This window comes from Hibiscus syriacus, unplaced genomic scaffold, assembly GCF_006381635.1.
Source record: "Hibiscus syriacus cultivar Baekdansim isolate YM2019G1 unplaced genomic scaffold, ASM638163v2 tig00113725_pilon, whole genome shotgun sequence".
Classification (NCBI taxonomy): domain Eukaryota; kingdom Viridiplantae; phylum Streptophyta; class Magnoliopsida; order Malvales; family Malvaceae; genus Hibiscus; species Hibiscus syriacus.
In genome coordinates this window covers 8,741,816-8,813,904 of record NW_024063471.1, presented here as the reverse complement: position 1 = coordinate 8,813,904, position 72,089 = coordinate 8,741,816, and the positions used below count along the sequence as shown (strand labels likewise).

Sequence of the window (72,089 nt, the reverse complement as noted above, 5' to 3'; positions counted from 1 at the left end):
AAATAAACATGAATTATAAAATACAAAGTATGCAATGCATGATGTATGCAATTTAGAGGCACTGATCCAGAAAAGTGTTCATTATTATAAATAATCTTTATTTAGACAAAAAAAATTTATCTTGTAAGAGACATAAAAAAATCAAAGGTACATTCGGACTAAATCCTCTAAACCCCAAACAGCTTCTAGTAGGTTGACAAGTCTCCTTCCTTCATCTGTCACTGGTTGTATACCTTGTCGAACCACTCCATCTTCCCTTGCCAGGCCGCGTAGGTGGCGAGTAACCTTCTATACTTGATCCAAGAAGTCTCGGATGACTGCGTCTCTAGCCTTCACCCTTTGTTGTGCTTGCTCCCAACGAAAACGCCACTGTAAATGCCACTGTAAACCTCCGTCGAAGGGCACTATCTGAAGCTCGCTTATTTTCTTTTTGAACCCATCTACAATAGCTTCTAACTCAGCTATTGTTTTGCCATCTCTCTCATGTTGTTTCTCCAGATCAGCCATCTGGATTTTCAAGCGTTGGTTTTGATGCTAGCTGTCTACTAAGCGCCTCTGGGCAGTTTTTATCTGTTCTTTCTAGGCTCTCTCATCAGGCCCCTCAAAATTTCTTTTCAAGCTGTGAGCTTCATCTTTCCAGTACTCATAAGACACCTTCAACTTGGAGTTATCCTTGACTGTATCTTGATACCCCTTTCTCAAGTCTTCGAGCTCAAAACAGACTCTTTTATGTTCTCTTTCTAGTTGGTATGCTTGATCTTTCTGAGAGTCGGCATCTAGCTTCCACTGATAGCGCTCAGCTTCAAGTTCCTTTATCTTCTACCTCATCTCATTATTCACAACTTCAAACTCTACCTTGGCTATCTCGATTTCAGAAGGGACAGGCCTGAGATGTTCTTCCATGGTCTGGGTGTCCTTACAGTCTGGTACCGAAATATTGCCATTTTTCCTCAATCTTCGCCACTCCACATAATCTGGAGTAAGCATTTTTCTGGCAGCTACAACATCCATCCGGAATATTTTCTTCCGTGAATCGGCTACTTCTTTGATCATCTTCTTATAGCTGTCACCATGATACCCAAACTCTGCCCTAGCTAGTCCGCAAGTTGCTGGGACAAACTGACGTGCCCCATACTGTCTAAGTGCTAACAATGGAGCATACCCAACTGCACCCCAAAGTTCAAGTAAGGTCATGGTGTCAGAGTCCCCACATCGAAAAAAAACATCACTGAGGAACAACCAGGGGGCTCTTCAGGCAATATCTCAGTCATGAAGATGAGTGAACACTTTCATCCACTTCTCTTTTGAAGCACCTTCATGCCATTTCATGGTGATGAACTCTCCCAAAGGGGAATATGTAGTGCTAAATCGGCGGTAGGCAACCCCGTTAGTCTTCCAAAAGTGGTTGTGTATCCAGACTTGAAGGAGCTGAACACACCCAATGAATCTTCCTCCACCAGCTCTTCTGCAATGATTAAGAGAACGAAAGGTTTCGGCTAAGATCGCAGGTGTTGGGTTTACTCGCTTCGTAACTTGCTCAAATAGTTCCACCACAACAGTATCAATGTATCCCAAAGTCTTCAGGAATATAATCAGACCATACAGACCCAGTGCAAACAGGTCTATTGCCTTCCACTCACCGTACCGTTGGTTGAACTTCTGTTTCTGATCATTCTTCCAACTGCCCCAGATGTCTCGAAGCTCTTGCACGTCATTCTGCTTTAGGCTAATAGAGGAGTAGCTAACCAGTTCTAACATATAGCTTCCTTAAAGACTGTCTCTCCTTTCCTTCTGAGTCTTCTCGGACCATAGTCATACCTCGGGGTTTTTAATCTCTTGTATTACAACACCTTTATCCATTAATTCAAATTATTATATGTAACAAACACCTTTTAGGGATCAATGACCTCTTGTTATGATGCAAATGCTAAAAAACAAATACAAAGGCAAACAGTTAGTAAAATAAAAACAAATAGAAATGAATAAAAATAAAAAAATGGCAAGAAAAAAAACATAAGGAAAAAAAACATGGTTAGGAAAGAAATGTCCTAGGTTTTGGAATGTGGTTTTGGGGTAGGCTCTATTTCTTCAAAGTCTCCCGGTTTAGGTTCTAAAAACGGTACCCGAGTTCTCCTTGCTGGCGCCCCCATGGGCTTACCAGACCCTTAGTCTTAAACCCATCACAGGCTTGTGTGGACTAAGTTAAACTCGAGAGGACACATTCCCTTATGTCTATGCGGAGAATAAATTCACACGAAGACATAAGGTATATGAATCCCGAAGGCTACTTGCTAGGCATATGCGGTGAATAAATTCACACGAATACGTTGATTTCACCCCCACTTAAAACGGGTTCAGAGCTCGGGTATAGAGCCTTTAAATGAAAAAAAGTTCGGGAAGCTGAAATCATTAGAAAACGGTCAGTCAACTATTTACTCAGAAAAATATAATCAAAAGTAAGCAATAAGGATCGAAATGTTATCTTAAAATTTAAACTTACCCTTTTCATTAAAAAGACAACTGAAAATTACCTTAGCCTGACTCGCTTACCTGTCCCCAGTGGAGTCGTCAAGCTGTCGCAACCGTCTTTCGGTTAGGCCCCGGAATTGGGCTTCGACTTAGGAAAATGTGGATTGGAGTCACCACCGACCACTTTAAAACGAAATTAGGTGGGTCGAACACCATTTTACCTGATCTGCGTTGTACCAGAAACGTGTCGAGTTCGGGAGTCGGTTACGGTCAAGGAAGGATTAGCACCCTTGAACCGCCCTTTCGGTACCACATAATTTTCAGTTGTCTTAAATTAAGAAAATTGTAATTTTAAATAAAAAGGTGAAATTTGATCCTGATTACTTACCTTAGATTGATTTGAAAATATCCTTAAAAAATCGAGAAATGTGTTAGATAAACAAGGTAAAGAAAACAAATAAGATAAAAAGAATAAAATAAAAGGGAAAAAATAAAATAAATAAAATAAATAAATAAGATAAGGAAAAAATAGTAAAGTAATAATTATATATAGTAATATTTGAAAAAGGAAAATATATATATATATATATACATCAAAGTATTAATAAAATAATAAGCTATATATATACAACAAATATTTAAAAATAGAAAAGCTACCCTCTCACTTCACCGAAAGTGGGGGCTTTAGTCAGAAATAAGACAAAAAGAGGAAAGTGGGAGAGACTTTAGTTAGAAATAAAACAAAAACAAATGGCCCCTCTAAGTTAGTAGTATATAAAATAATGTTTAATAATAATAATGATAAAGACACATGATTTTAAAAAAATATAAGAATAAAAAAAACAAAAAATAAAAAAATAATATATATAATATATATAAAGTTATAAGATATATTACGTAAATAAAGAAATAATCATAAAAATAATTAAGATATATATATATATTAATAATAGGTATAAATAAACTATTAAAAGTATATAAAAATATAACTAGATAAAGATAATTACAAATATATAGTAATAATAGACTATAAGTAAAATATTAAAGAATATATATATTATATAATAATAAAATATAGTAAAAAATCAAATGAAATAATTAAAAATATAATATATATACGTATATAATAACATGAATAATAAAAATAAATGAATAAAATGTCCATATAATAAATAAAGGGACTAATATAGGTTTTTAAAAAGCTCTTCCCCTCCTTTAACCAAAAATCAAACTGGTTTTTCAAAATAAGCCTCAGGGAAGCGTAGATCTAAGAGAAAAGATCTCGGTTCCCTTGTGTTCATAGGCCCTTTCAAAGTAAAAACGGAAAAGAAGAAGTGAAACAAGCCACATGCAAGCGAGAATCGAAGCAATATAGGTAAAAATACCTCTTTTATTTCTCTGTTGAAAATTACAAGCGAATCTTTGGGGCTTATTGCATATTTGCTTTGGGTATTTTTTTGTGTGCGTAATCCCGTATGATAAACTTGTCTCTTGGTATGGTGATTACAAGGCTTATTTATAGTACTAAAAAACCCTATTTTAGACTAATTTGAGTCCTAATTCAACTCTATTTTAGACTAGTATTTGAGTCCCAATCCAACTCTTCTTTTTTGGTTACATGAAGACTCCTCGGTTGGCAGGACAAAATATGGTGTCTTCATACTCCAAGTCTTCAAGATCAATTTCAAACCTTACTAAATGTGTTAAATTGTGTTTTATACTTAATATATTTTTGAAACAATTTTCACAAAGTATTTTGAACCAAAATCAAGCCTAAAATCAATTTTTCAAAGTGTGCACCGATGCACCAATCCATGCATCGATGCACCATTGAATAAATTGAACATCGAATGCATTTCATGCATCGATGCACATACTATGCATCGATGCACTCAGAGTTTTATGAAAACATCGAATGCATTTGATGCATCGATACACCAACCATGCATCGATGCACTCAGGCTATTTTGAAACATCAAATGCATTTTATGCATCGATGCACTCTTATTGCACCGATGCACTAAGGGTCCAACGGTCAAAATATTTGAATTTTACACTTGATGCACCGATGCACTTTGGGTATGCATCGATGCACTGATGCTCCCAACTGATTTATTAATTGTTTTACACTTAAACGGCTCTATTAACTCCACTAATCATCCCCAACGTTCAGAATCATTTGAAGGAGTATTTAAACAAGCTTAGAAGCCATTGATCAACAACAAGAAAACACACAAAAAAAATAAGAATCAAGATAGAATCAAAGAGAAAGCATCAAACCTCAAGTTTGAGCAATTCAATCCATTTTTCATTCAATATTCATTTTGCTTTCCAGAACACTGCTTGTACTTAATTGTATTCATTTTTTAGTGTTCTTTTCTTTGTTCTAGAATTGTGCAAACAATCTACCTTGTGAGGATTTCCTTGTAAGTTTGCAAATTTGTAATCTTCTCTTTGAGAAAGAGTTTTCTCAAGAATTGGGGTATATTCTTGGGGGAGTTGAAAGGTTATCTCTTTGGCCTCAAAAGAAAGAACAAATTAGTGAATTTGTTGGAAAATCCTTAGTGTGGATAGCTAAGGTAGTGGACGTAGACTTTGGTTGAGAAAGTCGAACCACTCTAAATCATTGTGCAAATCTTTTCAATTTTCTGCAAAAGCTTCCACCAAAATTTTAATTGCCAATTCACCCCCCTCTTGGCCAATTCCATCGATCGATTAACTCAACAGATATATAATTAATTACAAAGGAAAACTAAATAAGTAGAAATCTACTTTAATAAAAGTTTTCTACTTTAATAAAAGTTTTCTACTTTTAATCAAACTTGGTTTCCTACTTTCCCAATATTTATATATTAATTAATTTTATGCCACTTTGAATTCGAGTCAAACTCTAAAAAATCTCCACCTTGACACAAATTTTGAAAGTGCAAAGGTTTCAAGACAAAACACCCAAATTTGATGTGACACCCAAACTCAACAAATATAATTCTTCACTTCAACGAACAAGTTCTCCACCTCTTCCACAACACCCCTCAAATGGATGATCTTTAGTAATGGTCACCGACCGAATCCAAGCTTTTTCTAGGCTTGGATTTAGTCTTCACATTGACATGGTTATCATAAGTGCTAACTTTGCTCACAAATGTTTCACCACAAGAAATATCATCCACAACACTATCCCAATCATCAATGATAGTTCTATCTTCAAATTCATTATGTTCACGAAATTAAACTCTTTTCTGCTTCACATAATTGTTCTGATCACAATTATTTTGTTTAACAACGTTATTTGACAGTGTGGATGAAACACTAACTGCATTATCTAAAATTGTTGAACCCTATAGAACATAAAACTTGGTAGTCCTTCTCTGCCATTTCAACACAGTAAGAGAGTCTTTGTAAATTTTCATAGCTCTACCTTTACTGGAGAATTTGTACCCTTTTGAATCTAGAGTACCTAACGAAAATAGATTTTTACTTAAATCTAGAACATGTCTCACATTACCAAGTGTTCTAACAATCCCATCGAACATCTTAATCTTGATTGTGCCAATACATGTGGCTTTACAAGGGACATTATTTCCAAAATATACATCACCTGTTGAAACAGCTTCACATATCGCAAACCAGTCACGATTAGAACACATATGAAAACTACAACCAAAGTAAACTATCCACTCATCACTTGTTATAAAGTTGTCGTTAGCTGCAGCTAGGAGTTCTTCGTCATCGTACTCTACTATACTGACCTCACTAGATTTCCCAGAGTTCTACTCTTCAACTTCTCTTTTAATTTTATTTTGCAACTTGTAACACTCCAATTTAACATGACCTTTCTTTTTACAATAGTTACAAGTTTTACCTTGCTTGGAAGATTTTGATATACCCCTTCCAATATTATTAGAAGAACGCTCGCCTTTTCTCCCACTGTCTGAGCTAGTTATTTCATGTAACATGAGACAATCTGCTTAGGGCTCGGAACCAGATACAAGATATTTCATTTTGTCAAACGAGTGCAGGCCATTGTAAACTTCTTCAAGAGTGATTATGTCGTGACTGTACAAAATTGTATCTCTAAAAGACGAGTAGGAAAGAGGCAGCGAACATAGGAGGATCAGTCCTAAGTTTTCTTGATCATACTTCACTTCTAAAGTCTCTAGATCAAAGACAATTTCCTTGAGTGCGATCAGGTGCTCTTCAAGAAACGAACCTTATGCCAACTTGAGTGAATAAAGATGTTGCTTTAGGTGCAACTTACTGTTCAATTATTTCTGCATGCAAAGTTGATCCAATTTACACTACAAGAAATTTCTAGCATTGTGATTAGTAGATTTTTTGTGACAAAAATAAATAATTGTCACATTAAATTGAAAAAAGATATACAATTATGACAAAAGCTAAAATCTTCATAATAATTTATCACAATTAGCAAACGTGTGTAAAATATGGTGTCTAAATTTTATTATGAATTTTTGTCACAAATGTTTCCCTCCAATTTTTTGACGCCAAATTAAAGGCATAAAGTGACAAATTTTGTAACTAAAAGATTTAGTAAATATGACAGAAAAAATTGTCACAACAAATAATGAGATTTAGATTTGTTGTGACACATTTTGTTTGTGATTATATATTTTAATTATAGTGACAAAATGTATAGTCACAACTGATTATCTCCAATTTTTGGTACAAAAACAAAATCATATAGTGACATGTTTTGTAACTATAAGCTATAATTACTGTTAAAAAAGTTGTCAACAAATAATGAGATTCAATTTTTTAGTAGAAAACATTGTTTGTCGTTATATGTTTTAATTATAGTAACAAAATATATTGTCACAAAGATTTCCCTCCATAATTTTTTGCGCCAAAAAAGTCATTTAGTGACAAATTTTGTAACTATAAGTGTTAATAATTATTACAAAAAAAGTTGTCACAAAAATAATGATATTTATATTTTTGTGACAAATTATATTTGTAGTTATACATTTTAACTATAATGATAGCATATATTGTCATAACTATTTTTCTCCACTTTTTTTCTTCAAAAGTTATATTAACAATTTTTATAATTATAATTTATAGTTATTGTTATAAACAAATTATCACATCAGATAATAAAATTCAAGTTTTTTGTAATCAATTATTTTTGTAGTTATATATTTTAATTATTATGAAAAATTATACTATCAGAAACATTTCTCCCTATTTTTTGGTGCCAAAAATGTTATATAGTAAAAGTTTTATAGTTATTGTTATAGAAAAATTATAAAAACAAAAAAAATATTTTTTAATTAATAAATGATTTAATTTTTTATTGAAAAATATTTATTCTAAATTTAAAATTTAAAATATACAAAAAATAAATATAAAAATACTAAAAATGAAAACCAAATTTCTAAAAAATTGAACAATATGTATTAACCAAAGAAGGACAAATTTCCTATTATTATTTTTACATTAAGGTGAAGTTTACTTCCGTCAATCATGTTATATTCACTACAAAGCTCTTCTTAGTTGTATAACTACTTTTTAATATTTTTTTATTATACAGTTTCATAATGATTAACGATAGAAACCATTGATTAAAGGGTCATGTTAATTTTTTTTAAGTTCGAGGGTCACATTGAATGCAACGATAATTCAATATGGCCAAATGGATATTTTCAGGAAAAAAAAAAATAAAAAAGCCTTAGATATCTTTTTGTTGAAAATTAAACTAAATTAAAGAAATAAAATAAATTTTAATCGGGTATCAATGATCTGAAAATGCGGGTTCCATGTTTTATGGTTACTCGACTTACGGGTACCTGCATATAACTGGCTGAGACATGGACCGAGTTTTTGGCACTCAAAAATCTCAAATACTTGAAAAAGCGAGTACCTTGATATAAACACACCTAACTAATGCTGCTGATAAAAAATCATGTAATTAAAAAATTTATATGTCATATTATTACGTGTAGTCATATATTTAAATTTTATTATGATTATTTTTATTAATTATAGCACATTGAAGTTTAACCATAAATTGGTTTTAATAAATGAATTTGATAAACAATTTTTATTATTATAATTTTTTTATTTATTAATCGGAACGAAGCTACTAAATTTTGTTGTTTTACTTAGACAAATACTCAAAAACTACATTTTATATATTTATATTTAATGTTCAAATTTGTTTTAAGTATTTTTTTAATAATATCAATTTTAAATTTAATTCACATCTATTTCAAATTGACATATTTATTTTACATTTTATATCAATAAATAATTAAGAAACTATAAAATATTTCATTAAATAATAAAATATAGAAAAGAGAAAAGAGTAGATATCAATTATCATGTGAGTTCCATTAAAAATTGGTATTTCTCATCATGTTCTCTATACTATGCTTAATTATTATTATTATTATTATTATTATTATTATTATTATTATTATTATTATTATTATCTTAAGAAGATATCTAAAGATATTCTAATTAATAATAATAATCGTGTTATGCTCTTAATAGGAGTCTGATTTTGTTTAATATTTAATCTATTGTTATATTTTATATTTTTGTTATTTTAAAATTATATGAATCAAAGAAATAATTGTGATATGTTGTTAATAATATTATTATATAATAATTTTTAAAATAATTAATTAATTTAAGAGTGAAATTTCCCTATATTTTCTTTTAAAGGAAATTGAGTTTTAAAGGGAAACTAGTTTTTAGATAAATTTATTTATATTTACTATATAAATATTTTTTTAAATCCTCAATTTAACCGTTTCAGCCATTATTCCAACTTCATATTTTTTTCTTTCATCGTGAAGGCAAAAAAACATTGTTTTTTTTTATATTTGATCTAATCTAATATGATCTATAGCTTATGGCTTATATTTGTATTGTTTTTCTAGGCAATCATATATAAAAGAAAGAGAGTGAGAGCTACCTCAGAGATTGTGGGTGATCCTAAACCCTCACTACAATAAATTTATCATTTTATGACAAAATTTCTACATGATGTTACATATAACGTCACAAAATATACTAAAAATGTAACCTTTTTTTTAATTTTTGTCACATTTGATGATTGATGGTATATCTTTTATGACAATTTTAAAAAGGTCATTGATTTTCGTCACTATATGTTTGGAGCCAAAATTTACCTCCAAAAAATTGGGTGAGAAATTTTTCAATGACGTTTAGATAAATTGGTGACATTGTAAAATCGTCTCTACTGAAATTGAAGTATTAGTGACGATTTATTATTATGGAGATCTAATTTGAATTTGTGAAATTACAAATTTGTCATTAATAATTTTTATTTGTGGCAATTTGATATATCATTTTTTATAAAACATAAAAGGTGATGTTTTATTTGTGTCATAAAAATAGGTTTAAGGTGACGAAATAAATTACTTGCCACTCATTGTTATAGATAATCTTTTATATGATGATTTTAAAAGATATCATTAGATTGTGTCACATAATATTTGGCCAAGAATTAACATAAAATTATTGGTGCATAAAATTTTTAATAAAATCTTGGATGTGTCGTTAATTCAAAATCAAGTTCTAATAACATAATTGTACATCTCACTCCACAAGATTGAGGTTAAAAGAATTTGTTTGATTTAAATTTAATTTCTAATAAATTAATTATAAAATTTAGATTACATTAGAAATTTTGCAAAAAACAAAACCCTTAACCCGTTGATATCTGACGGTGCACTTAACTATCAAGTTAAATAAAAATAACTTCAGTGACCGAAAATGTCTTATAATATACGATTTTAACCAACTTTTTTAGATTTGCAAAAATAACCAACAAATTCACAACGCGAACTCCTATTTCGCAACACATTTTCTAAATTCGCAATGCGAACATGAAAATTTTTGCAACGCTAATTACCGATATAGGTAAACACAACTATTCGCAACGCGAATTTCGTTTTTGCAACGTGAATTTCATAAATCGAATTCACCAATTTCGCAACTAAATTACCGATATAGGTAAACACAATAGAAAAAATCTGATCAAAAATCCGAATTCGACAATTTAAAAACTGAGTTGCAAAATTGTCGAATTCGGATTTATTGATAATTGCCCAAACCTCCTACCTTAAATCAGTGGGATAACCAACGCGAAACTCATACCCATACTTAAACATGAACAGACAATCATCACGCAAGCTCCAACCCACAACATCCATTCCAAACTGATGCGCTAGACATTTCTTTGTTGCGATTTTCAGCAGTATATTTAACGGAAAAAATTGCTTGAGAAGTGGCTATTGTCGGTTTCCATCCTCGTTAGTCATATCTGCTACAGGAATCCAATGCATATCATTTCGTAACACGAATTTGTTAAATTTGTAACTCAGTTTTTAAATTGGCGAATTCGGATTTTTGATCGGATTTTTTCTACTGTGTTTACCTATATTGGTAATTGAGTTGCGAAATTGGTGAATTTGACTTGCGAAATTGGAGAATTCGACTTGCGAAATTGGCGAATTCGACTTGCGAAATTGGCGAATTCCGAAATTCGCGTTGCGAATAGTTGTGTTTACCTATATCGGTAATTAGCGTTGCGAAAACGATATTCGCATTGCGAATTTGGAAACTGTGTTGCGAAATAGGAGTTCGCGTTGAGAATTTGTTGGTTATTTTTGCAGATCCAAAAAAAGTTGTTAAAATCGTATATTATAAGGCATTTTCAGTCATTGAAGTTATTTCCTCTTGTAACTTACAACATCTAGCTAGGTTTTCAAAGAGAAAATCCTAAAGTCATCAGCTCTAACTTCCTCCCCTTGTCCCACACACCTCCCTTCCTTAGTAGTTGTCCTTGCCTGCCTTATCGACTAACTATCGTTCGTCTTCCAATCATTCAGAAGCTGTAACACCCATTTCCTATATACGTTCTCGTACACAAGTCACAGATACCACATGACTTTTAAAAACATTTTCGTATTTGAAAACTAGTACAATTTTGTTTCTATAAATAAAATATTTTAGTATAATAATAATAAAAACGATCATTAACTATTAGTATGTAAAATAACCTTAAAGTTCTAACATAGTAAATACTACAACATCATAAGTCAAATACATTCCAGATCATTATCATAAATCTATTACATGCCATCTAATAATATCAAAAGTAGACATAAATGTCATACAGTTACTGATGAGGCAACATTTGATTTACGATGTCAGTTGCATTTCTTACTCTACTCGTTTATTATTACCTACGTGTGAAATCAACACACGCTAAGTATTCACTTAGTGAGGCATAATAATATAAAAGAGATGTAATCGAAACATAATCATATCATAAAATATCAAAATACGAATTTAATCGTATAATTAATAGTAATACATAGAACTGACTTGCTAAACCAAATTTCTTTCACATAACCTGCGAAACAATATTTAGTATGCCCAGCATACCTACCTATCAATCATTATTTTCCAAAGTATCCCTTTTTATTTGTCTAATGTATGTTGAATGAGAATGCAAGGTACATGAGTTGCACCTAAGTGCTAAACGAAAGCATAGGTTCTGTAATGACACCAACACTATACTAAGGTAACGAAATGGTAATTCACAAACTCATTATGAATATCATAGGTGCACACATAGTGCCGAAATGATAATCCATAAACCCATTATGAATACCATGGATGCACACATAGTGTCGAAAGTACACACATAGTACTAATACAAAATGCAACATATGCATTAAACAAAATCAATCGATAACCATCATACACAAAATATGTCGAAACGCACCTATGACTCTCAATGCACATACAATAGGCCTTTAAATCAAATTCGCAGATTAAACACTTATTATGAAACATCGATAGCTGTTAAAACAATATAAAAGTTCATCCATCTATTTTAGAGCATTTCATACTCTAAAATTATTCGTAAAAATCATTTTCATAAACTTTATGAAAATATTTCAAAATACTATAAAACATGCTTTTATAAAAACATTCGAGGTCAAACTTTTTAATTGAAAAAGGTTTTTCAAAAGGGAAGGTTGACACTACATTTTTTTTAAAGCATAAAGGTAAAGATTTATTAGTAGTTCAAATTTATGTTGATGATATAATATTTGGTTCTACTAATGATGTTCTTTGTCAAGAATTTTCTAAGCTAATGCAAAGCAAATTCGAAATGAGCATGATGGGGGAGCTCTCATTTTTCTTGGGATTCCAAATCAAGTAAAGAAAAGATGGCATCTTCATCAATCAAGCTAAATACGTCAAAGATATGCTCAAAAAGTTTGGACTGAAAAATGGGAAACCACATGACACTCCAATGAGCTCTTCTACAAAGCTTGACTTGGATGAAGGAGGTAAATGTGTGGATGTTAAATTATATAGGTCAATGATTGGTTCTTTGCTCTATCTAACTGCAAGTAAACCAGACATTATGTTTAGTGTTTGTTTATGTGCTAGATTTCAATCATGTCCTAAGGAATCACATTTACTAGCTGTTAAGAGAATCTTTAGATACCTTAAGGACACTCCTAGTTTAGGACTTTGGTATCCTAGAGACTCTAGCTTTAGCTTGCATGCCTTTTCTGATGCGGATTATGGAGGATGCAAATTAGATAGGAAAAGCACCTCCGGTACTTGTCAATTCCTTGGAAATATGCTGATTTCTTGGTTTTCAAAAGAAACAAAATTGTGTTGCATTATCTACCACTGAAGCCGAATACATTTCAGCTGGTAGTTGTTGTGCACAAGTTTTATGGATGAAACAACAACTTTTTGATTATGGAATTGAAGTAGGTACCATTCCTATCAAGTGTGACAATACCAGTGCTATTTGTCTCACTAAAAATCCCATCCAACACTCTAGAACTAAGCACATTGAAATAAGACATCACTTCATTAGAGACCATGTCACTAAGGAAGATGTTGTTCTAGAATTTGTTGATACTTTGCATCAATTAGCAGATATCTTTACAAAACCATTAGACAAGGAAAGTTTTTGGACACTTAGGAGAGAATTAGGTTTAACTGACCTATCTTCACTTAGTGTTTAAAATAATTTTAGCACTTTTAAGAATAAATGAAAAATGCATATAATAGTATTTTTGATTGCATTCATTACTTTTAGTTAGGGGGAGTTTATGATTCTTGGTGAAAATTAACTTTATGTTCAAATAAATTTTAATGATAAATTTGATTGATTGAACATGATTAATTTTCAATATATGAGTTGCCAATACCACTAGAGAAAATTAATTTAGCATTTTGAGTGTTTAAAATCAGATTTTATCAGTTTTGGTGCAGAGGGAATCGATGCCCCCCTTGAAGGGAAATCGATTCCCCCTTTGAAGGGGAACCGATTGCCCCCTTAGGGGAATCGATACCCCCCACGGGTTCTGGTTTTAAACACCAGAAAACCGTTTTCTTTACTCTCAAAACCTTTCTTATCCTCTTCATCATTCTCCTCTTCTCTCTCCCCAAATCATCACTTTGATTCAAAAACAACGTTTCTTATCAGAATTACTTCAAATATCATCCCCTAAACATGTTGGAATCATCAAATTAGTGCAAAAATCATCACATTCTCACAAAATCCGAAAATCTTCAAGGTATTTTTCTAAAACTTCTATTTTATCAAATTTTGAACATATGACTAGTTTTAATTAGTTCTAGAATGAAATAGTGATCAGGCATTGATTGTTTAGTATTTAGAAACTAGATTTTACAACTAATTTCATCAAAATCTCACAATGTTTCATTTACTTTCGAATTTTTTTTAAAAAAAATGATTCTTTCAAATTGTTTTGTTTTGATTTAATTATGTTGTTATTATAAAAAAAACTATACGTATATTGACTTTCAAAATCTTATTTTTCAATAGTTTTTCAAAACTTTGCCCATTAGGATTAGTTTAGAGAACCTTGAAATATTGAGGACTCAATTGAGTTTTGGGATTGATTACATTGCATACATGTGTTTTATAATTGCAGGTTATTCATTCTATTCCGATTTTCTTAAACCATGTCAAATCCTAAACGTGCTAGGTCTTCATCTAGTCGTTCAAACCAACAACCAAATCCACCTCCAAATCCTCCTCCTATTCCTGAAATTCCTATTCCTAATCTCGTTGATCCTAATATGACTATCCAAAACTCGTGCTTCAATCAACCTAGTCCTAGAAATCATCGTTTTTGGTATTATCAGTATTTGACTTACAAATTAGAGAACGTATCCCATCTCTTCAAGCTATGATAGATATTAATTTTAGATATTCTTTTACAATAGGAAATTTGATAAACTTTGTGACCTTGAACCGATAGTTTACCATCACTTGTTCGTATTTTCTATCTAATGTTGTTTATATTAAAAAACCGAGCTCAAACCAAACCATAGGATTTGTTTCTATCTCCTAGCAATTCTTCCATCTTGACTCGCTTACATAGCCAAATTAGGATTAGATAATGATGGTATATCTAATGAAAAACAGATTTTAGGTTCTCGTTATAAAGAGGGATAGTGTGAGTGTCTTAGATCTTCATGATCGTTTTTCTTCATCTAATTTTTTTGGTGGTTTCGACCATCCGCAGGTCGTTACTCAACTCTTAGAGCCTTGGATCTTTGGTGGTTACATTGTTTCCAAAACAATATTAAAATAAACCTACCTCAGATTATTTTTGTTGAAATTGTTGAAACCGTAAATCTTGTTCCTAATAAGAAACTATGTTCATCTCTAGTTTACGGTTGCATTCTGAGTAATCTATTTTCTAAAACCGGGCTTAGAGTTGGTCTAGATTTCGTCTTTCCTCTCAAAAATCAAATTAATCTTCTTTCCTTAACGAGAGCGGGATGGATAAAGAATAAAGAAACCGGTGAATGGGTTCGATCCTCTGAAGAAACTCCGAGAGCTAGTTCTTCACAAGCTCCACCAGAAGCTGACGACGATCCCGAGCTTGAACAATTAATGCAAGCCATTGACGAAGCCGACGATGAGCCGGAGCAGCACGAGGAACAAGCTCAGCAAGAAGATCAAGTGCCTCCATATTTTCAATCATTTATGGAGACATTTGATTTCCTTTATGCATCCTTGGATTCTCGATTCACTTCTATAGAATCTCATTTCTCGACTAAGGAAGCTCAACAATTGGAAATTCTCCGGGAGATGCGTGCAAACAATGAAGCAACCAACGCTCGTATTAATGCATTCACTCATGAAATGATAGCTATGCGAGCTCATTTCCCTCCTCCCGATGCTTGAACTTTGATCTTTGCTTTTCTTGTTTGGATTGAACTTAGATATTTGCATTATTGTTAAAACATTTTGAATGTTTTTGGATTGTTTTTACTTTGGTTGTTTACGAATGTTTGAACCTATACTTAATTTGAATTTTATGTTTCAGTTTAATGTTTATCAATTTTTGAATCATTATATATATATGACCAATTTCCATTGCATATTTATTTATGAATATTGATTATGAAACTAATGGTTAATGTTTCTCTTGATTATGATCTTAGCAGCTTAAGTTATATATATTTATCATCAATTGGCTAAATGATTTCAAAACCTTGTTTAAAATCTTTTAAAAGTCTTTTTGATTTAAGAAAAAGGGTGAGAAATGTTTAAAGTGTTTTAAAGGGGAGAAGTGTTAGAGTAAGGGGGAGTAATTTCAAAACTTGATTTCAAAATCTTAAAATTACTAAAATGTTTTGTTATATCAAAAAGGGGGATTGTTGAAAACATTTTGATATTTCGATATAACAAATTAAGATAAATGAATTTTAAGATTTTCCAAAATATTTTCTAAGTATATTCGATATAATTATTCGAATATCAAAATATTACTCCAAATCTTTCAAATGTCATTTTTAATCTTTACTCAAGTGTAAAATTAAGTTTTAAACTTAAAATAATTTCAAAACAATTTTACAAAATATTTCGACCATTTCAAAGCCAAAAATTCCAGATTGCTTAGAGGGAACCGATTCCCCCTAAATGGTTTGGCTTCGAGAAAAACAGAATGCTCGGAGGGAACCGATTCCCCTAAGGGGTGTCGATTCCCCCTGTTTGACGGTCGAAATATTTGAATTTTACACTTAGGGAATCGATTCCCTATGAGGGGGTACCGATTCCCCCCACGCTCCAAGTAGAAATATTAATTGTTTTCACACTTAAACGACTCCAATAACTTCATTAATGATCCCCAACGTTCAAAAGTGATTCAAGGAGTATTTAAAGAAGCTTAGAAGCCTTTGATCAATAACATTTTATCAAGAATCAAGAGAGAATCAAAGAGAAAGCATCAATCCTCAAGTTTGAGCAATTCAATCCATTTTTCATTCAATATTCATCTTTGCTTTCAAGAACACTACTTGTACTCAATTGTATTCATCTTTGAGTGTTCTTTTCTTTGTTCTAGAATTGTGCAAACATCTTTCCTTGTGAGGATTTCCTTGTAAGTTTGCAAATTTGTAATCTTCTCTTTGAGAAAGAGTGTTCTCAAGAATTGGGGTATATTCTTGAGGGAGTTGTAAGGTTAGGGCCTCAAAAGAAAGAACAAATTAGTGAATTTGTTAGAAATTCCTTAGTGTGGATAGCTAAGGTAGTGGACGTAGACTTTGATTGAGAAAGTCAAAACACTCTAAATCGTTGTTACATTCATAAATCTCCTTATAACATCCAAGTTCTCCAAAGAACACTTAAAACTAAAATCACACTCAAAATCCAAACATGTTTTCAATCACTTCTAAGGCTCCAAATCTCTTATTTACATCTTTGAAAAGTCAAATATGCTTTTAAACTCCAATTACTAACCAAATTTCATCCAATCATTTAAAAATCCATTTTTAATTCACTAATAAATCACTAATATCTTAGTTTTAATCATCCTTAAACTTTCCTTAAGCTTCTATATCACTCAAGGCTTCAAAACCAACCCAAAAATGAAAGGAAAAACCAACTTGAACATATCTTACCATAGCAATGGAGTTACGGGGAAGAGAATAAGAAGAGTAGAACCAAAGTTCCAGACTTTTTCCTTTTTCCCTTATTCATCACTTAATAAATATCTCTAAAAGAAATGAATATTAAATTCATTTCCTTCTAAAAGACCATCATGTCCTCCCATTCTTCCATTCTTAATAATAAGTCTTAAACATAATTTTTAAAATTAGTCCTTGTACTTTTCAACTTATTCAAATTAAACCATCAAATTTTAAATCCTTATATTATAGTCATTGACCCGATGTTTGGCGTATTACAGAAGCACTTCGTGAAATAGCCAAGTCCCCTTCGTATACCCCTATTGCAGCATCCTACCCCTCTACGGTTCAGACGATTCCTCCCCCAAAATCGAAGTGTTGTTCACCGTCAAATGTAAGCTTGCATTATTATTTTCCATAGGATTTTCTATGATATGTGAAATCTTATTTGTTGGAACACTTATATTTTCTGTAATTAATGAATACAAGTATACTCTTTGTACTTATGCTGCAGTGGTTACGCATCTAATTGGTATACATAGTGCGATCAAGAAGATGAATAACAGATTAAACATGCTTCATCACTGTCTTATTGGAATTCAAAAAGGTATGATCCCTTTCCTTCTGAATATACTGTAAATTACATTTATTATAATGCATGGATTTGTTTCAAAGGTTCCTAAAGGAAGTTTATATTTTTAGTGTAGAGTCTGGATAAAAGTTCAAACATAGAAAATACTTCAAAAAATTATAATTTTCTACCAATGTTCAAAATTAGTTATGCATTGAACAATTATAAACGCCATCTTTTATAGTTTTTTAACTTTTGATTACTCATTTCCCATTTTCTATTGGACGTTGTATATATTACTTATATACGATATACATGAAAAAAAATATTTACTATTATTATTTAGGTTACTTGTGGATTATATATATGGCCATGAAGTAGTTGTAATATGTTTTCCATTCCAGATGGGTTCATAATAGTGGTTGGTGGTTGGCGGAAGTGGTGATACAGAGGCAGTGGCGACGTGGTTGAGATTTGGGGTTGGTTTTCGAAATTTTACTGGAAATGGATCAAAATGTAATGATTGTGTAATTTTCGGCATTTATTATAATTTATAAAATGTGTTTGTTATTATTATAACTTGTGAGAAGTTTTGCCTTTATTGTAATTGACAAAAAGTTGTTTCCTTCATTGTAATTGAGAAAACGTTTTGTCCTTTGTTGTAATTGAGAAAAAAATTTGTCGTTCATTTTAATTGAAAAAAAGTTTTTTCTTCGTTATAATTTATAAAAGGAAATTCCCTTTGTTGTAATATTCTTTCACAATAATAAAGTGTAACAAATTTATTTAGTTACAATAACATAGTAAATTTAGTCAAAATAAAAATTTATGTCAAATTTATTTTGTCACAGTATTTGGTCAAAATAAAAAATTGTGACAAATTTATTTAATCAAAATAATAATTTATAACAAATATTAATTTCTCATTATAAAAAATTGTGACAAATAATATTCTTTTACAATAATAAATTTTAACAAAATGATTTAGTCACAATTTGTAACAAAATGATTTAGTCACAATTTGTAACAAAATGATTTAGTCACAATAACACGTTAAATTTAGTCAAAGTTAAAAATTATGTCAAATTTATTTCGTCCCAATATTTTGTCAAAATAAAAATTGTGACACATTTATTTAATCAAAATAACAAATATTAATTTCTCAATATAAAAAATTGTGACAAATAATATTCTTTCACAATAATAAATTGTAACAAAATTATTTAGTCACAGTAAAAATTTATAAAAAAATATTTAGTGACGAAATAAAAGTAGTGAGAAAATAAATTTTATTGTAATATGTATTTTTGTCACGAAAACCTTTTTTGTTTGACGTTATAATTTAAGTTAATTGTGACGAAATCTACTTTTTATGATAAAATAATTATTTTATTTTAACAAATATTTTGTCTATGTAAGTTACATTTAGTGACGAAATAGAAATTGTGACAAAATAATTGTTGATGCCTTATGTATTTTTGTCACAAAAACCCTTTATATTTGATGTTTAAATATAAGTTAGTTATGACAAAATGTACTTCTCGTGACAAAATGGTTAATTGATAGTGACAAATATTTTATTGTGATATGTTGATTATAGTTACGAAATTTCATTGTTACAATAAATACTATAAAATGGTAACAGACACAATTTTGTTAAAATATAATTTACATGACAAGGTTGTTCTAACAAACATGGTAACAAATAAAATTGGTTAGAATAAATATATCGTGACAAATTTAGTACTTTTAGCGATAAATAATTTTGTTGAAATAATAGAAATTTCTTGTAGTGTTCGCCCACAATGATGCAGTTGTTTTTTTTATTTCAACACATTATACAAAATTTGATTTGATAAGTGTAAATGAATCTGAGAAAGAGCTTTATGATCCTTACGCTTTTCCTCATTCGTACATTGTGTTTCCGGCTTCTCACCAAATCCTTCTATTACATCGTCGAGATCTAACTGTGCAAGAACATCCTAAATCTTTACTTGCCATAGTGAGAACCTGGTGTTTCGATCCAACAGTGAAATATCATACTTCATTATTGCCATAATCTTGAACTCGATACTCTGATACTGGTTTGTTATAATATTGAAACGATGATTATCGGCAAACAAATAAACACGATCAAAAAGGAAAAACAAAGAACACCAGAATTTATATGTAAAACCCAAAAGGGAAAAACCACGGGCAGAGGAGAAGAATTTTACTGATATGAAGGAAGAAAATATAAGAGGATTTTGGTATAACAAAAGAACTTGATTTCTAACCCTGACCCTTAGTATCTATTTATAGGTATAGATACTTTATTACAAAAGAAAACTAAATAAAGTAGAAATCTACTTTAATAAAGTTTTGTACTTTAATAAAGTTTTGTACTTTAAATCAAACTGGGTTTCCTACTTTCCCAATATTTATATATTAATTAATTTTGTCACTTTGAATTCAAATCAAACTCTAACAAATCTCCACCTTCACACGAATTTTGAAAGTGCAAAGATTTCGAGACAAAACACCCAAATTCAATGTGACAGCCAAACTTAACAAAAATAATTCTTCACTTCAACGAACAAGTTCTCCACCTCTTTCACAACACCCCTCAAAGGGGTAATCTTCAGTAATGGACACCGACCGAATCCAAGCTTTTTCTAGACTTGGATTTAGTCTTTACATCAACATGGTTATCATAAGTACCAACTTTTGCTCACAAATGTTTCGCCACGAGTAATATCATGCACAACACGATCCCGATCATCAATGATAGTTCTATCTTCAAATTCATTATGTTCACAAAATTGAACTCTTTTCTACTTCACGTAACCGTTCTGACCACGACTATTTTTTTCAACAATGTTATTTGACACGGTGGATGAAACACCAACCGCATTATCTAAAACTGTTGAACCCTATAGAACATAAAACTTGGTAGTCTTTCTTTTCCCTTTCAACACAGCAAGAGAGTACCAAATGAAATTAGATTTCTACTCAAATATAGAACATGTCTCACATTGCCAAGTGTTCTAACAATCCCATCGAACATCTTAATCTTGATTGTGCCAATACCTGCGACTTTACGAGGGACATTATTTCCCAAAAATACATCACCTGTAGAAATAGCTTCATACATCGCAAACCAATCAAGATTAGAATTCATATGAAAACTACTACCAGAGTCAAGTATCCACTTGTCACTTGTTATAAAGTTGTCGTTAGCCGCAACTAGGAATTCTCCGTCATCGTACTCCTTTACTATTCCAACCTCACCAGATATCCCATAGTTCTGCTCTTCAGCTTTTCTTTTGATTTTATTTTGCAACTTATAGAACTATGATTTAACATGACATTTCTTTTTACAATAGTGACAAGTTTTACTTTGGTTGGAAGATTTTGATCTACCTCTTCCAATATTATCAGAAGAACGCTCGACTTTTCTCCCACTGTCTGAGCTAGTCGATTCATGCGTCACAAGACCATCATCGAAACCAGATACAAGATATTTCATCTTGTCAAACAAGTGTAGGACATTGTAAACTTCTTCAAGAGTGAGTGTTTCGTGACTGTACAATATTGTATCTCTGAAAGACGAGTAGGAAGGAGGTAGCGAACATATCAATCCAAAGTCTTTTTTATCATACTTCACATCTAAAGTCTTTAGATCAAAGAATTTCCTTGAATGAGGTCAAGTGCTCTTCAAGAGACGAACCTTCCACCAACTTGAGCGAATAACGACGTTGCTTTAGGTGCAACTTGTTGGTCAATGATTTTGCATGTAAAGTTGCTCCAATTTCGCCCACAAAGATGCACCTGTTTTTTCTTTCAACACATCCTGCAAAATTTGATTTGATAAGTGTAAGTGAATCTGAGAAAAAACTTTAAGATCCTTACGCTTTTCCTCATTCGTCCATTGTGTTTCCGGATTCTCATCAAATCCTTCAATTGCATCGTTGAGATCTAACTGTGCAAGAACATCCATAATCTTTACATGTCTAGCTAGAACATGGTGTTTCGATCCAATAGTGGAATATCATACTTTATTGTTGCCATAATCTTGAACTCGATGCTCTGATATCAGTTTGTTATAATATCGAAGCGATGATTATCGACAAACAAATAAACACAATCGAAAAACAAAAACAAAGAACACCAGGATTTACGTGAAAATCTCAAAAGGAAAAAACCACGGACAGAGGAGAAGAATTTTACTAATGTGAAAGAAGAAAATAGAATAGAATTTTGGTGAAAGAAAAGAACTTGATTTCTAACACTGACCCTTAGAATCTAATTATAGGGATAGATACTTGATTACAAAGGAAAACTAAATAAAGTTAAAATATATTTTAATAAAGTTTTTTACTTTTAATCAAACTGGGTTTTCTACTTTCCCAATATTTATATATTAATTAATTTTTGCCACTTTGAATTCGAGTCAAACTTGTAGTAGAATTGTGGGTTGTTCATGACATCTTAGTTCATGCTTGGAGGCTTGACATCAAATTGGTCGAAATCGAAATGGATAATGTGGAGGTTGCTCGTATCTATACCAACCATTCTGATGCACTTGCTGGAAATGCTTTGGTGGATGCATTGAAGGATATCCATGATGGAGATTCGGTTACAAGAATGTCACATGTGAAGAGAGAACAAAATGGTGTTGCCGATAAGTTAAACATCCTATTGGAATTCAAATATTTACCGAGGCTCCACTGAAAATGATCGAGTTGTCGGCGAAGGACCTGAGTATTACCAGCTAAGTTTCCTGTTATGTTCTTTATGTTTTAACAAAAAAATCAAGAAAAACCCTAGACTCTAAGAGTGCAAATAAGAGATTTTAAGTGTCCAAATATCAATTTTAGACTCTTTTATGGACAAAGAACATTTTTAATATTCATTATTTTTTATAAAAATATTTTTTATAATTTTTTAATTAAATTAACATTTCATCAATCTGTCAACTTAATAAATATTTTAATAATATTATGGTTGTTCTTTTTGTAATACCGAATCTTATACAATTTAAAATTTTAGATACCTAAAAAAAATTTTGAAAGGGAATTACTTTGCATTTTAAATTTTTTTTTTTTTTGAAAGGGAATTACTTTGCATTAAAATGATTATACAAAGTACGACAAACCATGTGTCTCGTTAAAAAAAACTACCTATACCTAATAGAAGAAAAAGAGTAAGACATGATGATGTCTCGATTAAAACTAATACAGATCCGAATACGAGCTCACCCACAATGCCCTATGTGACCATAAAACTTCACGCCCATAGCTGAAATCTAATCCAACATTCTGCAATACCGATAGACTTAATAACTCCTGCTGGTAAAAAGACTACGATCATCGAGCACCCAATAGTATATGAAATAACAACACATCCATAAAAAACTTTGCCAGTGATATAAAATAAAAAAAAGTACTGACCAACGCAACTCTTAAAGGGACACCAATAAACCAATATCAGTCAGAAAGATCGCCAATACGAAAAATACAACTAGACAGGCCATGTTGATTGAGATGAGAAATCCAAACCTGAAGAGCAAAAATCATGTCGAGCTATCTGCACTTCGAAGTTAGAAAAAAAACACCATCCAATCAGCCGAAAGAGGAGACCATATTATAGGGGTACCAGATACCCAGCTAAGTTTCCAAGTCCAACTAGCATACCATCACGAGGTGACAAACAATATAACATTCGAATTAGATCCTTTTAAAACCAGTTGAAACACAAACTCTCGAAAAGTGGCCAAACAGATTTCCCCGCTGCTGCTGTGATGCCTCGTCCAACTTAATCCTTCAAATCGTTTGCCTAAAACACTCTCAGCATAGCAAGAACCCAAACTGCGATATACAGACATTCTCAATAGCGAAGCACTAGGACCAATGCCACTTTACTCACTGCAGGTACAGCAACATTTGGATGCTTAAACTGATCAATGATGCTAAACACTAAACATCAACCAATCTCTACTAAATGAAGGCAACAAAAATCTAGCCGCAGTCTTGCGAAACATTCTGACATCCTTAAATTCAAGCAGACCAAAACAAAGTATCTGTGTTTATAAACATCGTGACACTTGGTAACAGCAAGCAACCTACAGTAGTACAACAATTCAATACACAACAACAAAAGAAATACTGAAAACGAATCTGCAATCATCAGAAAACAGCAACGGGAAATCCATAACAATACGACCACACTAAACGCTCTGCATATCAGAAGTTACCTAAAACAACAGTCCTCGAAGGATATCTTGTGAAGTCCTGAATTGAGGTTACAGATTGTGCACATTTGCTTTTGCTCCAGTGACCAATTCTTAGAAGAATCAGCTCGCAAATTACCTCCATATCCCATACTTTGTTGTTAAACATCGCCTCGTTTTTGCACAAACATAACGTCCAAACTATTCCATAGAACGCCATCCTCCATGATGGTTTAAGGTGTTTCTTAATCGTTAGAAAATTCCAATCAATAATAAGATGTGTAGCGTTTTTTAGCACAATAAATTTTATGTTCCATTGGACACAGCATTTCTGCCAAACATCCCACATGATCTGATAATGAAAAAACAGGTGATTGACTTTTTCCGAAGCCGTACTGTTAAAAGTCAAGCTGATTTTCGGTGCTTTAAATGCATGAATATGCACCGAAAAAAACAGTCAAAAAGAGCTGCTAAGTAGCTGTTTTTGCTGAAAAATGATAAAAGAAAACATTGTACTTTAGTCCCTACACTTTAAGGTATTTTTAAGATTATTCCTTAAGCTTCAACTATAATACCTTAACCCATTTAGCTTCAAAATCATCCCAAATCATTTCTTTCTCTCAATACTAGAGAGTTTTTTTGTGAGTTGTGAGTGTTTTATAAACACCTGTATATTTTCTCTCTTTAGTAAAAGATCTACAGTAGTCTAGAGACGTAATCATAATTGGCTGAACTTCGTTATCAATTTCGGGTATTATTTTTATGCTTTTATTTCGCATTCTCACTAATCTGGTTATAGGAAAATTACTCGTTTATTTCCCAACACCTACGACACAAGACAGTTAACGAAATCCTGGGTGGTTACATCCCTCTTATATAATTCGACTAGCGTGGGGATTCTTTAATTGATAACCTTCCAAACAAAGGCCTCAATCTTTGGGGGACAATGTTAGCCCATACCAACTTCCAACATAACTCATCTTCGGCTCCAACGCTAGATACTATTTCGCAAAACTTACTTAGAAGATAAAGACCATTCAGCTGGTCATTCCACAAAAAAGAATTTGTTTCAGCAACCCTTATCACTACTTTATTAAGGATAACCGAAAATTTCTCCCATATATGGATTTCCTAAACAAAGAGAGCCCTCATAGTTTTGGTATTCAAAACCCACCAATTTTTAATTTTCGTCCCGAACTCATTTACCTTCCTAGACTTTTTAATTGCCACATTAAATATCCTCATAAAAGTTGTTTTGACTGACGGAACATCAGTCCATGGGTCATCCCAAAAACTGACACAACACCCATCACCGACAACGCATGAGATATTTTTAACGAAAGGGTCCTTTTCCTCGGATAGTGGCTCAGTTATGTTCCTCCACACCCAAGATGTTTTCCACATATTAGTGTGACTTAGTAATAGGGAACTTCGATCCAAACAGTATATGGCGTCAACCACCTTCCTCCATAAGCTATTTGGCTCATTGTCGTATCTCAAATTCCACTTGTTCAACAACGCTCGATTTTTAAGCCTCATGTCATAAAAAAAAAGCCACGATCTTCTTTAGTCTACAAATTACGTCCCACTTTACCTAGTGGCAGAGGCGGACCCAGGACAAAAATTAAGGGGTTGCACAAAAATTCAGGCATATCCCAATACCCACAAAACTGAAAATAGGTGCTTGATTCATGGGCTTAAGGTTTGTTTTTTGTGCTTGATCTCTTTTTTTAATTTTAAATAGGATATTAATTTTTTTCCTATAATAAAGAGCAACAGATACACACAATATTAGGGGTGGCACTTGTATTATTAAAAAATTAGAAAAAATTAACACTAAGTAGATAATTTTTTAGGGGTTACCTAGGATACCCAGGGCAATTATAAGGTCTGCCCCTACCCAGTGGATGGCCCTAATTGAACTCGAACTCCATATAATGCTTGTGATCATTTTTATTCATCTTAGCAACAACAGAAATAGGCATCTTAAAAAGGGACAAAAAGTAAACCGGCAAACTAGACATGAAAGATTTTACCAAAGTTAATCAGCCACCGAAGGAGAGGAGCTTCCCTTTCCACCCATGAAGTCTTGATTGGAACTTCAATATGATAAGATTCCATAGGTCTACATAATTTCTATTAACTCCTAAAGGAAGGACAAGATAGGTGGTAGGAAAGCTATTAGCACCACATTTGATTGAATTTGCTTGCATCTTATAGTTCTTTTCTGACACATTTACCCCATACAGTTTCGACTTCCTCAAATTTAATTTCAGACCAGACGCTACTTCAAATAGCCTTAGAAATCTTTGAGTGTTATTGATCGATCTTTGGTTTGCATCTAAGAAGAAAATAAGGTCGTCAGCAAATGAATGTAAGTAATACACAAATTACTTGATCAATCCAACATATGCTTCTTTGATTAACACCGCGTTCAACGCCTTCCCAACTAGATTAAACAACAAATGTGAGATGGGACACCCTTGCCTGAGGCCTTTACTAGGATTGAACCACTTAGATGGCCTTATGTTCACCAGGATGGAAACATACAAGGATGAAATACAAAGGTTTTGTAATACCCTAAATTCAAATGGGCCTAAGCATCACATTGGGTCGCCGAGGCAACCCTTGAATTTCAAAACCTATTTATTTGCATTTCAAATATAGTGAATAGTATCATAAAAACATAAATAACACTTATAAACCTTTTATAAACCAGAGCTCTGCGATAAATAATTTATAATCAAAATAGTACAAACTCGGAGTTGATAAACTAAATATATGAGTAAGATCTTATGAATACGTATGCCTACTGAAGCTACAATACAGTACTCTAAAGAAGATGTTAGAAGTCTTGTTTCGATGGTGCTCCATGAATGGCTCTAGCTATTGACTTGCAAACGGAAAGAATCCGAACGCTGAGCTTACAAAGCCCAACAGTATAATCGCTAATCTAAAGCAACATTATAAGTCTCATAAACATAAACATGCTAAAGGCATGGTACTAAGCAGTAAATACATGCATGATCTTAATCAAGTGTTATCTACTTAAGGTTCAATTGTTCTATCACTGAAGTAGGGGTCTCAGATTCCCTTAATCCTCTACTAAGGGCCTCTCCATGAGAACATCTCTAAAGGGTCTCTAAACCTAATGACTGTAACTGCTACACATTATCTAAATACGATACTGACTAAATATCACATTTACTAGTATTTGGTCTCACATAGCCATCAGACACTAGTTAGCATTGGTGAAATTCCCACTAAGTTATTAAATGATCTCCTAGACCTCATATAGTCATCAAGTATATCATGGAGGGGGAACCATGCGTCTTATAGCATCAGTATAATTCTCGCTCAACTGAACCATCGGCTCGGTCTCACACAATCGTCAAGCCAAACTCTAAGGGTATATGTTTTACTAAACTAATGCAACTATTCATACATATCTAAGGGCCCAAAGGCCACACAACACTGACATCGGTAACCCACTCCTCGTGAATGTTTGGGACTCGCACCTTAGTTAACCACTAAAGTTCTTTGCGAACTGACAATGTCCTACTCGGGCAACTAAGTTAGTCTGACTACACTCTAGCATAGCTATACATACTAAAGTGAGGCCACTCTCTCACTAGTTGTTATCTCACTCAATCTCTTACCTATAACGTTATGCAGGGGTTTATTAGTCTATTGCTGCTATTAATTTATTAAGTTGTTATATTCTGGTCATTTATTACTTAAGGATGTTTTAGTCGTTCTCTGTCTCTATATGAGTCCCTACGCGTTTCGTGATTTTACGACGATTATTGTGTTTGTTTTTCATTAGTTGTGATATTAGCTAGCCTGATACCTGACTCGGGTTTATTACTGGGTAGATACACTCTAATTGCTCTTAGAATATTTTCCCCCAATTAACCCTCGAATAGAATGGACAATTGTATGTTTACCATTTGGTAACATTCTTGCAGTACGCAACTCAACTATTTCATAATCTGAATATTTCACCATACTGCTTGTTGGTACATCCTCTATAACGGTCCTTCATTCTTAGTTATTCGCTACGTGTTAAATATACTTGGACGCATTATGCCTACTATGGTTACTCTGGTTGTAACCCATTCCTACGAGTGTTTCTAGGCCTCTTATGTCATTTATGTTACCTACAGACTAATTTCTACCATTATGGATCGTCCTTAGCTCTTACAGGCCTTAAATATGTCAAATCTAACCATCCAAAGTGAGTAGTATCGATACCCTACTTGCAATATCGATACCCTAGGGTTAAGTATCGATACCCCTATGAGTATCAATACCAAAAATGGCTTATGTTATTGAAAATGTGGCCCAATTTCGATACTTTATACCTTTTTTCGATACTATAGGGGCAGTATCGATACTCTCCCCAGTAGTATCGATACTCCCAGCTATAAATCTCTAATTTTCTTCCCAGCTCATCTAGTATCGATATTTTTCTTCCAATATCGATACTCGAACCCAGAATTGTCTTGTTTAGGCTCTGAAAACACCCAAAAATCATCTCAAATGTCTTGGTTTGGTTCCTAATCATGTACTAAAGCTTTATAAGGTTACTTATGGTCTTAAAGTGGCATAAAAACACATTCTTTACATCTAAAATGTCATTTAATCATGAACTCAACTTTAAACCTTAAAATGCTCAACTATATAATTCTTAGAAATTCTTCATATTTATGAAAGCCTTAACACTTCAAAGGATTATAAATACACTAAATTGATTTTTGAATCCCAAAATGAAGCTTATTTAGCTAGCAATCACCCTCCACCAAGATTTTGATGATGAAACCCCCACTTTTCTTGGAACCAAGGAACCCAAAGTTTTGAATCATTAAAATGATGTTGTTGAAGGGATTAGAAACAGAATTGAAGCTCAAAAGAAGTAAAAAATGAAGACTTACCCTTAGCTATAGTACTTGGAGAGGAAGAGAATGAATAAGAGAAGTGAGAATGAAGAAAGTGAAGAGAAGAACATGAAATGAGATATAATCTCTCATCTTTTTAAAAATATGCTAATTAAACTTTTGGTTATTCTCATCTTTCTACTATTCAATAATCTCCTTTTTATGGCTAATTAGGCCCAATTCCAACCTAATTAAGACCAATTACTTAAATTGTAAAATTCACGAGGTCCACATACCTATCGGGTAAACCTGAAACTACACGTCGAAGTTTTAAGGGCACTTGCAAACACAATATCGATGTTGACTATCGAAGATACGATGGTGATTCTCGACTTCCTAACTTCGATCTCTACATTTCTATTGTGCAACTTTGATTTAATACTTATCCATGCTACTTGATTATTTCTCATTTGTCATGTGGTTTACATACGTGTTATTCACCTGATAGAGCATCTAAAGTGCTCACAACTAGAAATCGACCATTTGTCTAGCGAAACTAGATACATTTGGCTTTCTTGGATAACACACCACACAAGGCAGAGATCTTACGCAACCATACTCTAACTTAAGGGTTTTAAGAGTTTATATCTTGCACTCACTATCGCTTACCACCATTGAGCTATTCCATGGCAGGTAACGTTAATCAAATGATGCTTAACATACTTGATCTTCTTTAGCCTGAGACACTAAAATATGCGGCACTACGTGACGCTGCAGACTGTTATGTGTTGTATATAGATCATGCTCATATACCAAAACGAAGACATCACGAATGAGACTTGGCTCACATAGCTAAACCACTTACTATTCATGAACAAAACATCGTGACGAAATCGGAGGGTTCTCTGTACCTCGAGACCCACAACTCACTATCTTAACTATAGTACCCTTAGTATTTAAGGTAGAATTTTGGAACTATTGCATCAGAATGTATACCTGGTTAACTTACTCCTCACGAGTACTTGGGACATTTGAGCCTAGTTAGCAATTAGAGTGCCTTGCCACTAGTTGAGATGCATCTTGGTATTTTTTTACAATAAGGTGATCACTATACTTGCAAGAATAACCTGAGTATTCTTAACACTTTGATGGAGATCCTTATCTCCAATGTTAAACTTGGGATCGCTAAATCTTTGTGGGTTAGTCAATAAACTCTCTACTGGCAATATAAAAACATCCTTAAAGTCTCATACCTAACTTGACAACCCACACAGATATTTCTTTAGGGAACACATCAAGGTAGAGGATTCTGCGACTCAATATTCTCTTAGAGTTCACATTCGACTTAACAAGAAATATCTACCTATTCTCCTATCTCTTGACCTAAAATCTTGATGTCCAATCAACACTTGTGCTAACAACTTTCTTTAGGTCAACTACCGAGTCTGACCCCAACCCTTAATGAATATCTAAGGTAACCTTGTCTATTACACTAAGATCCACCTTATAGCCACTTGTATTCCTTACTCTCGAATTCTCTACTCGAATACGCTTCCTACCTAGTTCACTTAACATCATAAAAGAATATACATGCACTTACGCCTATTGAAGCAACATGAAAAATTGAGATAGTTGAAAACATATCTGACATCTCATCTGTGATATTGAAGTCCTAACCTTGCCCCTCTACTATCTATCAAGCATAAATGTATACCGTCGAATTAGGAATAGGTTGATTCGTTTATCTACTTTCTTGCCCAAGCATAGAACTACCATCTCTCTAGGTAGGCTCTCTACCATACTAAGCTACTAGAATCGCTTCTCTAAGTCGAGCTGAAATATCACCATCTAAACTAAGGCAATCATTTACCACATGCACTAAGGATCCACGTCTATAGCACTTTCTAGAGAGTTTAAAGTATCTTTCTCGATGATTTTTGCTACAATGCTCGTACTCTAGATACCTCAAAACTCTATCAGAACCTCCAGAGCTTACCATAGAATGTGAAGTTGACGGTCTTATACAAGACCCTACGCTTGACTTCTGACTCAATAGGATATCAATTTGTAGCCCCTCGAGGAACCTCTTACACTTCAAGGACTTGGCCATAACTTGTTGAACTATGTTTTGAATGACAATTTGTAGCAAAATATTTTTAGACTTGAATTGAATTTATTTAAAGTTTTCGAAAATAATTCAAATTCCATTTTACTTGGAATTGAGCACAAAATACTTTTCTGAACAAGAAGTACTGATATTGTTCTTACAGTATCGATACCTCATGAACAGTACCGATATTATTCATATGTTACTGATGCCTTAGGTAAGGGAAGTATCGATACTCACTAGGTAGTATCGATACTATCAATATTACTCAAATTCCAGAATACAAAAATAGTACTGATACCCAAAGGGGGGTATCGATACTACTTTACATAGTAGTATCGATATCATAAGTTTAGTATCGATATCTTCATGCCCAACGGCTAGTTTTATTTAAAAATAAAAAAGGTAGTATTGATACTCCCTATAGGAGTACCGATACCCTCTGTACTGGGCAGTTTTATTTTGTAGAGAAAAACATCCCCAACTGCTCCAAATCACTTCCAATTGCTAGAAACGGCCACAACTTTATTCCAACATATAAATACAAGTTCAAGACACTTGAAGAAGGGTTAGAACACCTATCCAAGCAATCAAACACAAGAGAAGAGCTTTTCCCTTTTTATTCTTATTCTCTTGTAAATATTTTATTCTTGTGAGCTAAATTTTGTAAACAGCTTCCTTTTTAGAAGTTTTCTTTGTTTACATTTCTTTTCCTTGTAAAGGGGTTTTGGTTCTAGTTGAGCCTATTAAAAGCTAGGATGTCTTGTAAGGGTTATCTCTTTGTCCTTGAAAAAGAAAGAACAAATTAGTGAATTTGTAAGGAGCTAAGGTAGTGAAAGTAGACTTAGTTGAGAAGTCGAACCACTATAAATCAATGTGCTAATTTTTCTATCTTTTATTCTCCTTACTCCCTAAACAATTTTTTTCCAATTCACCCCTTGTGCATTTTTCGGTTGATCAAATTGAGCTTCAAAAATCCTAACATAACTAACTCTAGAAAATAACAGCTCAATCGTAGAAAATATCTCTCATACTCGTACATCGAGTGATCTCTCTGAACTAGTTGAGAGAATTGTATCCTCAACCCACCTATATATGCCTCACCGATATACTTGCCTCTAAACTTCTTTAGGAATAGATCCCACGTAGGCACCTTTATATGTAGAGCCATCTCTACAGTCTCACATCAGTAGATAACATCACCCTTGAGCAAAGCAATGACACACTCTAATTTACCCTATGGGTAAGATGAAGTTGTCTTAAAGTCCTCATGGTCCCTCTTAGCCACTGATCGACTAAAATTGGATCATCATATCTTGAATCTAAGAAGTCAACTATCTTGTACCTCCTCATTCTCTCTACTAGGGACTCTATTGACACTAACATACTCTAGATGGTCGGCTGAACAGTCTGTGCTCTAAGAATAACATCAAATATCTCTCTAAGAGTTGATGTTAAACCTCTAAAGAATATCACCTTTGCGACTCCTGCACCTAACGGGATCCCATGATCCTCTGCCCTATACAGGAACTCCTCACTAACGCTAACGGGGTGAGAGGTTCAACTCTCCATCTTATCCTCGAAACCATTCTCAGAATTATCGACCATTAAAAAACTCTACAACATAGATTAAGAAAGGGGAACCATCAAGAGATTCTAGACTTATATAAGTACTTTAAGTACCTATGGGCATGTATTCACTAAGACCTTACTAAAACTGACCACTGGTCCTAGGACCGACTGAACCTGACACTCCATACCACTAAATGTAATACCCTAAACCCAGATGGGCCTAAAGTATCACATTGGGTTACCGAGATAACCCCTGAATTTCAAAACCTGTTTATTTTCATTTCAAACGTGTTGAATGGTATCATAAAAGATGTAAATAATAGTTATAAAATATTTTATAAATTGGAGCTCCATGACACATAATTTAAAATCAAAATAGAAAAAACTCAGAGTTGATAAACCAAATACATGATTAAGGTACTATGAATACACATATGTCCACTAAAACTACAGTGCATTACTTTAAAGGAGATACTATAAGTCCTACATACGGTGCTCCACGAACGGCTCTAGCTACTAACCTGTGAATGGAAAACATCCAAACATTAAGCTTACAAAGCTCAACAGTATAATCGTTAATCTATACCAACATTAAGAGTCTCATAAATATAAGAATGCTAAAGACATGGTACTAAGCAGTAAGTACATGCATGATCTTAATCATGTACTACCTACTTAAAATTCAAATATTTTATCGCTAAAGTAGGAGTCTCACGCTTCCCTTAATCCTCTACTAAGGACCTTGCATGAGAACACCTCTAAAGGGTCTCTAACCATGATTGTAACTGCTACGTATTATCTAAATACGACACTAATATTCATGTGTATTATCTGAATACAACAACATTGACTCTGTTGTGCATTATCTAAATGTCACACTGGCTAGTATATGGTCCCACACAGCCATTAGGTACTACTTAACTGAGAAAACCGATGTCGTATAGCATCTGTGAAATTCTCACTAAGCAGCTGAATGATCTACTGGTCCTCACATTGCCATCAGGTAGATCATGGAGGGGGAACTCGATGTCATATAACATCGGTATAATTCCTTCTCAACTGAAGCATTGGCTCGGTCTCACACAACTGTCAAACCAAGCTCTAAGGGTATTTATTTTACTGGACTGATGCAACTATACATGCATATCTAAAGGCCCAAAGGCCACACAACACTGACATCGCTAACCCACTCCTCGTGAATGTTCGAGCCTCAAGCCCTAGTTAGCCACTGAAATGCCTCACGCGCTGACAATACCCCACTAAGGCAACTAAGGTAGTTTGAATACACTCTAGCATAGCTATACACACTAAAGTGAGGTCACTCTCTCACTAGTTGCTATCTCACTCATTCTTTTATCTAGAACGTTATGCGGGGGTTTATTAATATGTTACTATTGTTAATTTATTAAGTTGCTATATTCTGGTCATTTGTTACTTAAAGATGTTTTAGTCGTTCTCTGTCTCTAAAGGAGTCCCTACATGTTTCGTGATTTTACGATGGTTACTTTGTTTGTTGTTCACTAGCTGTGATACTTGCTAGTCTGATAACTGACTCGGGTTCATTACTGGGTAGCAACACTCTAATCCTCTTACTATTTTTCCCTCAATTCACCCTCGAATTGAAGGGACAATTGTATGTTTACCATTCGCTGACATTCTTGTTGTAAGCGAATCCGCTATTTTGTAATCTGGTTATTTCGTCATACTGCTTATTGGTACATCCTCAGTAACAATCCTTCATTCTTAGGTATTCGCTACGTGTTCAACTGAAGATACTTGGACGTATTACACCTACTATGATTACTCTGGTTGTAACCCGTTCGTACGAGTGTTTTAGGCCCTTTTGGCCATTTATGCAATTAAATAGACTTTTAAACAACTAATAACCTAAGTAAAAAAACACAAAATATAGCCTTTTATGGGGTTATCAATCCACCAAACAGATCTGCTGCATCTATTTCTTCTCCTAGTTGACAATCATTATCAATCGGAGACCTCACCTCCTCCAGGAACTCCCAATGACTGCTACCATCGATGAATGATTTGACACCATCATTAGTTGTAGTGCTTAGTTTGATTGGGGAAACTAGGCCATTAACAATAATATCAACTATATTAGGAATGATCGGTTCTTTCTGAACCAACAATAATACCCTTGCTTCGTCGAGCCTAATTCAATCTAGAGTCTCTTGGTCAATCTTTTGCGCAATACCCCATCTCTCTGCCAAGCTACGAAAGAACTTTTCGTTCAACACTTGAAGTGGCACGTCCTTCATCGCAACCCAAACCTTTATTTTTCTCTTGCCTTCATAGTCTATCAATCTTTCAAGCTCGTCAAACCAGACCTTGAGTAAATGGTTTCTCATTGCCCAACACCTTGATAGTTCCTTACCTCCTTGGAACTGAATCACAACAAGCAATTCATGCTATTGACATACTTCCACGTCATATCCGTCCGCTTTCAAGGCGTCCCATACTATCTCCGGATTGTACATTTCCTTTATCTTACCTACGAGATAATGTTTCTCCACTCTAAATCCGATTTCAATGTGTAGATTTGCGACGCTTCCAGGCCGGACTATTCCTTTTCTTTGTTTCGATATTCATCCATAAACTCAATCGAAATTGCGTTAGTGCATACGTTCTCGGTTTGGCTCATTAGACAAATCTAGGGGCGCCAATGAGGACGTCCTTAAACGACCTTGTGTTTTTGAACCTATACAATTAACCTATACTACTAACCTGCTAGCCTTGTTTTCTCCCTATACTACTAACGCTACTCTATATTCTGATTATTTTACCATTTGAACCTTTATAGGAATGTCATCGATGAGTCTCATGTTCCCTTTTTCCACTACGTATCTGGCTTCTGATATGTAGCGAAATCTCACAAAGGTGAAAGTGGACTTCTTTGAGATCCTTCTGGAGTTTTTGTATGCGATAAAGACATAAATGACTACTCCGTATGCTTCGAAGATTTCCTTTAGAGCAGGGTGGTGAACCCCTTTTTTTGATATTATACACGAATATGGTGAACCCTGATCTACGATGATCCCTCACATGTGACATGCCTCTTCGGTTCAACTTTACGATCCTTTGCGTTCCTCTTTGGAGTTTTATTACACCTCTTCATTTTTGTTGACTTCTCCTACATATCTAAACATTTGAATCATTAAACTTACGATTCATATCTGATTCAAAAAATTGAATATCCAAATTTTGAATAAAAAATCCAGATATCTGAACACGAACATAAAATTTAATTCGACAAAAAATTATATATAAATTTTACATTTTGTGACTTTATGCAACATAATATATATATATATATTATATGACACAATAAATAATTAAAATATCCCAATTTTTATTGGGCTAAACCTTTAATGGGCTAGTGGGTTACTAATTTATTAGGTTAAATATTATCTAAATTCCAAAGGCCTAGTTTTTATTAGACTTTTGGATAATTTTTATTAAAATTTAAGCTATTTGTATCCGATTCGATTATTTAATTTTTTCTCAAACAACTGATTCAAATTATTCGAAAATAAAAAATGAATCGAATACCCAAATTTTTGGATTTGATCAGAATTTTTTGTATACATATAAATAATACTATATATCAACAAAATATATTTTATTTAAAAATTATTTGATATAATAAAAATCGTACTTTTTCAGTATAGTTGATTAAATGAAAATTAAGCTCATCAGTTGGAACATAGAAACAGAATGTAGTTTGGACAAAGTTTGATTATCACAAGGGAGTATTGTTTGAGATAGAATCTTCATTTATAGAAAGGAAAAAAGAAAAAGAAGCAAAAGCAAATGTTCCATGCGTGGACTGCACGGATTTAAAAGGGGAACCGTCAAAAATGAACACATAAAGGTGTTCATAAAAGTCGGTAAAAAAAAATCCATAACATCACCCAAAGCGCACTGCATGTTAAAAACATAGACAGACAGAGCAACAGGCGATGTTCATCAAAATCAATGTCTATTTTTCAACCTGTTTGAGATTAAAACATTTATTTATTACTGTTAAACGATTAGGTTTTGTCACCACTTGGAAAAGACTGATGATATTGATTCCACTGAAAGATTAGGTTAAAAACAAACATAGACATGAATGCATGCACCCAACTTGAATGGTCAAAGTACATATTAATACAAATGCATTAGATAATGCAGTTTATTAGAAACATAGTGTAAATTTAGCATCTGATTAAGTTGTTATATCTAAAAATTTAATAAATGTAAACTTTTGTTTGTTGAAAACTATAATTAATCACTATAATAATTTATGAAAGTAACATAACAATTCACATATACTTAAAATTTCCGTATCCTTCAACTTATCCTTGTTCGGTTTTAAAATTTTCATAAATTACATACCGCCTCATATGTCACTTTCACGGTAGGTTTTGTCCTGTTAAAATAGATGCCAAATTGTTTGTTACATTATATGCAAAGTCTGCAATAAATTCAACGTTTCCAGTTTTCGTAAGGAAATTGGTTTCGCATTTCATTCATTGCTTTAAACAAACAAACAAAAATTCGAAAGAGAGCTGCTAAGTTACCAAAATTCATTAGCAGAGGGGTTCAATTTGCAACTATTATAGCTTAACTTAACTTTTATACATGAAGTCAGTCTTTACAGACAGATAAAAGAAACCCACCAACACTGAATCGGTCATGGTTTGAACCCAAACACCTTAAAAGATATAATCTTTCTTTTTTTGAACCAAAAATACATTTGAGATAGAAAATGTTACACATTTAATGAAACGAGTCGTAATCTCAAAACTGGCTCACTTCAATGTGATTCATTGGGACCACACTCTCCCATTTTATTCAATTTTCCTATGATAAAAATTAGCCTGACCCTTCAAGTTCAGAGATTTGGGAACATCTACTACACTGTTTAAAGACTTGAAAGAGAGGGAGAGAGAAGGGTCAAAAGCCACTGCTCTCCCAGATGTACTGACATTACTCTTTACTTAGATTTCCACTTTCCTTCTTCATATATCTCTTCCTACTCTCCTGTTTCTTAGGGCAAAACTTGAAAGAAAAAAAAAAGAAGGAAACTTCTTTTTCCTGCTCCACCATGGTGGTGTATGCTAATGCACTATTGGGGTTCCTGGCTTTTCTCTGTTTCCAGCTTCCTTTGATATTGGCAGGTTATGTTTCATTACTTTATTCTTTCTAAACCTCAGCTCTTTTTGTAAGCCTGTTATATCTTCCTTTTCCTTTTTTTTTTGGTAAAAGATGCTGTTTTGGATGTGGGTTAGAGTTGAATCCTGGAAAATGGGTTCTGGGTTTTTGAATCAGAAATTTTGGAATTTTGATTTGCATTCATATAAAAATGTGTGCTTTATAAGTTCATACATTGTTCTTTTTTATTATTGTGATTAGTACTTGAGTGTTAGTTACCTGCACTGTGTTCCCTGCAGTGTGGTTCAGATGATTTATGGGTATTTCTTTTGGCTTACTGATTAATGAACTTGAAGAAAATACCCTGTTCAATCCAGTATATATTCAATATCTGGGTTTAGCTTAACGGATACTTAGAGCTCTCTGTGCTAGGAATTAATGGCTTGCAGTGTTCGATTTTGCCGAGTACAAATTATGTGGCAATGTGATTCCAATAGTATAGCTTTGATTTCACATTGATTTAGACTTTTGAATAAGGGCAGTCGAAGAGTATGCTGTATTTTAGGTACTTTTATCTGGATTCAGTTAATTGAATAGGGTACTTTTCCTTTATAATAACCGGTAACTAGCAAATTTAACTATTGTACAAACACCGTCCGTCAAACATGTTTTTCTTGGTTGAGACACTCACATCTAATCAGTGGTCTTACTACTTCTGCAGATTGCCCCTTAGATTTGAGTGGATCAAATTTTACCCTTGTGTCTTCTTTATGCTCTAATAAAAATGAAAGAGGAAAGTGCTGCCGCTACATGAATGCTTTCGTTGCATTTTCTGTTGCTCGATATGCAAATGTGACGAGTGAACTAGGTGTTTCATCGGAATTGTCCAACATCTGCATCCAGTCCATATTGCAAACCATGGAACTACACGGAGTGCCACGGAATGCCGCCATTTTCTGCGGGTTTGGTACAAAAATTCCTGTTAGGTATGACTGCAGGGGGCGAACAACTGTGACACAGATGCTCGAGTCTCCAAAATTTACTGAAGTCACAGAGAACTGCAAACTGTCACTTTCGCAGGAAAATGATTGCCGAAAATGTTTAAATGCCGGCATTGTCTACCTTCATCATCTAGTTGGATCTGAAATTAATATGACATTGAGTACTTGCCGAGATGCAACATTTGCTGCACTAGCAAGCCAAGTTGACAACACTTCAGCTGCCGAATTCGCATCTTGCTTTTTCCAAGTTCAGGGATTTAATATCCCACCAGGTATGAATAGTTTCATATGAATCAGTGGTTTGATTTCATACAAGAACTGGGTGTAGGCATGATTAGAGCCAAGAAGCGTTATTGATGCATTCCCTTTTGGGTAATTGAAAATTTGAAATAGGTGGTCTAGAACAATCATAAACTAAAATTGAGTGCTTTTATCGGGATTGCTAATTAACATTGTAATTCTTTGGTGCCTTGCTCAAAAAAATTATAAAATATATGAATATGTTCTCTATGGCTTATTTTCGGTATGAAAGAACTTTTATGTACTCTGTTGAATCAGCTAGTAATTTGTTGCGATTTTGATGCTAGTTTCGGATTCATCTCCATCTCCACCTGCCCCGAAGGTTTCTCCTAGTCCATTGGTTGCTGCTAGTCCAAGTCAGCTCGTGTTGGGAGTACCTCAAAAACAAAACCGCCATACTTACCACCTAACAATTATTCCGGGCATTGGCATAGCAGTTACGGTAGCTGCTGTGATGATGCTTATAGTATTGATAGTTATGATTCGTAGGAAAAAGAGAGAGTTGGAAGATTCTGAGAGTGTGGATAAAAACTCTTCAAAGCTCTTTCCTTCTCCACGGCCCATGCGAAAATTTCAGGAAGGTTTGTTTGATATATCCTGTTCTCCATTGATAATGACAGGTTTTGAACATCATTTTTCAAAGGGCAGTTGTGTAATCTGATGGAGATTGGTGTTAAACTGCAGGTACTTCTTCGACGTTTCGAAAATATAGCTACAAGGAAACAAAAAAGGCAACTGAGAAGTTTAACACAGTCATTGGACACGGAGGGTTTGGGACGGTATACAGGGCTCAATTTTGCGATGGCTCTGTGATAGCTGTGAAGCAGATGGACAGGGTTTCAGAGCAGGCAGAAGATGAATTTTGCAGAGAAATAGAACTTCTTGCTCGACTACACCATCGTCATTTAGTTTCTCTAAGAGGATTTTGCATCGAGAAGCGTAAGAGGTATGATTTCTTTGTGTATCATGTCCAGGTGATTGATCCATCTGCAAACAAAACTAAATGCTTTTGCTTCGTGGCAGGTTTCTAATGTACGAATACATGCCAAATGGAAGCCTAAAGGATCATCTTCATTGTATGCTTCTCCATTCCTTTATTCACTTCTCTAAAGTTCCATATTATCCATAAATAGGTTTGTCAAAGGGTTCTTAGGAGTAGTTGGAAGTTAGTTGCACTATTTTTGTTTGAAAAAAGAATCTGCCTTGCATTTGAAACTGTTTTAACTTCTCTGATAATTATATAACAAATTTGTATGCTTAAATACAGTAGAAGGAACACTTTATCAACTGCTTTCCAGTGTTTTTTTTTTTTTCTAGGTTCATCATTGTTCATTGCATGTTTAAATGGTTACAATCTTGTATTGTGCAGCCCCAGGACAAACCCCACTGAGTTGGCAGACCAGAATACAAATTGCCATTGATGTCGCTAATGCTTTGGTAATAGTAGTTGATTCTGTTGTTTTTAGGATTTACATATTTTTTATACAAAATTATCTTGCTAAACCAGTTTTGTTTAACTCATCTGTCATTATCATTTGCAGGAGTACCTTCATTTTTATTGCAATCCACCTCTGTGCCACAGGGACATCAAATCGAGCAACATTTTATTGGATGAGAATTTTGTTGCAAAGGTATTGCATCTGTTAAAATGCTCAGTTTGTTGAACTGCCACTTGAATGTAGGTCTCATGTATACTACGCACCCCTGTATGAAATTCGAAAAGTTCCCTCCGGAATGCCGATATAGAAAGCTGAAAGCTGATGAAAGAACAAAAGGCCATTGTAAAACTTTTTTTTTTTTGATAAGAAATACAGGCCTCATAAGAACCCCCTTCTTGACTAATGGAACTTTTGAGAAAGTTCCTTAATCAGTGAAGGGAGGAAAAGAGTGCCTTAGGATTTTATTTCTCAAGAGAAGATAGTACATAAGATACACCCCACAGACTGACTAATCACCATAAAAAATACAGACCAATTATCACAACCAGCGAAACTACCCCATCCCCTACAACCACAATAACCCAAAACCCCATTGAATGACCTCTAAAACTATGAAGTGTGATCAGCCAATCCCCTGTTTCGCTAAGGTATCAGCCTCACAATTACAATTCCTCGGAATATGTCTAATAATGACCGCCCTCTCCGAGATTAAGGACGCAATTTTTAGAACCAGTGCCCTAAAGAAAGGAGGAGAAGAAATCGGTTGTAAGATCCAATCCACCACTGTCTTACAATCGCTCTCAATAATTAACCTTCCTTGAGTCGCCCATTCCGACGAAAGAAAAAATTCAATGCCTTTCTCTATTGCTTTCATCTCAGCTAATGGAGGAGGACCTGGACCAACAGCAAGTGAGAAAGACCCAAGGATTTTGCTTTCCGAGTCCCTTAAAATACCCCCCATTCCCCCTAACAGGCCGTCCCCACTAACCGCCCCATCAACATTAACCTTAAAAAAATGTAGGGGAGGAGGAAGCCATTCCTGAACCTTCACCCTTTTATGGTGCCTTGTCTGGTGCTTGTCTGCAAGCGACGGGTCTCCAACAAGAGAATCAACCTGAATGAAATCATTTGGGTATTTAGCAAGGAATCACTTAACCAACCTAAATCTGCAAATGAAGAAAAGATTAGGTTTGTCCAGTTTCCCATCATCAAAAACCACCGAATTTCTAGCCTTCCATAGTGACCAAAGAACTACCCCCGGTATAAAGGCCCATATTAATGACTTTGGCCTTAAATCCGACCAGGAACACAACAAAGATGCTGGATCATTAGGTAAAACTGCCGAGACTCCCCATAACCTCCAGAAACTGCTCCATAACTCCCATGCAACCTGACACGAAATAAACAAATGCTGAACTGTTTCCTCTTGCTTAGCACATAACGGGCAAGACACCTCCTCCAACGCTACCCCCCTTTTTATCAGCTCCGATCTGACTGCCAGTCTTCGATGGGAAACCTGCCATAGGAATGTTGCAACTCTCGGTGGGGCCAAACCTGACCAAACGAATTTCTTCCAAATGAGACTGCCCCCTGAGTTAGAAGAAAGTGTCAACCTGCAGGCTTTAGCCGTAAACAATCCAAGACCCTTTCCCGACCATGCCAAAAAATCATCCACCGATTCCGATAGCCCAACATTCTCCAATAGTGTCATCAGTCGAATCCAGTGCTCCAACTCCCAGTCACATATATTCCTTCTCGTATGAATGTTCCAAATCCACTTATTGCCTATTGTACTTCCAAACTCTGAAACTTTTCCCCACTTATTGTTGGATAGAGCATATATTCTTGGAAATTGACTTTTTAAGGAGTCCTCATTTAGCCACACATCATGCCAAAATACAATCGACTTTCCATTACCTACTTGAATCTTCGAGTGTGATCTTAAACCATTCCCAATTGCGTCCTCTGCCAAGTAATTTCTTGTAATCCCCTTCCATATCCAAGAATCCGAAGGAGAGATTACCTTGTTAAGGTCTAAAGACATAGTACTCGCATTGTGAATACTACAAATCATGTTCTTCCATAGTGAGTCTTTCTCATTAGCGAATTTCCATACCCATTTGCCAAGTAGTACTCTGTTAGCAAAGTTCAAATCCAAGACTCCCAGCCCACCCTCCTCTACGGAAAGGCAAACCCTTCTCCAGTTCACCCAGTGAATTCTGCTTTTCGAAGAACCCTCCCCCCACAGAAAGTTTGCCATAATAGAATTTAGTTTCCTATAGACCCTACTCGGAATTCTGAAAATAGAAAGGAAAAAAATTGGCAGGGAGGATAAAACTGATTTGATCAACACTAATCTCCCCGCCATAGAAAGTGAGGAAGCCTTCCATCCGGCTAGTTTCTTATTGAAACTGTGTATGACTGGCTCCCAAAGAGCCTCTGAGTTCCTTTTTGCACCTACTGGTAACCCTAAATACACTACTGGAAAAACCCCAACAGCACAACCAATCTCCTTAGCCCATTCATTTAATACCTCGCCCTCCACATTGATTCCATACAGACTACTCTTCGACATATTCAAATGGAGGCCAGTCATTATGCTAAAAGTTCTCAGGACTCTTTTAATATTGAGGATGTAGGTAGTTGAGTCTCGGCAAAACACAATCAGGTCATCCGCAAACTGTAGGTGAGTTAGACTGAGGGCACCCGACCTTCCAAAAGTAAATCCCTGGAAAAATCCCATATCCGCCGCTTTCATCAACATACGATTTAACAGTTCCCCCACTAAGTTGAACAATAGAGGAGACAAACTACATCCTTGCCTCAGTCCTTTGGCCATCGAGAACTTCTCAGTAGGTGAACCGTTCACTAATACCGATATCGACGCCGTAGAGAGGCAACATTTTATCCAGGAAACCCATCTCTCCCCGAAACCCATGGCTCTCAGTAATCTAAAAATAATTGGCCATTCAACCGTGTCATAAGCCCTCTGAAAATCAGCTTTGAAAACCACCCCTTTCAGCCCTCGCTTCCGCCAACTATCTATACTTTCATTTGCAATAAAAGCACAATCTTGTAATTGTCTCCCCGGAATGAATGCAAACTGTGAAGGGCTCACAATATCTTGGATCACCGAAACTAGTCTCCTTGCTAAAACCTTGGAGACGATTTTATAGAGACTGCCGACTAGACTTATAGGTCTGTAATCTTCAATACATTCCGGATTGCCTTTCTTTGGAATCAGAGAAATGAACGCATGATTGACTCCATGATCCCATGTTCTTCCATAGTAAAAATCCTCCATAAACTTCATAAGATTCCCCTTTATAATTGGCCAAACTTTCTTATAAAACCCCATTGTAAAACCATCAGGGCCTGGGGCTTTCGAGCTGTCCGAAGAAAAAATGGCCTCCTTTACTTCCGCTTCTGAAAAAGTAACCTCGAGGCCATTCCTTTGCTCTTCTTTCAATGTGTCAAATATCAGGTTCAAGTTGTCTACCTCTAGAAAATCTTTGGAATTATATGCTTTCTTGAAGAACTGAGAGACAGCACCTTTTATTGCCTCAGGGTCTGTCAACACCTCCCCATCCACTTTCAATTCCGAAATAGAGTTGAATCTGTTTCTGTTAACAGCACAAAGGTGGAAGAACCTAGTGTTTCTGTCTCCGTCTTTAATCCATTTCTGTCTCGACAATTGGAACCAAATACTTTCCTCAATTCTGTACAATTTCCATAGCTCATTTCTGGAGGATAGAAGCTGTTCCCAGTCCAAAGAAGATAGTCCACTTCTTTGTGCCTTAATTTCCAGATCATAAATTATACTCTCTAACCCAGTAATAGCCTCCGATATCCCCTGCTTACTTCTGGTTGGCCCTTCCTTAATACGTTTTTTGGTTCCTTTTAATAAATTAAACATTCTGCTTCCCCCTCTATCGTTAGCCTGATCTGACACAACATTCTGAACCATATCTACAAAGCCGTCCTCCTCCATCAAATAATTGAAAAACCGAAATGGTTTCGGTCCCCAATTCTTCCCATCTTCCGCCAATAGAATCGGGTTGTGATCAGAAAGAGATCTGGGGAGAAGTTTCTGAACCACCTTGGGGAAGCAACTTAAGAAGCTGCTGCTCAACAAGAAACGATCCAGCCTAACCCATGTGGTAACCTCTCTATTACTACCCCAAGTAAAGGTGCCACCTACCAAAGGGAGGTCAATTAGATTTGAATTTTGTAGGAAATTCCTTAGCAGGCCCATTGAATGCCGGTTTTGAGAGGCACCAATCTTCTCCTCTATTTCGAGATAAGCATTGAAATCTCCCCCAATGCAGAGAGGCAGATCAACCGACTGCACAAAACTCAAAAGCTGACTAAAAAACTCCTCCTTTTCTTCCTCAACCGATGGGCCATATACATTGATAAAAACACACACCGTCTTAGACACCTTAAACCTTCCTTTTAACATCTGGAATCTACTATGGTTGTCCACCTCATTTACCTCAAAAACTTCATCATTCCACAAACACATCAGTTCACCAGCGGACCCATCTGCTGGCTGAAAACTTGCTCCCTTTAATAGCTTTCCTCCTAACTTCCTCTGCAATCCCTTCTGACTTTTATTTAATTTAGTCTCCTGTAAAAACAATATAACCGGCTTAATCTTATTAACAAGTCTCGACACCCCTCTAATTTTTTCCTTCTTACCTAATCCTCTAACATTCCACGAAATAAGATTGCACTCCATCATATGCACTTCCTACCGAAACCTTCAGGACACCGAAACTAGCTCACTGACCTGCTTCATTAACCACCCCTGCTCCTTCCTCCATCCTTCTAATTCTATCCATGAAAGCCTCCTTCCCTTCCTTAAAAGAAATGCCTAAACTCTGACAAACTTCCCAAGTAGTCAATGCCTCCTCCAAAGCTTTAGAGAAGGACCGAGAATAGACTGTAGACACTTCTGCACTTGCCAAAGCATCTGCAATTAAGCCTCTTCTCTTCTTTCTGTACAATCTTCGACTCTTAGCAATAATAGACGGGTCTGCCCCCTCCCTGGTTGGAGAAGAACTGCTCTTCACATGCCCCGTAGAAGTATTCTGAATTTGCCCAGAACCTGCTAACTCCTTAACTTGGCCGCTATCCTTTGAAACTGAAGAGAATTGCTTAAAATTATGAAGAACCAGCCTGTTGTGACTGTGCTTATGGCTATTTTCTGAACACAGCCATACTCTTCTTGTTTTCGACCTTCTATACACCCTATCAATACGTCCACAACCCCTCACGCCTTCAGAATTATTGCTAATTGACAATCCTTTCGAAACCTGATATCCCACTCTCCATCTCTTACACTTCTCCCCCATTGGATTGCTAACAGCCTTTTTAGATCTACGTTCTTTACCATCCTTAGCCCACTCCTCCAATTCCTTGCTGTTTTCCTTTACCTCCTCCCCCCTGAACCTACTATTATCCACATATGTTTGGAAAAGAGTTTGGTCCTGGAAAATATTTTCATTACCCACAGGACAACCTTGGGCTGAAGAAATATACCCATTCTGCTCAGGCCCAATCTCCACATATCTGCCCATTTTAGGGTTAATCCCCCAGTCTTTAACACCTTTATCTTGCCCCGAGGATCCACCTCCCAAACTACGCAACCTATTTCTCTCAGCAGAAAGGGTTTCTGACACGTTCTTCACACTTTTAGCCTCACCTAGTACTGAACCCTGCTCAGTCTGGACAATCCCTCTAATATCATTGACTTCCACGTTTAAATTCAAATTGCCCTCAAACATCGTGTCAACCCCATGAAAGGCGCCTGACATCGACTGAAAATTCAACTGTCCTTGCAACTCTTCTCTATCATCTCCTTTGTTCCCTTCCGATTGAGTTTCTTCCCCTGGGCCGACTCGTCCTTCCACAGAACCGGCTTCCTCCACTCCATCATCCAGCTCCGGAAAAAACTCATCGCATCCTTCCACTTTGATTTTAATGATAAATGATCTGCCATATGTATTAATGACTACCTGGGACGGAATATCAAATGGACTTTCCACTCTTAACAGCAATTGAGCCACCCTGCAATCCATCTTGAGCAGTTTGATCCTGAATCATTACTAGCTTGCCCCATCTCTCTGCCAAGCTAGAAAAAAAGGAAACTGACCAACAGTTCAGAGGGACACCCATCAATGAAACTGCACAGAAAGATAAAGGAACACCCTTCTCCTCCATAACAGGCTCGAGCCTTTCGAACCAAAAGGACAGTGCCTCCCATTTATCCTTCACCGCTGCAGTTTTCTCTTCCACCGACTGAAAGACAATCAGACAGGCATTTTTCGCAAAACCCCATCTTACCACCTTGACATTGAAGCCCTCAGTCCTTAAACTTCTTTGCACAAGCTCCACCTCGAAAATATGCTTACATATACCAGTTAGAGATGATCTTAACCATGTTCTTTCTTCCAATGGAATATGCACATCCAAAGTCCTCTTACCCCCCTTCACATCGCAACCACTATACCTCTGCTGGTTCTCCATAATATCCCTTCCCACTACCGCCTCCTTGTAAGATCTTCCATCATGAAATTTGCTAAGCAGCTCCCTCTTCCTAGTCTCAACAAGACTTATTGATCTCTTCCCACTCGACTCCTTTTCTCTTTCCACTCCTGACCCCACTCTAGGAACTTGCTCACGGCCTCTCTGGACGCCTCTCTTCTGATATTTTGCAATCGACACCGATATTCTCCTGCCGTCTACCACAGCGTTATTCATCCTATCCTTTGCATTGAACAGATCCTCCTCACTTGCAAAATGCACAAAGGCGAATGTGTAGTTCTTGTACTTTGGCCTTCTATTAACAAACGGAATGAATACTTTAATCACCTTGCCGAAATAACTAAAACGCTCCCATAAAACACTTCTATGAACTCTCCTGCTAAGATTATCAATGAACGCTACCCATACTCCTTCGCCATGCAGCTCTCCGCCTCTGTCGGAAGAACCAATACCATTCACCACGCTCACTCTCTCACTAACTTTCTCACTCACGATAAGAGTTGTGTTCCCTTAAAAAAATTATTCAAGGCCATTGTAAAACTAAGAGAATACTTTGGGAGAATGAAACAATTTCTTAAGAAATTCATGAAGAAACCTTTCATATGAGATCTTCGAAGAACTTTTATTTTCTGGTGAAAGCATGTCTGCTTTTCCGTGTCCTCCAGGTTGCGGATTTTGGGCTTGCACATGCTTCAAAAGATGGTTCTATATGCTTTGAACCTGTAAATACCGACATCCGTGGAACCCCAGGTTAGACAATAAACCATTGCAAGTTTCAGCGTCTCATGTTTATTAAAGATCTAAACTTTAGATGACTTTCAGGTTATATGGATCCCGAATATGTGCTCACTCATGAGCTCACGGATAAAAGTGACGTATACAGCTACGGTGTGTTACTTTTGGAGATAGTGTCTGCAAGACGAGCTGTACATGATGGCAAGAACTTAGTAGAATCGTCGCAGATACTGATGGCATCAGAGTCAAGGCTACAAGACCTAGTGGACCCCCAAATTAAGGACTCCTTTGACTTAGACCAACTACATACAGTTGTAACTATTGTGAGATGGTGCACCCAGAGGGAAGGGCGAGCTAGACCATCAATTAAACAGGTCCTTCGACTTCTTTACGAGAGCTCAGATCCAATGCATAGTGGGTTTATACAAGCTGTTGAAGACGAAGATTATGAAGGTAGTGATGGAAGAGGAAGAACAAGCAGAGGCAAAATTCCTAGGAGTGGACCGTATTATCACAGTGGGGATGGAAGGCATCTTGCTTCATCTTCGAGTACATCAAGGTCATATTGTAGTAGAAGCTTTTTGTTCGAAACTGGATCACCGCAATCTCCTCATAACATGCTCTCTCTTTGACGCCAATCATAGGAGACAGTGTCCTTGATTCGTTTAAGCTCTCTTTGTGTGGTGTTTGTTATACATAATGTTCCTGTTGCAGAGCAAAATAAAGGCCATCAGGCTTGTTACTTGTACAAAAGGGAAACAAAAGGATTCAAAAAGAGATGATCCTATAGCTTTACAGTTTTTGTCTGCTCTAAATATTTTGGATAAATGAGACGTGCATTATTTTTGCTTGTAGCATTGATCCAGAGACAAGGATTTGCAGCCAATCATCGAGATGGTTCTTTATTGATTCAAAAACTAATAGATGATGATGCCTCAGTGGGATTGTTTTACACTGATTATCACATTCTAAATGCTGCTGATCTTTTTATCAAGGCAGTTTGAAATTCCATAGAGAAGTAAATCATTGTATTCTTGGTTTACCATCAAAACCATGTAGCATATGTATGTATTATGGTTCAGTAATATCAGTGGTACATGCGAAACTGCTACTTAATTCAATTTATTTTACTGCAACAGGAAGCTGATTTCCCGATCTAAACAGCCTTTTAACTGGTTTTCCGGTTTTGGGTCAAAAAGCGATTTTAAGGTCCAACTTCAGAATTCAGACCTCATACCAACATGCTCCCGGTCCGATTTCAGACATTTGTAGAGTTCAAAATTTTCACTACCAATATACCAAATAATAATGCATATAATAAAACGAAACAACTGTCCCATTTTCTTCTTGTCTTTTATTATCAATCACTCTTAACTCTGCTTCCCATCTTGAACAGAACATTTCTAGCTTTGAACTTCAAAAGCACAAGAGAAAGATTGTATAGATATAATAGTTTAAAGATTTAAGGTACCAATTTCACTTGTTAAAAATGAAGGACAACCCTTTACCAAAAAGGATCAAAGTCAAACCAAACATTTCCAGCTATGGTGTTAACAGCAACCAGCAAGATATTTAAGGATGTACAATTTATGCATTGATAATCCAGCTAACAACATATATAGGCAAGAAAAGCTGAAACCTTCACCAGAGATTCTAGTTACGCACTATATCATTGTTTACAACTTCAGAACCCTCTCTATGGCAGCTATATAGAAGTCCTTCGGCATGGTACCGACAACAGTCTCTCGTTTCTCTCCATTTTTGAACAGCAACACGACCGGTACAGCCTTAATTTCATAATCCTCTGCAATTGGAAAGTCAATATCGGTATTGAGAATAAAGCAGTTGAGTTTCCCAGCATACTCCCCTGCAATCTCATCAATAATCTGGTGAACCATTCTACAGGGGCCACACCAGCTTGCAGAAAATTCAACAAGAACAGGCAAATCGCTTTCTACTATTGATTTCTCCCATGTGTCTTTAGTAACAACTGCAGCTGTATATAAACAATAAAATGAAACAAGGTCAATTTAGCCTTCAAATTTTTTGTACCGTCATCCATAAGAGTGCTGCAAAACCCAAGCGGAAGAAACGCACTCAATATAGACATGCAAGCTTAAGAATTCATTATGGTTTAATACCGAAGCTCCTGAAGTTCACAAAATAAATTGATATCCCAAGTACAAAAGCTCTATTCCAGGCTGCTGGCAATATCTCAACTGAAGATATATGAAAATGTCAAAAAAACATCCTTAACATATGCAATTATAAGGTCACGAGAACTGACCATCACACTTTTCCAATATACTCATTTCTTTTTAGTCCATTATTTCAAACTTAAACTGTAGTTATAGATTAACTGGTGCTAGCAGGACGCTGGACATCACTACAGCAATTTTTTCAATGCTAGATCATATCCATTTTACCAAAGGAATCACCAATGAAAACTTAAAGAACACATATAATTAACCTTTACAGCGTGTGAAAATTTTCCTGGGATCTAATCTACCAGTATAAAGATACAAAAAAAGCCTCTAAACACCCAACCTATATCACTGGTGCCAAAGAAAAAGTAAATCATTCTTGGATTATCAAATATCCCATCCAATGCCAAACAGTTCACCATTCCAATCTTCCACACTTGCTCTTTAAAGAGGGCTTATCTGGAAGGAAGGGGAAAAACATTGCAAATAAGTGGTACAAGACATGCTAGGACTAGGAGCTGAAAGAGAGTAAGATCAGAGAGAATTTTGAAGTATAGAGTGCAGCAACAAGTGGAAGGAGAGTGTGAAGCAAGGCTACATAGTATGGAAGACAAGGTTGTGAAAGAAATTAGAAAAGAAAATATAACAGGGATAGGTTGTAAATATGCAAACAGATCAATTGGAGCATATTTAAAGTTTCAAGAATTACACATCATCAATATTGAATAAGAATAATAACAGATTGATTGTTATAATGTTCAAATTATTAGTAATAGTGAACAAACAACAATACACTGCATGTTCTGAAAGGATAGGAAAAATACTTAAATTTAAGAGAAAGATAACGAGATGACCTTTTAATTACCTTCATATCTGATACATTAAGCCAAACTCTCCTAAGCGTGAAATTAATGCAAAAAACCCCTTTATATTACTGGGCTACTTTTACTTTTCGTTTTCTTTTTGGTTAAGGAGTTTGTGAAAGAACTTCAGTAAAGTAAAAGTGAAATCCCTTCATTTCCTGTGATGAACCCCTTCACCTTTTACATACGAGAAAACAATTTCATACAAAGCATGTTTAATTGTTTATTAATCTTTAACCAGCATCTTATTTCCGATCAAAAACACCAGACATTGAGAAAAGTAACATAACATTCTCACAGTTGTAAACCAATTTGAGGTTTCAAATTGGAAGGCAAACAGATCTTAGAAGGCAAACAATATCCTAAAGTTAGTCGCTAGTGAGAATAACTAAGATCAACTGGATATTTTAACAAAGGGACACACATGCATCCCTTCTAATGGCTTTACGCTAGATTTTCATAAAATCCGGTAAAACTTTAATACCGTATCAACAACATAAATAATGTACCAAACAAGAATCAGATCAAAAGAAAACCCAGCGTAGTGAAAAAGTGGATCAAGAGATTACCTTTGGATTGAGGAGAAGAGAATGGTTTGAGAGTGAGAGGAGGGCGTTTAGGAAGGCTAGAGGAGGCAAATTTCAATGGAAATGAGATCCATGAAGAGCTGAGGTTAAAGGGGAAGTGGTGACGGCTGGTGGAAGCAAAATAAGAGGGAGTAATGGAAGTAGAAGAAGCCATTGAAGAAAGCAATAGAGGTCTGAATCTGTTGAAAACCACGGAAACCAAATCAATTGAGTTGCAAGAAATCAAATGGTTGATTTGTTTTTCCAGATCCCTCGCTTGCAAATTGTGGGGGGCACCTGAATCCAAAATCAGAAAAATATAATCGAATATATTATTTCCTAAATAATTGAGCTCATGAATGGTTTCATTTTTATTTCAAATCAAACTTAAGTGGAATTTAATTAAATTTGATTTTAATTTGGGTCAACGAAATTTAATTTAATTAAAAAATATTTAATTTTTCAAACCAACTTGAGTAAATTTTTAAGTTTAAATCTCCTTAATTTTTATAATTTGAATAACTAAAATTCAATAAACAAATCAGATGCATATTCTTATTAGATCACTGTAAATTTGAAAATAACAAATTGATTTTCCTCAATAAAATTTACAATAATATTCAAATTTAAAAAAATATATTTTTTTATAAATTCATTGAAAATATATTAAAAGTTCATATATTTGTATTTATTAAAAATTGAAACTCAAAATCAGAATGTCTAGCGAAAATTCTGCCCCTCTCTTACGGGATTGTTGCAACCCTCCGCCGCCTGTTTTTGTTTCCCTGGTACCTCCTCCGATCGGCGGCAATGCGTAGAAAGCGTACGAAGAAAAATCCTGATCCGAATATGAAAACAAGTGGCAATGATGCGAGAGGCTCTCGGTTTGCTATCTTAGGTGGAAAAAATAATGACATCGAGGAAGATTCTACGACAATTCCGAAGGTTGCAGTGGTTGAAACCAATAACAAGAATAGTCCTGGTCATAACTCTCGGATAAATACACGAGTAAAAGGTAAAGGTACCTGTTCGGCGGAAAAAACTAAGGAGATTCGGACATTAAAGCAGACGAAAAAGGAAAGTTCAAGCAATAGGTCAATGGAGGTTGGTGCGAACAGGCTGGAATATCCAGGTCGATAGGAAAAAGGTGGGGAAATTCGGATTTTACAGCAGATAAATGTGATAGCCATGAAGGACGGGGTTACTCCTCAAGTGACGGAATATTGCAATGTTAGAGCTGCAGGTAACCATTCGGCGGTCACCATTTTGGAGGACAGTTGACTTCATGTCGCAAGCAAGAGCATTCGGAATAAAAGAAATAAACGAGAGGTTGGGGATAGTTCTAAGGGACTGAAAGTGAAGAAGAAAAATAAAGATTTCAAATTCTCCTCGACAGGTTTCACAGATTGGTTGCGGAATGCAAAATTCAACACACATCTTGACCGAAACATGCTGCATATAAGAAGGCTCATCTTTCTTACATGAGAATGGAAGGGAGGAAGGAAACTCGCATGTAGTGGGATCGTTGAAAACAATAATAGAAGAGGTTAAATTACCAGATGGCGAGAACGCTAACCCGAATCTACCCCAGTAAGGGTGTGCTCTCGAATATTCTTTATTTAATGGTTAATATTCTCTTTTAGAATTGTCAAGGCACTGGTAGCCCAACTTTTAGACGTTATTTTTGGGAACGTTGTCGAGAAAATCAACCTGGAATTATTGCACTGCTAGAAACTCAAATTAGTGGAAATGTTACCGAGAAAGTCATCCGGACATTCGGTTTTCAGAATTCTTTTAGAGTTGAAGCTCTTGGGTTTAGTGGTGGAATTTGGATTCTTTGGAAAGATGGGTTAAATGTTAAAATTTTAACTATTTCGCCTCAATTTATTCACAGTAGATGATGGTCCGATGTTACAAATAGATGGTAATACTTTACTGTAGTTTATGCGAGCCCTCGAGTGGAGAAATGAAAGTTAGTATGGAAGCATATTATAAATCCTGATCTAGGCGAGTATGAAGCTTGGATTTTGGGTGGTGATTTTAATTCCATCTTTCGGCTCGATGAAAAGGAGGGATGATCATATCGTGGATCAGGAGTTAGTAACTTGTTTGCAGAGTTTGTGTTTGAGTTGGGGTTATTAGAAGGGAACTATCGGGGACTGAAGTTTACGTGGCGAAGAGGTAATCTTTATAAACGCTTAGACCGTTGTCTTATGAATAGTTTTTGGGCGGATGTTTTCCCAGGTACTAAGATGTTGCATCTAGACATGATGGGTTTGGATAATTTCCCCCTTCTCCTTAAAGCCCGGAGCACCACGAGAGTTCAGGGGAATCGGCATTTCCGTTTTATTGTTGCATGGCAAGACCATTTAAGAGTTTCTTGTCGGAAGCTTGGAATAATGAATTGGATGTTTTAACCAACATTAATTCATTTCAAATCAAAGCTATTGATTGAAATTTGAAGGTGTTTGGTCACATAGGGGAAAAAGAGAGTTGTTGGCCCGTTTACGAGGTATTAAAAAAACACTTATTTCTTGCTACTCTCGGAGGTTGGTTGATTTGGAGGACATGTTGATAAATGAACTTGAAGAAGTCCTAAAACAAGGGGAGAGTTTGTGGCTCCAAAAATCAAGAAATCAATGGATACTCCATGGGGATAAAACACAAAATACTTTCATGCATGTACGATGCTTAGGCGTCGACATAATTACGTAGGAGCTCTCAAGGCAACAGATGGTAGTTGGATATCGGATCAAGAAGTTCTTTGTTCTATAGTAATAAATTATTATAGGGATTTATTCACCAGTAGCAAGGTAGATGGAAATGTGTATCCGATTAAGGGTTGTTTTCCTGTAACCCCTGAGTCAGATTTGAGTGCTCTTACGAGACCGTTATTTATGGAAGAAATCCATGATGTGTTGTTTAGCATGAGCCCGCTAAAGGCACCTGGAGTGGGTGGCCTTCACGTTTTTTTCTACCAGAAGAATTGGAATACAATACAATATGGTGTATGTTGAATGATTCAGAATATATTTGTAGGAGGTGCTTTTGATAATGAACTAAATCGAACTCTTTTGGTGCTTATCCTAAAAATTAAATCACGAGATTCGTTTAATCACTTTCGACCTATTAGTTTGTGCTAAGTATTATATAAGCTAGTTACAAAGATTATTGTGAATCGGCTGAAACCTTTGATTAGTCATTGGATCTCAGAAACTCAAACAAGTTCTGTTTCTGACAGATCGATCACTGATAATATTATTGTTGCGCAAGGGGTAGTCCACTCCATGAGATTAAAGAAAGGTAAGATTGGCTATATGGCTATCAAAATTGATCTTGAGAAATATATGATCGTATTGAATTGCCTTTCATTGATAACACGTTAAAAGAGCTTCACATCCCGGATAATCATAGGATGCTTATCATGCATTGTGTATCTTCAGTCTCGACCCAAGTATTTTGGAACGGTGCTATGTTTGCATCTTTTAATCCGTCATGAGGGCTTCGTCAAGTTGATCTTTTATCACCTTACTTGTTTGTGATGTGCATGGAGAGGTTGGCGCATGCGATAGCTGGAGCGGTAAATAATGGTATGTGGAAACCTATTCACCTGTGTCGTAATGGGCCCACTCTCTCCCATCTTTTCTTCACAGATGATTTGGTACTCTTTGTTGAGGCTTCTATCGAGCAATGTAATATAATACGAGGAATATTGGAGTTATTCTGCAATTCCTCGAGCCAAAAAATCAATATCCTGAAAACTACTATTTATTACTCAACTAATGTGGACTTGGGTTTGAAAAATTCCATTAGTGCCTCTTTTGGCTTCCAGAAAGTTCAAAATTTGGGTAAGTATCTTGGAGTCCCTCTTTTACATTCTTAGATTACAAAATCTTTGTATAGTTATATTGTTTCGAGAGTCTGTGATAAGCTCACAGGGTGGAAGGAAAAATCTTTGTCCTTGGCTGGGAGAATTACTTTGGCAAAAGCAGTACTATCGAATATTCCTTCTTATTCAATGCAATCAACGATGCTTCCAAAATGGATATGTGATGAGATAAAAAAGTTAATTCGGTGTTTTATTTGGGTCGTACTGAGACGGAAGGCGGAGTACCTATTGTTCATTGGGAGAACATTTGCAAACTAACGGCTAAGGGTAGCCTGAGCCTGAGGAAATTAAATGTTCAGAATGAAGCTTTTCTAATGAAACTAGTTTACAAATTGGTAGTTGATTCCGATAAGTTATGGGCTAGAGTGTTACGCTCTAAATATAAGTGGGTAAAACTGGTCCTCGAGTCCATCAATTGCACGAGAAGTTCGTATGTTTGGAAGGGTATTTCTCAAGTATGGAACGAGGTGTGACAAAGCTTTTGTTGAAAACATTTTGATATTTCGATATAACAAATTAAGTTAAATGAATTTTAAGATTTTCCAAATGATTTTCTAAGTATATTCGATATAATTATTCGAATATCAAAACATTACTCAAAATATTTCTAAAATCATTTTTAATCCTTACTTAAGTGTAAAATTAAGTTTTAATCTTAAAACAATTTCAAAATAATCTTTCAAAGTATTTCGAACCATGTCAAACCCAAAATTTCCAGATTGCTCAGAGGGAACCGATTCCCTCCCATAGGGGGTACCGATTTCCCCCTGAATGGTTTGACTCCGAGATTTCCAGAATGCTCGGAGGGAACCGATTCCCCCATAGGGGGTACCGATTCCCCCTGTTCAACGGTCGAAATATTTGAATTTTACACTTAGGGAACCGATTCCCTATAAGGAGGAACCGATTCCCCCCACGCTCCAAGCTGTTTTATTAATTGTTTTCACACTAAAACGGCTATATTATCTTCATTAATTATCCCCAACGTTTAGAAGTGATTCAATGTGTATTTAAACAAGTTCTGAAGCCCTTGATCAAAAAGAAATTATAGAGAAACAAGAGAGAAAGCATCAAACACAAAGTTTGTGCAATTCAAGCCAATTTTCATTCAATATTCATTTTGCTTTCAAAGAACACTTATTGTGCTCATTTGTAATTTTCTTTGAGTGTTCTTTTCTTGTTCTAGAATTGTGCAAACATCTTACCTTGTGAGGTTTTCTTGTAAGTTTGCAAATTTGTAATCTTCTCTTTGGGAAAAAGAGTGTTCTCAAGAGTTGGGGTATACTCTTGAGGGATTTTGTAAGGTTATCTCTTTGGCCTCAAAAGAAAGAACAAATTAGTGAATTTGTTGGAAAATCCTTAGTGTGGATAGCTAAGGTAGTGGACGTAGACTTTGTTTGAGAAAGTCGAACCACTGTAAATCGCTGTGCAATTACTTTCAATTTTCTGCAAAAGCTTCCACGAAATTTTTAATTGCCAATTCACCCCCTCTTGACCGATTCCGTCGATCGATTAACTCAACAATTGGTATCAGAGCCTCACTCATTTGAAGGTTTAACCGCCTCTTGAGTAGATCCGGGAAGAGTTAAATCGATAAAGATGGCGTCCACTTCCGGTTCATTCTCCATGGAAGAATCCAGACCAATTGGCGTGCCTCCACACTTCAATGGAACAAATTATCGTTGTTGGAAGAGGTTCATGATGATGTTTATTCAAGCACATGATATGGAAGCTTGGATGATAATCGAGAACGTATATTCTTTTCCTACGAATAAGGTAAAGAAGTGGAGTAATCAAGAACGGAAGAAAGCTCAACAAAACACAAAGGCTATGCATATGTTGTGTTGTGCAATTGATCCTAATGTATATAAAGGAGTTTCTTCTTGTTCAAGTGCCAAGGAAATGTGGGATTAGCTTGAGGAGATCTATGGAGACAAGGAAAAAGAAGAACCAATAAAAGTGATGTCTCTATTAGCTCTCACAGAGCCAAAGGTATCTTCTAACTCAAATAGATTAAATTCAAAATCTTTTAGTGAGTTACAAGATGCTTATGATAAATTATTTTCGGAGTTTGAGACCATGAACTCCAAATACAATAAATTGATTTCTAAATTTATTACTAAAAATGATCTTATTTTGAAAGCTAAAAAGGACTTGGAAAATAAAAATGAAATGTTGAAAAAGGAATTAGAGCTTTCAAAAATAAAATCGGAAAACTTTGAAAAAGAAATTTTCAAATTAAACAAACTTCTTCTAGAAACTAAAATGGATTTTGAAAAACAAAATGAAATTTCGAAGAAGAATTTAGAGCTTTCAAAGATAAAATTTGAAAGTATGGAAAAGGAAATTTTCGATTTAGAAGTTAAGCTTGAATGTTTAACAAAAGAAAAAGAGATCATTTTAAATAATTCATCTAGTTCAATAATGACAATATGCTCACATTGTCATTATCATGGTCATAAGGAACATACTTGTCCTTTAAAGAAAGGAAAACGATTTAAAATTAGACAAGTATGGGTTCCAAAAGGAACAAGAGGCATTGAAACTAATGTTCAAGGATCCAAAGCAATTTGGATACCAAAATACACTTAAATGTCTCTTGTAGATGTGTGGGAGCAATGGTGATGAAGATGATGATATTCAAGATGCTCTAGCCACACATGAAAAAGGAATGGGTAACCTCTAAACTTAATGTTATTATTTTATTTGGTTGCTCATTTAGTTTGTGCATACATGAGGTTTTAAATATTGAATAATTTTTGATTTTGCATAATTGTTTTATTCTCATGTATGTTGAAAATATTGTTATGATGAACATTTTAAGTTATTTATTCTTCAGAATTTTAGTTCATCATAATAAAACTTGGTCAAAATTTTAACATAATTGATATTCATTTTAAACCATTGATATAAGTTTTCAAACAATTTGATTTTTGACCTTAAATTTTGTTTTAATGTTTATGCAAGTAATTTCAAAGTTTCAATGATATCTCTCTAAATCGATATCAATCTTTAATGCATAACATCTTTATAAAACTTTATGCATATGCTCTTAATTTTGATAATCAACATTGCATAATGGTTTATATGTGAATGGGTTAAAGCATAATCTTTTGAGTAATGAATTTGACAAAAGATACAATGTCTTATTTTCTTTTAAATTAAAAGTTTGCAAAATTGATTGACATTGCATCTATTTCGATTATGCTTATTGGTCATAAATAGGAAACATATACATGATGCATTTATATTTTATTTACATGACTATTTTTGTGCCTAGTTGCTAAGGATGAGCATGATAGTTGGTTATGGCATAGGAGACTAGGACATGCTAGTATGAGTGTTTTGCAACGGTTAATTCAAGGTGATTTAGTTCGAGGGTTGCCTAAGCTTAAATTTGATAATGATAAAATCTGTGATGCTTGTGCTAAAGGAAAACAAAAGCGTGTTTCTTTTAAATCCATTAATGACGTATCAACTAGTAGAGTATTACAATTGATCCATGTAGATCTTTTTGGGCCAACTAGGACTACTAGCTTGGGTGGAAAACAATATGCATTTGTCTTGGTAGATGACTATTCTAGATATACTTGGGTTCTATTTTTAAGTACTAAAGATGAAGCATTAGAACAGTTCATCACATTTTCAAAAATAATCCAAAATGAAAAGGGTTACTCTATAACTAGTGTTAGGAGTGATCATGGCACTGAATTTGAAAATCTTGGATTTATTGAATTTTGTAATTCTAATGGTATTAGTCATAATTTTTCAGCACCTAGAACCCCTCAACAAAATGGAGTAGTTGAGAGGAAAAATCGAACTTTAGAAGAAATGGCTAGAACCATGCTTTGTGAAAATAATTTGCCAAAATATTTTTGGGCGGAAGCCACAAATACTGCTTGTTATGTTGTTAATCGAGTAATGATTAAGCCAATTTTAAAGAAAACTCCATATGAAATTTTCAAAAATAAAAAGCCTAACATTAGCTATTTCCATCCTTTTGGATGTAAATGTTTTGTTTTAAACAACGGTAAAGAAAACCTTGGCAAATTTGATGCTAAAAGTGATGAAGGCATTTTTTTTGGGTTAATCCTTAAATTCTAAAGCTTATCGAGTTTTTAATAAAAGAACTTTAGTTGTAGAAGAGTCTATACATGTTTTTTCGATGATAATCCCCTTCCAAGGAAGGATTCTTGTGTGAATGATGATGTAGGTGTTATAAATACAAATGATGTTAGACATGAAGTTGGAGAACCATCATCTAAGGAAGAAACGAAAAATGAGGAAGCTCATGATCCTCTTGAGAATCCAACCATTGAAGAAAGGGAAGTATCTTATCCAAGAGAGTACAACTATGTCAAGGATGGTGAAATTATAGGTGATCCATCAAAAGGGGTAACAACGCGATCTTCTCTTAGAAATATTTGTAATTATGTTGCATTTATCTCATGCATAGAGCCTAAGAATATTAAAGAAGCATTAAATGATGAACATTGGATTATGGCTATGCAAGAAGAGTTAAATCAATTTGAGAGAAGTAAATTATGGACATTAGTTGAAAGGCCTAGTAATAAATCTACTGTAGGTACTAGATGGGTTTTTAGAAATAAACTTGATGAAAGTGGTAATATAGTGAGGAACAAGGCTAGACTTGTTGCTCAAGGCTATACTCAAGAAGAGGGCATAGACTATGATGAAACATACGCTCCCGTAGCTAGGATGGAAGCAATTAGAATGTTATTAGCATTTGCATGTTTCAATGAATTTAAATTATATCAAATGGATGTTAAAAGTGCATTTTTAAATGGTTTTATAAAAGAAGAAGTGTACGTGGAACAACCTCCAGGTTTTGAAGATTCAAATTTTTCGGATCATGTTTTAAAATTGACAAAAGCTCTTTATGGTTTAAAACAAGCTCCTAGAGCTTGGTATGAAATATTGTCAAATTTTTTAATTGAAAAAGATTTTTTAAAAGGAAAGGTTGACACTACATTGTTTTTAAAGAGAAAAGGTAAAGATTTATTAGTAGTTCAAATTTATGTTAATGATATAATATTTGGTTCTACTAATGATGTTCTTTGCCAATAATTTTCTAAGCTAATGCAAAGTGAGTTTGAGATGAGCATAATGGGGGAGCTCTCTTTTTTCTTGGGACTCCAAATCAAGCAAAGAAAAGATGGCATCTTCATTAATCAAGCTAAGTACGTCAAAGATATGCTCAAGAAGTTTGGACTGGAAAATGGGAAACCTCATAACACTCCAATGAGCTCTTCAACAAAGCTTGACTTAGATGAAGGAGGTAAATGTGTAGATGTTAAATTATATAGGTCAATGATTGGCTCTTTGCTTTATCTAACCGCAAGTAGACCGGATATTATGTTTAGTGTTTGCTTGTGTGCTAGGTTTCAATCATGTCCTAAAGAATCACATTTACTAGCTGTTAAGAGAATCTTTAGATACCTTAAGGACACTCCTAGTTTAGGACTTTGGTATCCTAGAGACTCTAGCTTTAGCTTGCATGCCTTTTCTGATGCGGATTATGGAGGATGCAAATTAGATAGGAAAAGCACCTCCGGTACTTGTCAATTCCTTGGAAATATGCTGATTTCTTGGTTTTCAAAGAAGCAAAATTGTGTTGCATTATCTACCACTGAAGCGGAATACATTTCAGCTGGTAGTTGTTGTGCACAAGTTTTATGGATGAAACAACAATTTTTTTTATGGAATTGAAGTAGGTACCATTCCTATCAAGTGTGACAATACTAGTGCTATTTGTCTCACTAAAAATCCCATCCAACACTCTAGAACTAAGCACACTGAAATAAGACATCACTTCATTAGAGACCATGTCACTAAGGAAGATGTAGTTCTAGAATATGTTGATACTTTGCATCAATTAGCGGATATCTTTACAAAAACCTTAGACAAGGAAATGTTTTTGACACTTAGAAGAGAATTAGGTTTAACTAACCTATCTTCACTTAGTGTTTAAAATAATTTAGCACTTTCAATAAATACTGAAAAATGCTTATAATAATAATTTTTGATTGCATTCTTGCTATTAGTTAGGGGGAGTTTATGATTCTTAGTGAAAATTAATTTTATGTTCAAATAATGTTTAAAGATTAATTTAATTGTTTGAACATAATTATTTTTCAATATATGAGTTGCCTATACCACTAGAGAAGATTAATTTAGCATTTTATGTGCTTAAAAGTCAGATTTTAGCATTTTGGTGCAGAGGGAATCGATCCCCCCATGAGGGAACCGATTCCCCCTTTGAATGGGAACCGATTCCCCCCACAGGAGAATCGATACCCCCCTAGGGTTCTAGTTAAACACGGGCAGAACCCTTATTTTTATTCAAAACCCTTTTCTTCCTTCACGCCGTTTCTTACCTCTACTCTCTCAAATCTCCATTCTTGCCTCAAATCAACGTTTTTAACCGGAATTCACTTCAAATAACATCCTCTAAACCTGTTGGAATCATCAAAAAAAAAGGTGCAAACTTCATCTAATCTCACTCAAATCCGAAATCCTTCAAGGTATTTTTTTTTCAAAACTTCTATTTCATCAATTTATAAACATAGAACTAGTTTTAATTAGTTCTAGGATGAACTTTAGATCGGGCATTAATTGTGTTTTGATTGAATTATGTTGTTGTTATGAAAACTATATTGTTTCTCAAAACCGTATTTTTTTTAAAAGTTTTCAAAAACTTTGCCCATTAGGATTGATTTAGAGAACCTTGAAATATTGAGGACTCAATTGAGTTTTGGGATTGATTGAATTACATACATGTGTTTTTTTTTTAAATTTGCAGGTTACATATTCTATTCCGATTCTTAAACCATGTCAAATCCTAAACGACCTAGGACATTGTCTAGTCGCTCAAGTCAAAACCGACCTCTTATTCCTCCACCCAATCCAAATAACCCAAATATGACCATTATGAACTCTTGTTTCAACGTACCTGGTTATGGACAAGATCTATACCATATGTACCATACTTGTATTGAGTCATATAAAATCTGGGAAGAGTGTATCCCTTCGATCCAAGCTATAGAAGATATGGACTTCCAATATCTTCCTACTCTTAAATCCTAGAAGTTTTATAAACTCTTTTAACTCAAACCTTTGGTTTATCATCAATTAGTCCGTATTTTTCTATTCCAATATGGTATGTGTCCAAAACGAGCTCCACTGAAACTATAGGAATTTGATCCTATCTTTTAGGACAATTCATTTTTATTGACTCCGGCACAATCGCTACCCATTTTGGACTAGATACTTCAGGTTTAATGAAAAAGGGACTGTGGATTCACCCTATAAGTCTAAGGATAGTGAGAGTACCCTAAGAACTCATCGTGATAGATTCCTTCATTATTTGATCTCTTGGTGGTTTAGACCATCCAGAGGTAGGTACTCCTCCCTTAGGAACATAGATATATGGTGGATATATTGTATCCAACATAAAAAGAAGATTTATCTACCACAGATCATTTTTAGTGAGTTTCCATAAACATTGTTCCTTCCAAGAATATAGAAATCTTGGTTTATGGTTGTCTCCTTAGTAATTTGTTTATCAAACTCGGTCTTTGGGTCAATGGGTTTATCGTCCCGAACTCAGGACTTTTAATTGTGAAACATTTTGATGTTCATGGATTGTTTTATTTTGCGTGTTTGAATTTGTTGGATAAATGGATATTTGAACTTATATGCTTATATATTTGGTTTGATTTTTCACTTTCATTTTAAGCTTAATGTTTATTTTTGCATCATTTACATATTAGTTGCATTATGACCAATTTTTGTCATTTCACATTAATTATGAATATTGATTATGAAACTAATGGCTAACGTTTCTCTTGCTTGTGATCTTAGCAGCTTATTTATATAATCAATTGGCTAACTGATTTCAAAACCTTGTTTAAATTCTTTAAAATGTCTTTTTGATTTAACAAAAAGGGGGAGAAGTGTTAAAGCGTTTTTAAATGATAAATGGGAGAAGTAAGGGGGAGTAATTTCAAAACTTGATTTCAAAATCTTAAAATTACTAAAATGTTTTTGTTATATCAAAAAGGGGGAGATTGTTGAAAACATTTTGATATTTCGATATAACAAATTAAGTTAAATGAATTTTAAGATTTTCCAAATGATTTTCTAAGTATATTCGATATAATTATTCGAATATCAAAACATTACTCAAAATATTTCTAAAATCATTTTTAATCCTTACTTAAGTGTAAAATTAAGTTTTAATCTTAAAACAATTTCAAAATAATCTTTCAAAGTACTTCGAACCATGTCAAACCCAAAATTTCCAGATTGCTCAGAGGGAACCGATTCCCTCCCATAGGGGGTACCGATTTCCCCCTGAATGGTTTGACTCCGAGATTTCCAGAATGCTCGGAGGGAACCGATTCCCCCCTGTTCAACGGTCGAAATATTTGAATTTTACACTTAGGGAACCGATTCCCCCACGCTCCAAGCTGTTTTATTAATTGTTTTCACACTAAAACGGCTATATTATCTTCATTAATTATCCCCAACGTTTAGAAGTGATTCAATGTGTATTTAAACAAGTTCTGAAGCCCTTGATCAAAAAGAAATTATAGAGAAACAAGAGAGAAAGCATCAAACACAAAGTTTGTGCAATTCAAGCCAATTTTCATTCAATATTCATTTTGTTTTCAAAGAACACTTATTGTGCTCATTTGTAATTTTCTTTGAGTGTTCTTTTCTTGTTCTAGAATTGTGCAAACATCTTACCTTGTGAGGTTTTCTTGTAAGTTTGCAAATTTGTAATCTTCTCTTTGGGAAAAAGAGTGTTCTCAAGAGTTGGGGTATACTCTTGAGGGATTTTGTAAGGTTATCTCTTTGGCCTCAAAAGAAAGAACAAATTAGTGAATTTGTTGGAAAATCCTTAGTGTGGATAGCTAAGGTAGTGGACGTAGACTTTGTTTGAGAAAGTCGAACCACTGTAAATCGCTGTGCAATTACTTTCAATTTTCTGCAAAAGCTTCCACGAAATTTTTAATTGCCAATTCACCCCCCTCTTGGCCGATTCCGTCGATCGATTAACTCAACAGCTTTGTTTGGAATATTGGTAATGGTTGTAATGTTGACTTTTGGAGGGAGGATTGGCTTAGTGATGTGAGACTTTTGGAGAGCTTTGTTGCTAATATAGCATAGAGAGCTAATCTTCCAAGGCACCCGATTTCTTCTATGGTGGATCATAATGGTCAATGGAGTTGGGAATTCATCATTGACAAGCTGCCGAACATCATTATTCAACGTCTGGCAGCAACAATGCCACCACAGAAAAGCTGTCAAATGGATGCACTGGGTTGGAAATAGAGCATTGATCGACAATTCTAAGTTAAATCAGCTTATGAGTTGAGGCAGAGAATTTTGAATGATGATACACATAAAGTGTGAGAGGTGATATCAAAGTATCAAGGACTACAGCGGATTAAAATCTTCTTATGGTTAATAGCGAACGATCGACTACTTACTAATGCGGAGCGAGTACGACGACATATGGCCACAACTAATAGTTGTGGAGTTTGCGTACAGTCAGGTGAAACATCAAACCATCTTTTTCGCGAATGTCACACGTCTATGGCTATTTGGTCATCATTAATTAAAACTGAGAAGTTAAAGGATTTTTTTACAAGGGATTTTATAGATTAGATGTAAATCAATATCGTTTCCCTGGGGTTTTATGCACGTGAGGAAGGTGATTGGGACTTACTGTTTGGTTCAATTCTTTGGTTGATCTGGAAGAATCGGAACAGAAGAATCTTTGATCCGGATTATTTTGAGCATGAGTCCGTACTAGAGAAGAGCAAGCGACTCACTCTTGAAGCTACCCGTGCAATGGAATCGTCTTTGTCAACGATTCAGCCTTCTCATCGTTCATTTACTTTGTCTGATGCTTGGCATCCGCCTCCTCACAATTGGTGTAAGGTTAATACTGATGGGTCCCGTAACATAGGAAACAGATTTGAACATGTGGGGATGTTATTCGATCCTCGAATGGTGGTTTGATGCTTGGATTCTCAAAAGCAATCGGAATATATTTTATAGTTGAAGCGGAGTTATGGGGTATCCATGAAAGTCTTTCTCATGCTTGAAATCTAGGAGAGAGCCAAATCACGGTGGAAACATATAGTTTGGAGGCTGTCCGGATGTTAAAGGAAAACTCTAAGGGTGCATTTGGTTCACGGAATATAAAATTACCAGTGGGAATGTAAAATTATCAGGGAATATGATTACTGGGAAAGTTGTATTTTGTGTTTGGTTGGTTTAGCAGGAATGTAAGATTAACGTGTTTGGTTAAAGGAATAAAAGATTATTAGAAGGTATATTTGACCAAATTATCCTTATTATATATTTTTTTTAACAAGTTGGAAAATATTTTATATATTTTCTTTAAAAAAATTAAATTCATAAATTTATATATATATATATATATATATATATATTACAAAATTGAAAATATAAAAAGGTTTAATGAAAGGATAAAATTTTATTTTAACCCCTAAACTTTATATAAAATTTTAATTATAGATTTTTTTTATAAATCTAAAATAGTTTAAGGATACATTTTTAATTTAACCTTCATAGAATTTTTATTATTCAATGACAGAAGAATGATATTTTTTTTAAAAAAATTAAGGACATTTTAGTCCAAAACACCGGTAATCCAATAATACTTAAGGAAACAGAGGTAATGACATTCCATGTAATATACCCCAAAAAATCTACTATTGGTAATAAAACATTACCGGGAATGAGATTCCCAGCCAACCAAACATGGGAATGTAGATTCCATTCCCATGAAAATCCCACATTCCTTGATCCAAACACCCCCTAAGAGAGGCTCGATTTTTACTCTTATAGACGCGTGAATGAGTTGATTAACAGAGACTAGAACGTTGTTTTAAAGCACATAAGCCGGACTATAAATAAGATGGCGGATAGACTAGATAAGATTGTCGCGACTAGAGGAGAGGTATATATGGTTTTCTCCACCCCACCACTACAAGTGATCGATCTAGTCCAACAGGAAGCTGCAGATTGCACGTTAACAGTAGAGGACTAATTCTATGTAGTTTACTTCTTTTATTCACAAAACAAAAAGTTCATATATTTGTAAAAAAATTATATACAAATCTCATTCAAAAATTATAATTCTAAAATAGTGTAAAAAATATTATGTTATACAATAATTAATTCTTTATACTCAAGTTCAAAGAATACGTATAGGTTTGAGTGACCAAAATTAAAATTCTAAAATTTAGTGTTACAAAAAATTTATAATTAGCCCCCAACTTTTTATGAAAATATTTATGTATATTTAAAAAAAATTATTTGGCCTCCAAAAATTTGAAAAGTTTTAAAGCTCAACCAGAGTACAGTTATAATTTATAAAAATTTAAATTTAAATCTCAAATTTATTGATTGTCGTCAAATTTATAAAAGGGCGTGATAAATACAAAATTTCAAATCCCCATGAACAAAGTGACAACAAGATTAGTCCCTTGAGAGAATTCCTGATGACTCCAATTCCTTGATAAAAAAGTCTCAAGGTTGGACTAACAAACATGAAGCTTATTGTGCAAGGTATTATTGATCATGAGCTGCATTCCATTCTTATACATAATCATTTGAGTAGGGACTCGGAAGATTACATTCGGAATACACCGTATTTGGTATCTTCTAATGGTGGATTCAAGGATGCAGAGATACAAAGCCCAACAATTTTCCTGGTATCAGCAGGATCAATAATACCATCATCCCACAGCCTAGCAGTTGAGTAATATGGATTTCCTTCTCTCTCATATGCCTCTTTTACCTTAGCCTTGAACTTCTCTTCACCCTCACTCGTCCACTATATTACACAATAATAAGTGCTTGCTCGGATGCAATAAAATCATAACAACCATTCACTCCTAAAACTTTACCTGAATTCCTTGTCTTTTCCTGTTGGTCCCTTCAATTTGAGACAGCACACCAGCAGCCTAATTGTTTCATGAATAATTCAGTAAGTACTTCAACCAGACAAAACTAACCCAACAGTTAATATGATGAATAACTCTATTCTTATAATTGATCAAAAAGCCGCAAGCACAATGAAAATTCATGGCATGAATAGGATTGACAGAAATGCAATTTTAAGATTAGGACAAATAACTCTTTTCTTATAATGTGAGAAAACAATTGATGCACCTGTGCACCGCCCATCACGGATATTCTTGAATTTGGCCAAAGGAACAGGAAATTTGGGTTAAAAGCACGACCACACATTGCATAATTCCCCGCACCAAAACTTCCACCTATCATAATAGTCACTTTTGGTACCTGTAAATATCATCATTCAAGAGAGGTGCTGAGCTAAAAATTATGAAACATTTTTTTCTGTTGGTATGTACCATGTTAACAATGAAACATACTTTCACCTTATTTGTATAAGGTTCAATCGGTGTTTATCATTATAATAAAACAATGTTGGAAGATGGTAACTACCTTCGCACAAGAAACTGCCATCACCAATTTTGCTCCAGATTTCGCAATACCATTTGCCTCGGATCTCGAGCCAACCTGACAGTTAAAAATAATCAGCATGGTTTGACAGTGCAAATAGCTCCATCAGCTTCAGAGCAGAAAAGAGGGGACGACAAAAGTCATTTCAAAGTAAGAGCATAATATTCCACTAAATCAATCTATTGACCAACACTCTGCACAAACCAGGAATGCAACAACACAGCACATTAGATAGGCATAATAAAAAATGTAATGAAGGAAATTGTGGGACCATGTACCATAAACCCAGTGATGTTCTGAAGAAAGATCAAAGGAATGTTACGTTGAGAACAAAGTTCAATGAAATGGGTTCCTTTAAGTGCAGCTTCGTTGAATAACACCCCATTATTACCAAGGATCCCTACAGGTTGTCCGTAAATCCTAGCAAAACCTGTTACAAGTGTCTGCAGCAACATCATCAAGGTAAGAAGATTTGAGCGCATCATATGGAAAAAGATTTGAAAACCCAAGAGACATGCAAGTCCTTACAGTTCCATACAGTTTCTTGAACTCGTCAAATTCACTGCCATCAACAATACGAGCAATAACTGATCGGACATCAAATTGCTGCTTGTGGTCCACAGGTGCAATGGAACGAAGTTCCCTCACATCATACAATGGTTCTTTAAATTGAAGGTTTATGCTTGGAGGCGAATTCAACATCCCTTGTTTCCCAGCCAAGTGCAAGTTCTTGACAATATTCCTCCCAAGTGCAAGTCCATGCTTTTCATCTAGTGCAATATAATATATACATATATATAAACAAGTGTTAAGGCTTACACAATGCTAAATTCAGTGGTTCCGTCAGCAGTAACATTTTTGTTTTGGATAAAAATAATGATTTCAGGTTCTTGATTAGTAGAGAAGTTTGTTTTATAACATAAAATGAAAAGAAATGGGCAAGCTAACTTAGAAGAAATAAGTATTGCAAAACTCTGGGAAAAAAGTCCAAGAGGAAGTTACAAACCCTCCCTTTCGCTCTATTTTTTTTGCTTTTTGATGAATCACAAGCAACAGAAAATAAGTGGATTCTGATTCTTATTAAAAACAAACGAGACTGTCACAATTAGAATGGCCTAAGGACACAATACCTTGAGCAAAATAATCTGAAACCCCAGAGGTCTTACAATGAACACTAGCACCCCCTAAATCCTCTGCAGACACTTCTTCCCCTGTAGAAGCCTGTTAAAACTTCCCTTTAAGTATCATCTAATCTAAACAAAATCAAGTTGAGGAAACTAAATAAAACCACATTGGAAAGGGAACTAACCTTGACAAGAGGTGGTCCAGCTAGAAAAATGGTACCATTTCCTTTAACCATCACACTTTCATCGGCCATAGCTGGAATATAGGCACCCCCAGCAGTACAAGAGCCTAACACCAATGCAATTTGAGGAATTCCCTGAGAAGACATGGTAGCTTGATTATAGAAAATTCTCCCAAAATTTTCCTTGTCAGGGAACACCTCGGCTTGCTTTGGAAGAAAAGCACCCCCACTATCAACTAAATAAATGCAAGGCAATTTGCATTGGGCAGCAATTTCTTGTGCTCTTAGATGTTTCTTAATGGTGATAGGATAGTAAGTTCCTCCTTTAACAGTCGGGTCATTAGCCACAAACATACAAAGTCTCCCATGAACTGGACCAATTCCTGTTATTATCCCACCTGATGGTAAAGGCTCTTTGTATAATTCATGCCCTGCAAGCTTTTTACATTAAATGTTCAATAAGAACGCATAAGAAACCCAGATTAAAGGGGGAAAAAAGGTGACCCAATTAGAAGAGAAGAGAATAAAAGGCAACAAAGACCTGAGACAATTCGAGGAAAGAAGAACCAGGATCAAGAAGACGATCAATTCGCTCCCTAGGGAGAAACTTATTCCTGTTCTTGTTCCTTTTCACAGCAGTTTCTCCTCCTCCAGCAAGAACCTTAAATCAAAATGATTTATTTAAAGTAATAGAGGTAAAGAGAAGATTGGGGATGAGTTTGGGTGGGAATAGAGGGATGAACCTTGTTGACATGGGATTGAAGTTCAGACAAGAGACGTTCCATGGAACTGGAATTCTGGGAAAAAGTATCGGAGCTCCGGTTGATCCCATCGGGAAGGATTCCGGTGGAGAAGTGCTTCGTCTGGAATTGTTGGATTCGATTAGGTATTGGACATGGGTATGTCCAGAAAGCAGATGTTGAAGATGCTGCTTTCCTCGCCACAGCCCTTAGCATTTCTCACTCTTTCTCAGTTGTCAAAAGAAAATCAGAATTTGCTCAGAAAAAACCAGTCCACTTCAGAGATAGAAGAAGAAGATGAGCAGTGTCGTGCATTTTATGATTTCAATCTCGTCCCGTCTGCCTAGCATTTGCGTGTCATTCCAATCCTGAAAACGCACCGTTCCAACAGCTAACTCTGTTCTTTTGCTACCAAACGACACCGTTGCAGTCATTGTAACGTTAAAGCGTTACCATTTCTGGTTTTCACCATTTGGAATCACTTTTTCGGTCATTCCAATTTTCTTTTTCATACATTTACGTCCGTGAGCGATTCAGACTTTATTCAATTTTAAAAAATAATTTATTTTAAATTCTAGTTGAATTTAAATTTTAAAAAATAATATCAAATATTAAATCTTCATATTTTTATATTTTAATTAAATAATTTAATTACTTTAAATTTTGATATGTGATTTCAATTTTTTATTCTTTTTTTAATTTATTTCTATCAATGAATCAAATATTATTAAATCATTATAAATTATATCTATAACTTCAATTCCTCTTTCCAACAATAATTTCATTTGTAGTTTAGCCTTTTAATTTTATATTTTATTTAATTATTTATAACGATAAATTATTTTTAACGATAAATTATTTTTGAATAGACTAGGGTAGACATAAGGTAGTATTTAGTAATTTTAAATGAAAACCCTTTTTATTAATTTACTAGGAAAATGACCCACATATCTCCCGCGTAGAAATATCTCGCGTTCTGCACAAAGCGATGCCTTAGAAATCGAACTGGCTCAAGAATTTATCGTGGGTTTTATTACACGAACCTCACATTCTGAATATAGAGAAATTTATTGTAACACCCTTAATCCATATATGTCTCGATATACGAGTCAAAGATGTCACATCAACTCATAAAACATTTACTGAACGAAAATTTGTCTAAAAAAATTTGTTTCATTTTAAAATGTTTCTATTTTAACTTTAAAAACTATTTTATGAATATTTCAACTTATAAATAATTTTTTTGTCGTAGAAAAAATAACTATTTGTGAACCAATGGTTTTACCGTTTCATGTCTTTTTGTGAAATCTTTTTAAAACATAATAATATAATATGTTCTTTTCATGCATAAAAACTAGTAAAATTAAACTAAGTAAAATAAATTAAAATAGTTCTAGTTTACTATTACATACTATTTAAAAATAAATACGATAAAAAAACTACTGACATAATTATACATGCCACTAAAAGTCAAAAGTAACATCATAGATGTCTTACTGATACTGATGATAGGTATGTCTTTCTAAAAAGATGCTTTGGTGGCTCCTTACTTCTCGTAATTATCTTTACTAGAACCTATACATGAAAATCATCACGCACTAAGTATAACTTAGTGAGACAATAGTAATCTAAGGTGAGAACATTCTGAAAATATTATAAACATAAATAAAATAATTCTAATTAAAACATTAAACTGACAAACCAACTTATCCAAGTTGATTTTTTAACTGAGACCTGAAATTTCTTTTAAGTCATGAACTCATGAAAATTTTGATAATCAATATCTGATAAAATAAGCATATCATGTTTTTTGTCAACTGGAAATCATTCAAACTTTCATCTTCATTTTCATAGCTCAATGCATATTTGTGAGAACATAAGATATGCGAGTAAGGTGCGCACTATGAACAACACGGTGCAAATCACAACTGATACTGAGATATGACGCACTTCAGTGTAGTCATAACCTGAACACCAACGATGTTGGACATTGGTACACGAATGT

At 34.7% G+C, this 72,089-nt stretch overlaps 3 protein-coding genes across 3 annotated transcripts; 1 reads left to right on the top strand and 2 right to left on the bottom strand.

Moving 5' to 3' along the window:
- The first annotated feature begins 37,869 nt into the window (after window positions 1–37,869).
- On the top strand, window positions 37,870–60,606 carry LOC120187458 (probable receptor-like protein kinase At1g49730). The gene is made up of 12 exons (XM_039191166.1): window positions 37,870–37,966; window positions 38,662–39,213; window positions 39,529–39,822; window positions 39,926–40,187; window positions 40,265–40,317; window positions 40,611–40,678; window positions 40,783–40,872; window positions 47,895–47,979; window positions 48,052–48,627; window positions 49,425–49,431; window positions 49,507–49,513; window positions 60,595–60,606. The coding sequence occupies exons 1-9, from the start codon at window positions 37,894–37,896 to the stop codon at window positions 48,594–48,596; spliced, it is 2,022 nt and encodes a 673-aa protein (XP_039047097.1). The 5' UTR covers window positions 37,870–37,893; the 3' UTR covers window positions 48,597–48,627; window positions 49,425–49,431; window positions 49,507–49,513; window positions 60,595–60,606.
- On the bottom strand, window positions 49,511–51,914 carry LOC120187459 (thioredoxin M3, chloroplastic-like). The gene is made up of 2 exons (XM_039191167.1): window positions 51,601–51,914; window positions 49,511–49,960 (listed from the first exon to the last, which is right to left on the bottom strand). Exons 1-2 carry the CDS (start codon window positions 51,770–51,772, stop codon window positions 49,641–49,643), a joined length of 492 nt encoding a protein of 163 aa, XP_039047098.1. The 5' UTR covers window positions 51,773–51,914; the 3' UTR covers window positions 49,511–49,640.
- A 6,493-nt stretch (window positions 60,607–67,099) lies between the features above and the next one.
- LOC120187765 (methylcrotonoyl-CoA carboxylase beta chain, mitochondrial) lies at window positions 67,100–70,315 on the bottom strand. Its single transcript, XM_039191395.1, has 10 exons — window positions 70,088–70,315; window positions 69,886–70,005; window positions 69,348–69,782; window positions 69,169–69,259; window positions 68,567–68,808; window positions 68,317–68,481; window positions 68,021–68,095; window positions 67,724–67,855; window positions 67,459–67,515; window positions 67,100–67,385 (listed from the first exon to the last, which is right to left on the bottom strand). The coding sequence occupies exons 1-10, from the start codon at window positions 70,298–70,300 to the stop codon at window positions 67,182–67,184; spliced, it is 1,734 nt and encodes a 577-aa protein (XP_039047326.1). The 5' UTR covers window positions 70,301–70,315; the 3' UTR covers window positions 67,100–67,181.
- Window positions 70,316–72,089: the final 1,774 nt, after the last annotated feature.

Bases quoted from the DNA above. Each gene is read 5' to 3' on its own strand.
- LOC120187458 (XM_039191166.1), top strand. From the start codon at position 37,894: ATGGTGGTGTATGCTAATGCACTATTGGGGTTCCTGGCTTTTCTCTGT. The intron at 39,214-39,528 runs GTATGAATAGTT...TTTTGATGCTAG, and splicing joins GGGATTTAATATCCCACCAG to TTTCGGATTCATCTCCATCT. The intron at 47,980-48,051 runs GTTAGACAATAA...GATGACTTTCAG, and splicing joins CGACATCCGTGGAACCCCAG to GTTATATGGATCCCGAATAT.
- LOC120187765 (XM_039191395.1), bottom strand. From the start codon at position 70,300: ATGCTAAGGGCTGTGGCGAGGAAAGCAGCATCTTCAACATCTGCTTTC. The intron at 69,783-69,885 runs GTCTTTGTTGCC...TAATGTAAAAAG, and splicing joins CTTTCCTCGAATTGTCTCAG to CTTGCAGGGCATGAATTATA. The intron at 68,096-68,316 runs GTACATGGTCCC...TTTAACTGTCAG, and splicing joins AGAACATCACTGGGTTTATG to GTTGGCTCGAGATCCGAGGC.
- LOC120187459 (XM_039191167.1), bottom strand. From the start codon at position 51,772: ATGGCTTCTTCTACTTCCATTACTCCCTCTTATTTTGCTTCCACCAGC. The intron at 49,961-51,600 runs GTAATCTCTTGA...GTTTATATACAG, and splicing joins CTCTTCTCCTCAATCCAAAG to CTGCAGTTGTTACTAAAGAC.